Source organism: Triticum aestivum, chromosome 1B, assembly GCF_018294505.1.
Source record: "Triticum aestivum cultivar Chinese Spring chromosome 1B, IWGSC CS RefSeq v2.1, whole genome shotgun sequence".
Taxonomy (NCBI): Eukaryota; Viridiplantae; Streptophyta; class Magnoliopsida; order Poales; family Poaceae; genus Triticum; species Triticum aestivum.
Window position 1 is genome coordinate 685,198,782 of NC_057795.1, and position 71,822 is coordinate 685,270,603.

General features: G+C 46.7%; 4 protein-coding genes, 1 non-coding gene and 1 pseudogene across 6 annotated transcripts in view; 1 reads left to right on the plus strand and 5 right to left on the minus strand.

Annotated features, from left to right (window-relative positions):
• The first annotated feature begins 39,380 nt into the window (after positions 1-39,380).
• On the plus strand, positions 39,381-44,361 carry LOC123149220 (uncharacterized). Of its 2 annotated transcripts, XM_044568830.1 has the most exons (3): positions 39,389-39,773; positions 43,617-43,784; positions 43,948-44,361. In XM_044568830.1, the coding sequence occupies exons 1-3, from the start codon at positions 39,642-39,644 to the stop codon at positions 43,963-43,965; spliced, it is 318 nt and encodes a 105-aa protein (XP_044424765.1). In that variant the 5' UTR covers positions 39,389-39,641; the 3' UTR covers positions 43,966-44,361. The 2 variants fall into 2 exon arrangements, 1 of the variants encoding a protein (XP_044424765.1); XR_006474520.1 differs by lacking the exon at positions 43,617-43,784 and having other exon boundaries at positions 39,381-39,773.
• LOC123149209 (receptor-like protein EIX2) lies at positions 40,091-43,096 on the minus strand. The gene has a single exon (XM_044568813.1). The coding sequence runs from the start codon at positions 43,073-43,075 to the stop codon at positions 40,091-40,093; it is 2,985 nt and encodes a 994-aa protein (XP_044424748.1). The 5' UTR covers positions 43,076-43,096.
• Positions 44,362-47,107: 2,746 nt separating the features above from the next.
• LOC123082550 (receptor-like protein EIX1) lies at positions 47,108-50,241 on the minus strand. Its single transcript, XM_044504867.1, has 3 exons — positions 49,184-50,241; positions 47,294-49,066; positions 47,108-47,171 (listed from the first exon to the last, which is right to left on the minus strand). Exons 1-3 carry the CDS (start codon positions 50,239-50,241, stop codon positions 47,108-47,110), a joined length of 2,895 nt encoding a protein of 964 aa, XP_044360802.1.
• Positions 50,242-61,392: 11,151 nt separating this feature from the next.
• LOC123082559 (receptor-like protein EIX2) lies at positions 61,393-64,200 on the minus strand (annotated as a pseudogene).
• Positions 64,201-71,393: 7,193 nt separating this feature from the next.
• Positions 71,394-71,466, minus strand: TRNAV-UAC (transfer RNA valine (anticodon UAC)). The gene has a single exon. It is a non-coding gene; the product is annotated as a tRNA-Val (tRNA).
• The window catches only part of LOC123149221 (proteinase inhibitor PSI-1.2), a 653-nt gene continuing 276 nt past the window's right edge, over positions 71,446-71,822 (minus strand). Inside the window, exon 2 of the mRNA XM_044568835.1 lies at positions 71,446-71,822. This exon is cut by the window's right edge and continues 105 nt beyond it. Coding sequence (XP_044424770.1) covers positions 71,737-71,822 — 86 coding nt within the window. The 3' untranslated portion in view covers positions 71,446-71,736.

Here is a 71,822-nt window from a genome sequence, read left to right on the forward strand (position 1 = left end):
TGCGAGTAGTTAAATCGTGGGTTGCTAGTAGTACTTGCATTGGTCTCCTTCGTATTTTGTGCCAATTTTTGACAGTAACATAATATTTACACATTTGAGCAGTGTAGTCTACTTGAAATTTATGTTCCACTAAACTCATCGGGAGCCATTTCGGGCCTCGAAACCAAAACCATCAATTAATCTTTACCTTGTTCCCATCACATTCGAAATCCTGCTCACACCTACTAGTACTACGTACCAAACCTGAACGTGTTCCCACTATGCAGGTATTAGTACTACTAGTGCTAGTACTTGGTTATAAAAAGGGGAACTACCTAACCGAAAATTACTCTACCTTTCCTCCTCATAAGTGCTTCTTCTTCGTCCGTCGTTGCCATGGCCGGTGAGCAGAGCTCTAGGTCGAGAACTACTCGTAACAAGGGAGCAGCAACCAAGGCTGCGAAAAAAGAGAGTGCTCACCGGCACGCAGAGACCTCGAAAGATCTCTCACGGGCAGGCGATGGCTCCCAGGAGCGCCCTAGCCGCGGAGGCGAACATGCCGAGCCGGCGGAGCTGGAGTCATTATCCCTCGACAGCATGCCCGATCAGCTCAATAAGCACGTCAATAAGCAGAAGGAGTTCATCCAAGGCTTGACGGAGTTGCTGAAGGAGAGCCTCGACGACATGCCCGCTGAGCTCAATCAGCAGGGGGAGTTGACCACCGTCTTGGTGAGATGCTGAAGAAGAGCATTGCCTCGAAGAAGAAGGCGACCGGCGAAATCTTGCGACTTCAGGAGGACAAGGCGAAGCTCTGCCACGAGATCAACCTGTTGAAGGAGAAGAACGCCGGCTGGAAGAAGCTGCATGAGAGTAGTAGTTCCTTGATGAAGATGCTGGAGGCCCTCGTCATGGAACAGAAGGAGGAGTTGGCGAAGCTCCACATCGAGCACCCGGCTGCTGTCAAGGTACGTAATGCGGCTGTGGAACAGATGATGAAGGCTCGTGTCGAGAAATCCCGCATCATGGACAGAATGAGAAGATGGCAGAGGAGACGCGCCTGGAGATGGAGGTCGTGGAGGCGATGAAGAAGAAGTTACGACTCCGCGGCGAATTAGATCATTTGGGGTGATAACCTTCCTTCTTCTTTTGCTGTTGTGTTTCATCTTTTGCTTCGGGTGTTTCGCCGCACGTGTCACGTTCTCTGCGAGGCATGACTAGAACAATGGTTTTTGTTTTTTGAGGGAATGAATAGAACAATGCTAACAATGAGATGACTAGCAAATTAGATCATTTTTATCGCCATATGGCACTAGGCTGCCGTGTTTTGTGCTCCTCCGTTGCAGTACTACTCCAGTGGAAAACTTGAGTATACCACATTGTTCTTTGCTCCTCCTCGATCAGGTCGTCGGCGCATTTATACGAGCAGTCAAATCACAAGGCCCCGCCTTCCAGTAATGAGCTGTCAAATCCCAAAGGCCCTTGCCTCTCGTGAAACCGACCAAGCTAGACTGCCCCGCCCTCTAGCCTTTTAAAAAGTGTATACTTTTGTACAGCAGTAGTATCGATGGATTGCGCCATGGAGCAAAACTTGAAATTAAAAAAAGGTGGTACATATAGAGAGCGCTCATCGCCAAATTATGCATATAGTACTATTAAAAAGGCTAGTCACAATAATGGTGTCCAACACAACCCACCCCTCAAATAAAACTAAGCACCCTAGAATTCTTTGACATAACTAAGCACCCTGAAATTCTTTGACAACTAAACTGCTGGCTATATGATGTTGGCCATATATATTGTATGTATATAATGTGAATAAAAGAGTGGTAGTACTATACCAACTAAAAGATGAAATGTAAGAAACACTAGTATGTACTTACTGAAGAGTTAAAGTAACAAGAAGAAACATAACATAGTTCTGCTGGGGGCTCAGCACAACACACCCCTCAAATTAAATTAAGCACGCCTGAAATTAAACTTTGCAACTATTCCGGTAGACACTGCATTAGAACCACCATGAGCAACGAGACTGCCACCTTACCCGGAGTCCTCGTCCACGTCCTTGACTTCGTCCTTGTCCCTCTTCCTCTTGGCCGATACTTCTTTGCTTGAACCGCCAACTTGGCTGTTGCTCTTCATCCAACCCTTGTAGATATTGAAACAAAGGTAGCTGAGGGAGTCCTGGACTAGGGGGTGTCCGGATAGCCGAACTATCATCATCGGCCGGACTCCAAGACTATGAAGATACAAGATTGAAGACTTCGCCCCGTGTCCGGATGGGACTTTCCTTGGCGTGGAAGGCAAGCTTGGCGATACGGATATGTAGATCTCCTACCATTGTAACCGACTCTGTGTAACCCTAGCCCTCTCCGGTGTCTATATAAACCGGATGGCTTTAGTCCATAGGACGAACAACAATTATACCATAGGCTAGCTTCTAGGGTTTAGCCTCCTTGATCTCGTGGTAGATCTACTCTTGTAACACACATCATCAATATTAATCAAGCAGGACGTAGGGTTTTACCTCCATCAAGAGGGCCCGAACCTGGGTAAAACATCATGTCCCTTGTCTCCTGTTACCATCCGCCTAGATGTACAGTTCGGGACCCCCTACCCGAGATCCGCCGGTTTTGACACCGACATTGGTGCTTTCATTGAGAGTTCCTCTATGTCGTCGCCGATAGGCTCGATGGCTTCTTCGATCATCAACAACGACGCAGTCCAGGGTGAGACCTTCCTCCCCGGACAGATCTTCGTATTCGGCGGCTTTGCACTGCGGGTCAATTCACTTGGACATCTGGAGCAGATTGAAAGCTACGCCCCTGGCCGTCAGGTCAGATTTGGAAGTTTGAACTTCACGGCTGACATCCGCGGGGACTTGATCTTCGATGGATTCGAGCCACAGCCAAGAGCGCCGCACTGTCATGACGGGCATGATTTAGCTCTGCAGCCGGACAGTACCCTAGAGGCCGCACTCGAGCCCACTCTGATCTTCAATTCGGAGCCGGCTGCGCAGATCGAGGACGGATGGCTAGACACCGCCTCGGGGGCTGCAACCTCTACGGCGATAGAGCCGAACACTGACCTTGTCCCTCATGAAGCTCGTGACTCCGAGGTGCCGGACTCCGAACCTCCCGCGCCCCCTCCAATCGAATCCGATTGGGCGCCGGTCATGGAGTTCACCACAGCGGACATCTTTCAACACTCACCTTTTGGCGACATCTTGAGTTCGCTAAAGTATCTCTCGTTATCAGGAGAACCCTGGCCGGACTGCGGTCAGGACGGTTGGGATGCGGATGACGAAGAAATTCAAAGCCCACCCACCACCCACTTAGTAGCCGCTATCGACGATCTAACCGACATGCTAGACTACGACTCCGAAGACATCGACGGTATGGACGATGATGCCGGAGACGACCAAGAACCAGCGCCTACCGGGCACTGGAAAGCCACCTCATCATATGACATATACATGGTGGATATCCCAAAGGATGGGAATGGCGGAGCAACAGCGGAGGATGACCCCTCCAAGAAACAGCCCAAGCGCCGGCGTCAGCGGCGCCGCTCTAAATCCCACCACAGCAAGAATGAAGATTCCGGCACCGGAGATAACAATACCCCGGACAGTGCCGAAGACAACCCACTCCAGCAAGATTCAGCACAGGAGGACGGAGACGCCAGCCCTCATGAGAGAGCGGCAGAAGAAGAGGTAGAGGATTATATGCCTCCCTCCGGAGATGAGGCAAGCCTCGACGATGATGAATTCGTCGTGCCTGAGGATCCCATCGAACAAGAGCGTTTTAAACGCAGGCTTATGGCCATGGCAAACAGCCTCAAGAAAAAGCAGCAACAGCTTAGAGCTGATCAAGATCTGCTAGCCGACAGATGGACTAAAGTCCTCGCCGCCGAAGAGCATGAGCTCGAACGCCCCTCCAAAAGTTGCCCTAAACGCAAGCTGCTCCCCCGATTAGAGGAGGAGGCGTATGAACCTGCGTCACCAGCAGACAATACGGCTGACCGACCACCCCGTGGTCGCGACAAAGAGGCCCCTAGGCCCTTCACTAGAACCGTACCCCGGCATCGCTCGAAAAGCACAAAGCCACAGGGGAATGCTCCGGACTTGCGAGATATATTGGAGGATAAGGCAAGACAATCAAGATCGATCTATGGATCGCGTGGGTGCCCCATGATACGAGACGACAACCGTCGCGCCGGACACAGTAAGTCCGGCCGGGCCGAACAAAACAGACAAAGCTCTTTCGAGCTCCATCGTGATATCGCCCAGTACAGAGGTGCCGCACACCCACTATGCTTCACAGACAAAGTAATGGATCATCAAATCCCCGAAGGGTTTAAACCCGTGAACATTGAATCCTACGATGGCACAGCAGACCCCGCGGTTTGGATCGAAGACTATCTCCATCACATCCACATGGCCCGCGGTGATGATCTTCACACCATCAAATATCTCCCACTCAAGCTTAAAGGACCAGCCCGACATTGCCTTAACAGCTTGCCAGCAGAGTCAATCGGGAGTTGGGAAGACCTGGAAGCTGCATTCCTCGACAACTTACAAGGCACGTATGTGCGACCACCAGACGATGATGACCTAAGCCACATAATTCAGGAGCCAGACGAATCGGCCAGACAATTCTGGACACGGTTCTTAACCAAGAAAAACCAAATCGTCGACTGTCCGGATGCGGAGGCCCTCGCAGCCTTCAAGCACAACATCCGCGACGAGTGGCTTGCCCGGCACCTAGGACAGGAAAAGCCAAAATCCATGGCAGCCCTCACATCACTCATGACCCGCTTCTGCGCGGGTGAGGACAGCTGGCTAGCACGCAGCAGTAACCTCAGCGAAAATTCTGGCAGTCCAGATTTCAAGGACCGTAATGGCAGGTCGCGTCGCAACAAAAACAAACGCCGCATTAACGGCGATAACAGTGAAGATACGGCAGTCAATGCCGGATTCAGAGGCTCTAAACCCGGTCAGCGGAAAAAGCCATTCAAAAGAACTACTCCGGGTCCGTCCAATTTGGACCGAATACTCGACCGCTCGTGCCAGATCCACGGCACCCCTAAAAAGCCAGCCAACCACACCAACAGGGATTGTTGGGTATTCAAGCAGGAAGGCAAGTTAATTGCCGAAAACAATGACAAGGGGCTGCATAGCGATGACGAGGAAGAGACCCGACCGCCGAACAATAGAGGACAGAAGGGTTTCCCCCCACAGGTGCGGACGGTGAACATGATATACGCAACACACATACCCAAAAGGGAGCGGAAGCATGCACTCAGGGATGCATACGCGATGGAGCCAGTTGCCCCGAAGTTCAATCCATGGTCCTCCTGCCCGATCACTTTTGACCGAAGAGACCACCCCACCAGCATCCGCCATGGCGGATTCGCCGCATTGGTTCTAGACCCAATCGTCGATGGATTCCACCTCACCAGAGTCCTGATGGACGGCGGCAGTAGCCTGAACCTGCTTTATCAGGACACAGTGCACAAAATGGGCATAGACCCCTCAAGGATTAAACCTACCAAGACGACCTTTAAAGGCGTCATACCAGGTGTAGAAGCCAATTGTACAGGCTCAGTTACAGTGGAAGTGGTCTTCGGATCCCCGGATAACTTCCGAAGCGAGGAGTTAATCTTCGACATAGTTCCGTTCCGCAGTGGCTATCATGCTCTGCTCGGACGTACCGCGTTCGCAAAGTTCAATGTGGTGCCGCACTATGCATACCTCAAGCTCAAGATGCCAGGCCCTCGAGGAGTCATCACGGTCAACGGAAACACAGAATGCTCTCTCCGAACGGAGGAACATACATCGGCTGTCGCGGCAGAAGTACAGTGCAGCCTCTTAAGGCAATTCTCGAGTCCGGCCGTTAAGCGACCGAACACGGCTAAATGCGCCCGGAGTAACATACAACAGACCACCTGGCATGTTCCGAGCACGCGTAGCAGTGCGGCCCCAACCCCAGCCCCTGCAAAACGTCAAGACAGGACTCCGTTCGTCAGAGGCCCTATCCGGCAGAAGACCTGCCGGACTCACGATGCAATAGCCAGGGAAGGAGAAAGGCTACAACGAATATACAGGTGGTCTCCATTACGAGCATTAAATCTGTTTTATGCACCATTCTGCAGCCTACCCCTGGAGGGGGACATGTTTAACAGTCCCATTCCTTGCTTATCGCACCGCTTGTATCGTTCTGCACTTACATCAGTTTTTTCTTGAATAAGTAATGCATCACCTTTTGGCTTCCAATTGCATTTCTCTCTTATACATATGTTCATTTGTGACATGTCGCATCCGTACGTTTTGGTACGGCTAAATACACCAGGGGCTTATGTTTCCCGCATTATGGTGTGATAAGTCCGAACACTTTCACAAGTGCGGCACCCCGAACTTATAGCATTATATGCATCGGCTCTGAATCATGTCTTGGGTCAATAGTTGGGTTTGCCCGGCTCCCATGTTTTGGTACCTTACGTTCCGTTGTATCGGCTAAGGTAGCAATGGGAGAACCACTGCGATTGCCCCCGGTTGAGCTGGGCGAGCGCCTCAGTGGAGAAAGCTAAAACTGACCGTCATGATGAGGCGAGAGCTGGTCACTGTTCGAGAGGTTTCTTGCGAGTCCTTAAAGACTTATGCCGCTTAGAGCGAGGAGCCGACTCTGTCCGGCCCAGGCGTGGATAGCGCCCCAAATTCAGCCTTCCGAAGACTAGGGGCTTCGCCGAAATTTAAAATTATAGAATTCTATGGCTAAGTGAGAGTGTTCAAGCATTATAAGTCCGGTTGCCTTGTTCGTTGTGTTGAGCGCCTCCCTAGATGGACCCAAATATGGGAACAAGAGTGCTCAAATTTATCCCGAACACCCCAGCACTCGTGGCATGGGGGCTGAAGCCGACGACTTGCCATCTCTCAGATTTGATAAACAGCCGCACATAAGGTAATATTTTAAATTAACAAGCGTTGCTTAGCGCATATGAACTAAGTTTTCAGCGCACAGGATAACAAAATGCGAGTCTACTCAAATATTACATCTTTGGAGCACTCACCCGCAATAGTGCGAGCGCCCTTCAGCACACTCTTATAATACATCTCGGGCGTGCAATGCTCCTTGCCCTGCGGTGGCGGGTCCGTCACAAGCTTCTGGGCATCCATCTTGCCCCAGTGCACCTTTGCGCGGGCAAGGGCCCAACGGGCACCTTCAATACAGGAGGAGTGCTTGATGACTTCAACCCATGGGCACGCATCCACCAACCGCCGCACCAGGCCGAAGTAGCTCCCAGGCATGGCCTCCTTAGGCCACAACCGAAATATGAGGCCCTTCATGGCCTGTTCGGCCGCCTTGTGGAGCTCGACCAACTGCTTCAGCTGGTCGCTAAGGGGCACCGGATGTCCAGCCTCAGCATACTGAGACCAGAAGACCTTCTCCATCGAGCTCCCCTCCTCGGCCCGGTAGAATGCAGCAGCATCGGACACGCTACGAGGAAGATCTGCGAACGCTCCTGGAGAGCTCCGAATTCAGGTAAGCAACAGGTAATTAACACTCACATGCTTACTTTGCATGAAAAATGCCTTACCCGCTGCTATTTTCTTCAACGCCTTGATTTCTTGGAGGGCCTTGTAGGCTTCGGCCTTAGCGGCTTTGGCACTCTCAAGAGCAGTTGCAAGCTCAGACTCTCAAGTCTTCGAGTCACGCTCCAGGCTCTCATGTTTTTTCACGAGATCCTGGAGCCCTTGATGTACCTCCGCCACCTGCGCCTCATGCTTCTCTCGCTCGGTGCGCTCCGCGGCCGCATTGCGTTCGGCCGCGGCCACCGCCTCTTTCAGGGTCGCCACCTTGTTAGTGGCCCCTGCAATACCCACGTTATCCTTGTCATTCTTTTTGCAACCAAAATCCTTTTCTGTAAGGTACTATTTTAATAAGGTGTTACTCACCTTCCTTGTCCTCAAGCTTCTTCTTGGCACGGCCGAGCTCGTTCTGGGACCGCTCGAGGCTTTCCTTCAAAGTATTGACCTCCGCAGTCAGTGCAGCAGAGGTCAGCAGCGCAGCCTGCAATCCCATATTGACATATTTTTTATGACTCCTGCGTATATCTTCTTAGATCCTCAGTCCGGCTTTTCTTTCCGAACACCGAACCGAGCATCAGGGGCTACTGTCTATGCGGTACTATTTCACATATATCAAAATTCTTACCTCAAAGCCTGTTAGAAGGCTGCTGCAGGCTTCGGTCAGCCCGCTCTTGGCGAGCTGCACCTTCTGAATCACCGCACTCATAACAGTGCGGTGTTCCTCTCCGATGGAGGCGCCATTGAGCGCCTCCAGCAAGTTATCCGGTGTCTCCGGTTGGACGGAGGCCGCCGGCGTCACGGTCTTGCCCTTCTTACGAAGGGGCCGCCCGCCGGACTCCAGAGCCACTATGGGATCCGAAGCCGAGTCCGGTGCAAAGTCCGGGAGGTTGTCCTGTGACACCTCTGGAGCCTCCTCCTCCTGGCGGGTCCCTTCCCGGGATCCCACCTCGGCATCGTCCGTGTCACAAGGGGTGGATGCGGTTGGAAGAGAATCCATATCCGACACACCTAAGGACCCGCTCGACGAAGCGGGAAGATCATCCTTGGGCGGACTGCAGGGTTATATGCGGCATTAGAAAGACATTGTGTGGCAAAAAAGAAAAACCATGAAGTTATTCGGGAGTCCGGATACTCACGATCTCGCCAGGGGCTTGGTCCTTGGAGGCCAGTCCTCGTCGTCGTCACTGGCGTTGGCAGAGCAGTCCGGGGGAGAGTTTTTCCCTTCTTGGACCCTTCGGCCTCCCTCGTTGGGGAGGCCTTCCTTTTCTTCTCTCCCCCCACTGGGGGAGAGGCTTTCTTCTTCTCCTCCTCACCTTGGTGAGAGGAGTCGGCCTCGGAGTCGTCATCCGATAGCACCTAAAAACGGGAACTCTTCCGAGTCCCCGTGGCCTTCTTCTCCGGCACCACGTGGGGTGCCGGAGCCAGCAGCCCCATTAGGCGGGCGTCCGCTGGGTCCTCTGGCAATGGGGCCGGACAGATAGTCTGCTCGGCCTTTGCCAGCCAGCCCTGTCAAAGGAAAGGGAGTTTTGATCCCGCATAGAGTCAAATTATGGAAAACAAGCGTCCCGTAAAGGACAAAATTGATTACCTTGTCAGCCGGACGCTGCGAGCTGAATCCGCGATCTTCGGTAGCGGATGCGGGAGCCTCGGTGCCCTTGAACAGCACCTTCCAGACATCTTCGTACGTAGTGTCAAAGAGCCCGCTCAAAGTCTGGTGCTGTGCCGGATCGAACTCCCACATGTTGAAGCCCCGTCGTTGGCACGGGAGAATCCGGCGGATGAGCATGACCTGGACCACGTTGACAAGCTTGAGCTTCTTGTCTACCAGCTTTTGGACATAGGCTTGGAGTCCGGTCAGCTCCTCCGAATCACCCCAAGTCCGGCCGCTCTCTTTCCAGGAGGTGAGCCGTGTGGGGATGCCAGATCTGAATTCGGGGGCAGCTGCCCATTCAGGGTCACACATCTCGGTGATGTAGAACCACCCTGATTGCCACCCCTTGATGGTTTCCACGAAAGTGCCCTCAAGCCAAGTAACGTTGGACATCCTGCCCACCATGGCGCCTCCGCACTCCGCTTGGCTGCCCTTCACAACTTTAGGCTTGACACTGAAGGTCTTGAGCCACAAGCCGAAGTGGGGCTGGATGCAGAGGAAGGCCTCACACACGATGATAAACGCCAAGATGTTGAGGATGAAATTCGGGGCCAGATCGTGGAAATCCAGGCCGTAGTAGAACATGAGCCCCCAGACAAAGGGATGAAGTGGGAAGCCCAGTCCGCGGAGGAAATGGGTAAGAAATACTACCCTCTCATGGGGCCTGGGTGTGGGGATGAGCTCTCCCTCGTCGGGGAGCCGATGCGCGATGTTGCTGGACAAATATCCGGCGCTGCGCAGCTTCTGGATGTGCCCCTCCGTAACGAAGGAGGCCATCCACTTGCCTCCCGCTCCGGACATAGTTGGAGAAGGTTGAGGTGAGATGTGCGGACCTGGGCGCTGGAGCGCGAGTTCGCAGGGATGGATAAGCCAAGGAGGAAGAAGGCGTAGGTAAAAGGGTTGGATCTTTATCCCCTTATATGGGCGGACAAAAACATGTGTCCCCACCAGCCTGATAAAACTTGCTTATCCCCCAAGCGCCTCAATCAATGGCGCGGTTGGGTTACCCACGTCCGTATTGATGGGAATCCCGGAATAAGGGGAACACGATCTCTACTTCGACAAGACGTGCCAAGGAAACCGCTTCGCTAAACGCGCTAAGGTGGTACAATAAAAACAATTCGAGTAAAGGCTTGGTAGCGGCGTGACGACACGCCACGAAATACGTTAGCAGATTGAACTTGTGTAAATATTATTCTCTCTACGGAGGTATGTGGAAATTATTTTGCAGAGCCGGACACTATCCTGGTGTTCACAATCTTCTATAAATTATTCAGAGGAAGAACCCGCCTTGCAATGCCGAAGACAATATGCGCGCCGGACTCGTCGTCATTGAAGCCTGGTTCAGGGGCTACTGAGGGAGTCCTGGACTAGGGGGTGTCCGAATAGACGAACTATCATCATCGGCCGGACTCCAAGACTATGAAGATACAAGATTGAAGACTTCGCCCCGTGTCCGGATGGGACTTTCCTTGGCGTGGAAGGCAAGCTTGGCGATACGGATATGTAGATCTCCTACCATTGTAACCGACTCTGTGTAACCCTAGCCCTCTCCGGTGTCTATATAAACCGGATGGCTTTAGTCCTTAGGACGAACAACAATCATACCATAGGCTAGCTTCTAGGGTTTAGCCTCCTTGATCTCGTGGTAGATCTACTCTTGTAACACACATCATCAATATTAATCAAGCAGGACGTAGGGTTTTACCTCCATCAAGAGGGCCCGAACCTGGGTAAAACATCGTGTCCCTTGTCTCCTGTAACCATCCGCCAAGACGCACAGTTCGGGACCCCCTACCCGAGATCCGCCGGTTTTGACACCGACAGTAGCCATCCATTGCAGCGTACTGGATGTGTTCTATATCTAGTACATTCCGCTGCCATGCATGACGATGAAACGTGTATGGAGGTTTCTCCAGTTTACCGTACGAAGGATGAACCATGGCTCCTGCCAGGGTCAGCATTGAAGGCTGACGAGAGGACACCAGCCGATTCTTTTGGAGGTCGAAGGTGTTGCCTACAACGAGGCCTATCCGACGCAGGACTTCTTTGTTGTTACCAAAGTCTACAGTAACGAATTTGACTAGGTTGCTCTCGAAGAAGTCCTCAAAATCCTGGCACTCAACATCGGCATGGCATATGTGGTAGACCAAGCATAAGTCATGCATGCAAACCTGGATCACGGCGGGCTTCTTCCTCTCTTCGTCCTTTAGATCCTTCTCTTGTCCCACGGCTATGGTGTACTCAACATCTAGCCCGGCGACCCACTCATCATGTGAGTCTTCGAACATGCGTCTGAAGCGAGAAAGGCATCCTTTCACCATCGTGGAAGAACGGGTGTAGATGACGTCGAACTCATCGCCGGTGATGGTTCTAACATTGTACTCACCGCCGATCGGGGAGATTTGGGACGCCATGGAGTTGGGAGGAGGGTTAGGATTAGTGGAACTGCCGTAATGTGAATGGACGTGACGACTAGGTGCGAACCGCCATAGTATTAAAGGACATGCGGGGACGAGTAGGAGCGAACTGCCAGCGTGCGAACGGCAGGGTAGTGGCTTTCCATTCTCCCATGATACGGGCTTCCAAGAGCCCTTGGATCAGAGATCGAACGGTTGCATGGCGTGATTCTAGACCAATGGGCGAATATCCTATCCTGGAGGGTTATTCTGCAAATTTGAAGCAACTTAGCATGCGACCATTTGATCTCAAATCCAAGGGCTGCTAGCAGCCCGTATCCTGGTCGCGCCTACCACGACCGTCGCGTCGCTCGCGCTGTCGCGCCCTTGGATATTTAACACGGTGCGTTAGGCTATCTGATGTTGGTATGTCATACATAGTCATCACTTAGTCACTCATACTACAACAAGGTTGGCTATAAGGTTGGCTATAAGTGTATTTTTTTACTCCTCTCTATCTCTTTCTTCGTACTCCCTCCGTCCCATAACATAAGAACGTTTTTGACACTAGTGTAGTGCCAAAAACGTTCTTATATTATGGGACACAGGGAGTACTAGTATTTATTGCATTTGCCAAGGAGTGACCTCTTCCAATGAAATGGTGTTGCTAAGTTTGCTTCATTTAATTAGCTATAGACTCAAAATTGTCTTTTCACCTTGGTACACGCGCTTAGCACCATTTCTTCCTTGGGTCACCAAACTAGTCTCTCTCTTCTTGATTAACTTGCCACATCAGACTTTATGCCTATGTGGCAAGCTTAAGCACCTGTAGGAGCAAGTAAGGTGCCCGTCCGTTGCACGGAAGAGTGAAATGCATTGATCGGGGTGTTGTTTATTTTGACAAAGGATGTGGGGGTCATCTCATGTGCAACCGGGTCGACGTGTCAAGCACCAAATAATAGTGCAGAACAGCAGGGGGGACGCACCCCACTCGTACCGGCCCAGTGTTAGTAATGAGCAATGAGACGTCAAATCACAATGCCGCACCTTCCCAGACGGACGAAGCAACCATTATTTCACACTTCGGTTCGACATCATCTCAAACCATGTACTAGTATTGCTTCTGCCTCAAGAGGGACACGCGCATCGCCTTGGTACATCATGATATGTGGGACCGCATGACAGGCCATGCTCCCCCGCCGATCGCTGGGTAAAATCACCTCATTTTTACTATACTTCCTCCGAATCAGTTTACTACATGGCATGCACGTCGTTCTAGGTTGAGAATTTAACTGGCTATATATATATATGTGATGAACAGTATGATAGCCTTTTAAAAAATGTATACTTTTGTACAGTAGTACTCCACTATCAATGGATTGCGCCATGGAGCAAAAATTGAAATTTTAAAACAAGGTGCTACATATAGAGAGTGCTCGTCGCCAAATTATGCATATAGTACTATTAAAAAAGCTAGTACGTGCTTAATTGGGGTGCTAAATTCTATTAAAGAAATACCAGTACTAGTATGTACATACTGAAGAGTTAAAGTAACGAGAAGAAACATAACATAGTTCTGCTGGGGGCTCAGCACAACACACCCCTCAAATTAAACTAAGCACACCTAAAATTAAACTATGCAACTAATCCGGTAGACACTGCATTAGAAGTTTATAACCGCCATGAGCAACGACACTGCCACCTTACTCAGAGTCCTCATCCACGTCCTCGACTTCGTCCTTGTCCCTCTTCCTCTTGGCCGATACTTCTTTGCTTGAACCGCCAACTTGGCTGTTGCTCTTCATCCAACCCTTATATATATTGAAACAAAGGTAGACATCCATTGCAGCGTAGTGGATGTTGTCTATATCTAGTACATTCCGCTGCCATGCATGACGATGAAACGTGTAATGATTCTCCAGTTTGCGGTACGAAGGATGAACCATGGCTCCTGCCAGGGTCAGCATTGAGGGCTGACGAGAGGGCACCAACCAATTCTTATAGAGGTCGAAGGGGTTGCCTACAACGAGGCCTATCCGACGCAGCACTTCTATGTCGTTCTTAAAGTCTACAGTAACGAATTTGACTGTTTTGTTCCCGACGAAGTTCTTAAAATCCTGGCACTCAACATCGGCATGGCATATGTGGTAGACCAAGCAAACCTTATGTACGCAAACCTGGATCACGACGGGCTTCTTCCTCTCTTCGTCCTTTAGATCCTTATCTCATCCCACGACTGTGGTGTACTCAACATCTAGCCTAGCGACCCACTCATCATGTGAGTTTTTGAACATGCGTCTGAAGCGAGAAAGGCATCCTTTCACCATCGTGGAAGTATGGGTGTAGATGACGTCGAACTCATCACCGGTGATGGTTCTAACCTTGTACTCACCGCCGATCGGGGAGATTTGGGATGCCATGGATTTGGGGGGAGGGTTAGGATTAGTGGAACTGCCATAATGTGAATGGACGGGACGACTAGGAGCGAACTGCCGTAGTATTAAAGGACGTGCGGGAAAGAGTAGGAGTGAACTGCCAGCGTGCGAACGGCAGGGAAGTGGCTTTCCATTCTCCCATGATACGGGCTTCCGAGAGCCCTTGGATCTGAGATCGAACGGTTGCATGGTGTGATTCTAGACCTATGGGTGAATATCCTATCCTGGAGGGTTATTCTTAAAATTTTCAGCAACTTAGCATGCGGCCGTTTGATCTCAGATCCAAGGGCTGCCAGCAGCCCGTATCATGGTCGCGCCTACCACGACCGTCGCGTCGCTCACGTGTCGCGCCCTTGGAGATTTAACACGGTGTGTTAGGCTATCTGATGTTGGCATGTCATACATAGTCATCACTTAGACACTCATACTACAACAAGGTTGGCTATAAGTGTATTTTTTTACTCCTCTCTATATCTTTCTTCGTACTCCCTCCGTCCCATAATATAAGAACGTTTTTGACACTAGCTAGTGTAGTGTCAAAAACGTTCTTATATAATGGGACACAGGGAGTACTAGTATTTATTCCATTTGCCAAGGAGTGACCTCTTCCAATGAAATGTTGTTGCTAATTTTGCTTCATTTAATTAGCTATAGACTCAAAATTTTCTTTTCACCTAGGTACACGCGCTTAGCACCGTTTCTTCCTTGGGTCACCAAACTAGTCTCTCTCTTCTTGATTAACTTGCCACATCATACTTTATGCCTATGTGGCAAGCTTAAGCACCTGTAGGAGCAAGTAAGTACAATAGTGCGCTTTACATGGCATTTTTGCATATGTGGAGGAAAGAGAGGCAAGGAAAAAGTGGAGAAGTGGGCTCTCATGCAAGAGCCAGCCTCTACTACTACATGGTGGAGCATTGGGAGAGGCACCTGTATGGAGGTGGTCAGGAATCGGGAGACTCACGCCGGTCATAGCGCTGTAGTTAAAATGATAATGGCAAGTCAAATCATGGGGCCCCACCTGTCCAGCAGTAAATCGTTGTCAAATCACCCAGCCCTACGTTTGCAGCAGCCTACTCCCTCGTCTTCTCGCGTCTCTGTTGAACCGACTAGGCGGAACTGTCCCGCTGCCTACCGGGCAGGAAAAGCCCCGCCCTCGACTTTTAAATAGTATAGTTAAATAGTATACAGTATACTGATTTTGTATCCATGGATTGTGCCCGCGCCATGGAGCAAAGCGTCTAGAAAACGGCGGTACACATGTACGGAGTATACAGCACGCACGTCACGTTCGCATCGCACCCCAGACGGTCGGTCGGCCTGGCACGCTGCTCTCCGAATGGAACGCGTGTCATGTTGCGTTCGCACACACATGTGGGACGATAATTGAGAACCGACCATAGGCACACTCCCCGGCCCCGCAAGTCGGGTGACTTAATAGAAGAGGGAGATGAGCGATAGTACTAGAGAAGTGTTTTACTACGTTGGTGCCTGGACGATCCCTGCAAGATACAGAAGATCAGTTCGTCCATGCATGTGACCAGACTCCAGTAGACACGCCTGGATTGGCTATCGTCTACATATCGTGCAGGTTGTGTTGTACATGGCTGTAGTTGTGGTGAGAAAACTAAAAAAAGTTTCTTGTCATCTCACAAAATTATGTGTCATGTGCTTTGGAACACTGCGAGGGTTAAACAGCGACAACTGAGTTGGGCTAGTCATTGGGGGCACATGCACGAACAGTGACTACTCGTCTGCCATCTAGGTCAAGCCGGCTATGTTAATTAGACATCTATCGACGGACCCCTTTTCTACGAGTTTATCTTTAATTTGAGCTTTGTTCCTCGTCTAGTTTGTCCGTCGGGATTCATGTTGTCTCCTTTGGGCAGTGAGGTTATGATTTCTTGTCATGTGGCATTTTTTCGTGTTATATGTTATAATCCGGCGCTCCAGATCAAAATGACGACAACTGCGCCTCCGGGCCACGTGCATGAAGACTTCTCGACAGTCATTGACGAGGTCAAGCCGGCTCAGGTAGACAAAAGAAAACTAAGTACTACTCCACTATATAGGCAGGAGCCTCCGCGCTTGCTTGCTAGTGTTGCTCCCTTCACACCGTCTCGGCCTCTCCAGATCTAAACACGACAGCGGTGGCCACACTCTCTCTCTCTCTGCTCACAGCTGGTCACAAATCCAGCCGGATCCTCTCCGCCGGGGAAGGTGAGAAGGTGCAACGTTCACGCGGTCGTCCTCGGCAACGGCTCTTACCCATTGCTGGGCGCGTCCCGATCAGCCTACCTTGCCGTTCTCTCCCAAGCACCGCTGGCGAGGGAGGGCCTCCGACCTCTTCTTCCTCGCTGCCGTAGTGTGGGCAGATCCGGCCTCCCACCGCCCACCTAGCGACATCCCGGCGACCATCAAGTATAACTTCCTTCGAAACCGGCCTTGCTCTACTTCCCGAGCTCCTGACGTCGCTGCATTTGTAACTTTTCCTATTTCTCATGGCCCCCTCGTAGATAGGATTGATCGGTTGTTCAAAACCACCTAATTTTTTTACGTTTAAGAGGTTAAACTAGTTCATGCACTCGAATCTAGTACTACTTGGTTCAAACAAGGAAGAAAGGGGGTGGGGTGGGGGAGGATTTGTTACCTGAATCTAGGACTTGGTCGAAAGAGGAAATAATGGGGGCGAAAAGTAGCAGAGACTGGCTATCCAACTGGTCTCTAGGTCTAATAGGGAAATAAAGGGAAACGCAGTACAAACTCAATATAAACCCGATCTATTGGTTGAAAAAGTAAAGAAAGTGGGGACTGGGGGACAAGTCAACAGAGTAAGTCCAGCACTAGATTTGCTAGCCTCACACAGTATAAGGTGGCTATACCGAACAAAAATGGGACCAACCCAGATATCATGTTCTGATGTTTGTTGCCCCTAGCCACTCTTATGTAATGCCACTGGTAAAATGTAGTAGTCGCACTGTTAAAAGTAAGGACACATTAAACCAATGTTGTTTTCAATGTAATGCCTCCATTAATATGAATTAATGGCACTTCTTTACATGTCCTGCTAAAATTTCCCATTAAGATAAGTTGGTTCTTTTCGTTAGAAATGCAACTGTCCTGGTCCGCCTACTCTCCCGTGCCCAAAGTAATGTCGTATTTAACGGTTGTCATAGTTAATCCTGATGCCCACACTAATATCTAGCAATGCCACTGCTTTAGAAATTGCTACTGTCCTTGTAGGATTTCCATTCAGATAAGGAACATGCTTCTTTTCATTTGATGCATGTTTAATCACTTGTTACTTGTTAGTCACCCTCCTTTCCACCTTTTTTGTGCAAACAGAGATACACATTTCATGCTCGATCTTAGTTGAACTGCACAAATGATATCCAAATTATAGTTGAGCATTCCAGGAGCTTCACAACCAACCTTGATGTTGCTCAATTTTATTGCAACTAATGAAGAAGAAGCTCCGTGGGTTTCGTTTTCTGATGGAAATGGAACCGGGGCTGGAGCCCTTTTCTTAAAAAAATTGAAGAAGAAGCTGCTAGCTCACGGGACATTGCTTCATTTTAGGTGAACTGCACCAAAAGGTCCCATGAATTGAATCATCCATGTTGGTGACTGAAAGAGCCAGCTTTAGCATCCCAGTCTAAGCACCCCCGGCCTCCATCCTTGTGACGCACGGTACACCTCGTTTGCCACCTGCTCGACCCTAGTGTCACTGATAAAATGAAGTAATAATACAGTTAAAATAGAGCGAGTGTCATCTCTATCATTTCATTTCCAATGTAGATAAAGAAAGTGCTTCTCTTTGTTAAAGTATGTTTCATCAACTAGTCCCATTGTTAATGTTTAAGCGTTTCTGCAAACTGGGGTGCTTAATTTTAGTTGATATGTACAAAAATAGAGATTTGAATGTCTCAAGGCGCCTCCTTGTACTACTGCTCTACACTGATGTTCATCACTGGCAGAAGGTGTATCCGGGAGACTTGGGACGATGTCCAGTATGAGGAGTACCGTATGAGGCGTCGCAGGGCCCATCTTGCCCTCGCAGCATGGCATACTATGATACTATCGCAATATTTTCTTCTATTTATTTTGTGTGTTTCATCAACTAGTGCCACTATAATGTAATCACGCTTTTTCATTATCTGTGCAAACAGGGTTATTCAGCTGCATTTTGGTGGAACTGCACAAATGTACGTATGGAACCGGCATATATGCAGAGTGCGAGGTGTGCCAAGTAAAAATTACCGACACCAACCATGCTGCATGCACGCATTGGCATCCACCACAACCAGTGGGATGTGTGGCGCTCTATGTGGACGGATCTTTCTGGGCAGCAAATCCTCTAACCAAATACTAGAAGCTTATATTGGCAGTTTTCTAGGGAGTACTCTTTTCTGAAAGAAGCACCAATCTATTTTTGTTTATTTGTACACTATGTCACAACTTTGACCCAAAGGTCTAGAGCTATTTTAGGGTGATTGGCGTAGTACTCGGAGACTGATTGTAAGCATGATTTTCATTAGCTGTCACACTGATTGTAAGCATGAGCAGGTGGAAGATTAGGTTAGTGTGAAGCTTACCTTAAACCCTACTGCCACCGTTGAAACGAGGCGAGCGTCGAGGGAACCGTGGAGAACGTCGGGGAAGCGACGTCACGCCATCCGGCCTCCTATTGCGATGGGAGAACGAATACTCCTGTGGCTCCGGCCGGCTCTACACCCTCATGAACGGCACACCATACTCGATCGATTCATTATCCTCTGGGTGCTCAACCTTCGACCTGTACGCCCACCACCTCCGCCTGACTATCGCCTCGAGAGAATCTGTCTGCTCCATCGCCCATAGGAGATACTCGATGAACTCAGAGAACTGCGGCGTGACTGTCGCTGAGGAGTACATGTACATCGCCGCCCTCATCGCCGCCATCTTGCTCTTTCGCATACATTGCCACATGGCCCTCACCGTCCTCGAAATCTCCCACTCATTGTCAAACCAACTAAGGATCTCCTTCAACCTGGCTAACTTTGCCTAGTCGCCGCCGGCGATCTGCCTGATTCGCTGCTGCATCCTCTCCATAGATGTCGTTCTGAGTGGTCCGGTGCTAGCTTTGGAAGATGGGAGGAGAGACGGTGGTCTTGCAATAGAGAAGAGGGAGAGGAGAGGAGGTGGTTTTGGAATGGAGATGATGGAGAGGAGAGGAGGTGGTTTTGCAATGGAGAGAAGATCAGAAGAGGGAGAGGCGAGACGGTGGTTTTGGAATGGAGATGATGGAGAGGAGAGGAGGTGGTTTTGGAATGGAGATGATGGAGAGGAGAGGAGGTGGTTTTGCAATGGAGATGATGGAGAGGAGAGGAGGTGGTTTTGCAATGGAGAAGATCAAAAGAGGGAGAGGCGAGACGGTGGTTTTGGAATGGAGATGATGGGGAGGAGAGGAGGTGGTTTTGCAATGGAGAAGATCAGAAGAGGGAGAGGCGAGATGGTGGTTTTGGAATGGAGATGATGGAGAGGAGAGGAGGTGGTTTTGCAATGGAGAAGAGGGAGAGGAGCATGCGGCAGCGATTTAGGATTGGGCGAGAGGGCCGGCGCGCTGTGACTGGAACAAAATCAAAATCAATTTACCCTTCAATTAAGAAAGCGACCCCACATTAACTAGTCTCCCTTTTATTCTAGGTCATAATTGACCATGATTTTCACACATAAAATATATGTTATACGTTGCAAAAATAATATAATTTGAAAGTACATTCAGATACGAACCAAACGATACAATTTTTGGTGACATGCATTCACATTTTGCTTGTCACATACAGTACGTGGTCAAACTTTGACCCAAAATACACAAAACAACAAAAAAAATACTTCCAAGACCAGCGCCGCTCTTCCGCTCTTCTCCTGTTCCAATCTAAATCCACCGCCGCTCCTCTCCTGTTCCAATCTAAATCCAGCGCCACTCCTCTCCTCTTCCATTTCAAAAACACCGCCCCTCCTCTCTTGTTCCAGTCCAAAACCAGCGTCGCTCCTCTCCCGTTCTAATCCAAAACCAGTGCCGCTCCTCTCCTCTTCCATTCAAAAACCACCACCGGCGAGTGAAGGTGCTGTGGAGAAGTAGATCGATGGAGGAGTACAACCGATACGTGAGGATCGCAGACGGCGACCCTCTGAAGCTAGTTAGGATGTTGGAGATGAAGGAAATATGCCCTAGAGGCAATAATAAAGTTATTATTTATTTCCTCATATCATGATAAATGTTTATTATTCATGCTAGAATTGTATTAACCGGAAACATGATACACGTGTGAATACATAGACAAACATAAAGTCACTAGTATGCCTCTACTTGACTAGCTCATTAATCAAAGATGGTTATGTTTCCTAACTATAGACATGTGTTGTCATTTGATTAATGGGATCACATCATTAGGAGAATGATGTGATTGACATGACCCATTCCGTTAGCCTAGCACTTGATCGTTTAGTATGTTGCTATTGCTTTCTTCATGACTTATACAAAGTTCCTGCAACTATGAGATTGTGCAACTCCCGTTTACCGGAAGAACACTTTGTGTGCTACCAAACGTCACAACGTAACTGGGTGATTATAAAGGTGCTCTACAGGTGTTTCCGAAGGTACATGTTGGGTTGGCATAATTCGAGATTAGGTTTTGTCACTCCGATTGTCGGAGAGGTATCTCTGGGCCCTCTCGGTAATACTCATCACCTAAGCCTTGCAAGCATTGTAACTAATGAGTTAGTTATAAGATGATGTGTTACAGAACGAGTAAAGAGACTTGCCGGTAACGAGATTGAACTAGGTATTGGATACCGACGATCAAATATCGGGCAAGTAACATACCGATGACAAAGGGAACAACGTATGTTGTTATGCGGTTTGACCGATAAAGATCTTCGTAGAATATGTAGGAACCAATATGGGCATCCAGGTTCCGCTATTGGTTATTGACCGAGAATAGTTCTAGGTCATGTCTACATAGTTCTCGAACCCGTAGGGTCCGCATGCTTAACGTTACGATGACAGTTTTATTATGAGTTTACAAGTTTTGATGTACCGAAGTTTGTTCCGATGTGATCACGGACATGACGAGGAGTCTCGAAATGGTCGAAACATAAAGATTGATATATTGGACGACTATATTCGGACACCGGAAGTGTTCCGGGTGATTTTGGAGAAAACCGGAGTGTCGGAGGGTTACCGGAACCCCTCCCGGAGAGTTAATGGGCCACATGGGCCTTGGTGGGAAGAGAGAGGGGCGGCCAGGAAGGGCCGCGCGCCCCCTCTCCATCTGGTCCGAATTGGACTAGGAGGGGGGCGGCGCCCCCCTCTTTCCTTCCCCTCCTCTCCCCCTTCCTTCCCCTCCTAGTAGGAGTAGGAAAGGAGGAGTCCTACTCCTACTAGGAGGAGGACTCCTCCTCCTAGCGCGCCCAACAAGGGCCGGCCGGCCTCCCCCCTCCCTCCTTTATATACGGGGGCAGGGGGCACCCCATAAACACACAAGTTGATCTACGGATCGTTCCTTAGCCGTGTGCGGTGCCCCCCTCCACCATATTCCACCTCGGTCATATCGTCGCGGAGTTTAGGCGAAGCCCTGTGCCGGTAGAACATCATCATCGTCACCACGCTGTCGTGATGACGGAACTCATCCCCGAAGCTTTGCTGGATCGGAGCCCGGGGATCATCATCGAGCTGAACGTGTGCTGAACTCGGAGGTGACGTATGTTCGGTGCTTGGATCGGTCGGATCGTGAAGACGTACGACTACATCAACCGCGTTGTGCTAACGCTTCCGCTTACGGTCTACGAGGGTACGTGGACAACACTCTCCCCTCTCGTTGCTATGCCATCACCATGATCTTGCGTGTGCATAGGAAATTTTTTGAAATTACTACGTTCCCCAATAGTGGCATCCGAGCCTGGTTTTATGCGTTGATGTTATATGCACGAGTATAACACAAGTGAGTTGTGGGTGATACAAGTCATACTGCTTACCAGCATGTCATACTTTGGTTCGGCGGTATTGTGAGATGAAGCGGCCCGGACCGACATTACGCGTACGCTTACGCGAGACTGGTTTCACCGTTACGAGCACTCGTGCTTAAAGGTGGCTGGCGGGTGTCTATCTCTCTCACTTTAGCTGCATCGATTGTGGCTATGCCCGGTCCTTGCGAAGGTTAAAACAGCACCAACTTGACAAACTATCGTTGTGGTTTTTATGTGTAGGTTAGAATGGTTCTTGCTAAAAGCCCGTAGCAGCCACGTAAAATTTGCAACAACAAAGTAGAGGACGTCTAACTTGTTTTTGCAGGGCATGTTGTGATGTGATATGGTCAAGACGTGATGCTATATTTTATTGTATGAGATGATCATGTTTTGTAACCGAAGTTATCGGCAACTTGCAGGAGCCATATGGTTGTCGCTTTATTATATGAAATGCAAACGCCCTGTAATTGCTTTACTTTATCACTAAGCGGTAGCGATAGTCGTAGAAGCAATAGTTGGCGAGACGACAACGATGCTACGATGGAGATCAAGGTGTCGCGCTGGTGACTATGGTGATCATGACAGCGCTTCGAAGATGGAGATCACAAGCACAAGATGATGATGGCCATATCATATCACTTATATTGATTGCATGTGATGTTTATCCTTTATGCATCTTATCTTGCTTTGATTGACGGTAGCATTTTAAGATGATCTCTCACTAAAATTATCAAGAAGTGTTCTCCCTGAGTATGCACCGTTGCCAAAGTTCGTCGTGCCCAGACACCACGTGATGATCGGGTGTGATAAGCTCTACGTCCATCTACAACGGGTGCAAGCCAGTTTTGCACACGCAGAATACTCAGGTTAAACTTGACGAGCTTAGCATATGCAGATATGGCCTCGGAACACGGAGACCGAAAGGTCGAGCGTGAATCATATAGTAGATATGATCAACATAGTGATGTTCACCATTGAAAACTACTCCAACTCACGTGATGATCGGTTATGGTTTAGTTGATTTGGATCACGTGATCACTTAGATGACTAGAGAGATGTCTGTCTAAGTGGGAGTTCTTAAGTAATATGATTAATTGAACTTAAATTTATCATGAACTTAGTACCTGATAGTATTTTGCTTGTCTATGTTTGTTTGTAGATAGATGGCTCGTGCTGTTGTTCCGTTGAATTTTAATGCGTTCCTTGAGAAAGCAAAGTTAAAAGATGATGGTAGCAATTACACGGACTGGGTCCGTAACCTGAGGATTATCCTCATTGCTGCACAGAAAAGTTATGTCCTGGAAGCAGCGCTGGGTGCCAAGCCTGCTGCTGATGCAACTGACGACGTTAAGAACGTCTGGCAGAGCAAAGCTGATGACTACTCTATAGTTCAGTGTGCCATGCTTTACGGCTTAGAACCGGGTCTTCAACGATGCTTTGAACGTCATGGAGCATATGAGATGTTCCAGGAGTTGAAGTTAATATTTCAAGCAAATGCTCGGATTGAGAGATATGAAGTCTCCAATAAGTTCTACAGCTGCAAGATGGAGGAGAATAGTTCTGTCAGTGAACATATACTCAAAATGTCTGGGTATAATAATCACTTGATTCAATTGGGAGTTAATCTTCCAGATGATAGCGTCATTGACAGAATTCTCCAATCACTGCCACCAAGCTACAAGAGCTTTGTGATGAACTATAATATGCAAGGGATGAACAAGACTATTCCCGAGCTCTTCGCAATGCTAAAAGCTGCGGAGGTAGAAATCAAGAAGGAGCATCAAATGTTGATGGTCAACAAGACCACTAGTTTCAAGAAAAAGGGCAAAGGTAAGAAGAAGGGGAACTTCAAGAAGAACAGCAAGCAAGTTGCTGCTTAAGAGAAGAAACCCAAGTCTGGACCTAAGCCTGAAACTGAGTGTTTCTACTGCAAGCAGACTGGTCACTGGAAGCGGAACTGCCCCAAGTATTTGGCGGATAAGATGGATGGCAAAGTGAACAAAGGTATATGTGATATACATGTTATTGATGTGTACCTAACTAGAGCTCGTAGTAGCACTTGGGTATTTGATACTGGTTCTGTTGCTAATATTTGCAACTCGAAACAGGGACTACGGAATAAGCGAGCACTGGCCAAGGACGAGGTGACGATGCGCGTGGGAAACGGTTCCAAAGTCGATGTGATCGCGGTCGGCACGCTACCTCTACATCTACCTTCGGGATTAGTTTTAGACCTGAATAATTGTTATTTGGTGCCAACGTTGAGCATGAACATTATATCTGGATCTTGTTTGATGCGAGACGGTTATTCATTTAAATCAGAGAATAATTGTTGTTCTATTTATATGAGTAATATCTTTTATGGTCATGCACCCTTGAAGAGTGGTCTATTTTTATTAAATCTCGATAGTAGTGATACACATATTCATAGTGTTGAAACCAAAAGATGCAGAGTTAATAATGATAGTGCAACTTATTTGTGGCACTGCCGTTTGGGTCATATCGGTGTAAAGCGCATGAAGAAACTCCATACTGATGGACTTTTGGAATCACTTGATTATGAATCACTTGGTACTTGCGAACCGTGCCTTATGGGCAAGATGACTAAAACGCCGTTCTCCGGAACTATGGAGCGAGCAACTGATTTGTTGGAAATCATACATACTGATGTTTGTGGCCCAATGAATGTTGAGGCTCGCGGCGGGTATCGTTATTTTCTCACCTTCACAGATGATTTGAGCAGATATGGGTATATCTACTTGATGAAACACAAGTCTGAAACATTTGAAAGGTTCAAAGAATTTCAGAGTGAAGTAGAAAATCATCGTAACAAGAAAATAAAGTTTCTACGATCTGATCGTGGAGGAGAGTATTTGAGTTATGAGTTTGGCCTACACTTGAAACAATGTGGAATAGTTTCGCAACTCACGCCACCTGGAACACCACAACGAAATGGTGTGTCCGAACGTCGTAATCGTACTTTACTTGATATGGTGCGATCTATGATGTCTCTTACTGATTTACCGCTATCGTTTTGGGATTATGCTTTAGAGATGGCCGCATTCACGTTAAATAGGGCACCATCAAAATCCGTTGAAACGACGCCTTATGAACTGTGGTTTGGCAAGAAACCAAAGTTGTCGTTTCTTAAAGTTTGGGGCTACGATGCTTATGTGAAGAAACTTCAACCAGATAAGCTCGAACCTAAATCGGAGAAATGTGTCTTCATAGGATACTCAAAAGAGACTATTGGGTACACCTTCTATCACAGATCCGAAGGCAAGACATTCGTTGCTAAGAATGGATCCTTTCTAGAGAAGGAGTTTCTCTCGAAAGAAGTGAGTGGGAGGAAAGTAGAACTTGATGAGATAGCTATATCTACTCCCTTATTGGAAAGAAGTTCATGACGAGAACCAGTTCCTGTGACAACTACACCAATTAGTGAGGAAGCTAATGATAATGATCATGAAACTTCAGATCAAGTTTCTACTAAACCTCGTAGGTCTACCAGAGTAAGATCCGCACCAGAGTGGTACGGTAATCCTATTCTGGAAGTCATGTTACTTGACCATGATCATAGTTTCAAATAGCAGAAATAGCATCCGCTATTGCGTCCGCAATAGCGCTAGCGCAATAGCATCCGCTATTGCTCAAATTAAGTATTATTATTGTTTGTTAAGGATCTAGAAATATAACCAATAATCTAGTGCTTTTAAAAATCCGCTACGCGGACATAGAGCCCGCAATATCGCCCGCTATCCGCATTCCGCTACGTGGACCACAATCCGCTACCAGCCCACTATCCGCTATTTAAAACCATGACCATGATGAACCTACGAACTATGAGGAAGCGATGATGAGCCCGGATTCCGCAAAATGGCTAGAAGCCATGAAATCTGAGATGGGATCCATGTATGAAAACAAAGTATGGACTTTGGTTGACTTGCTCGATGATCGGCAAGCCATTGAGAATAAATGGATCTTTAAGAAGAAGACTGACGCTGATGGTAATATAACTGTCTATAAAGCTCGACTTGTTGCAAAAGGTTTTCGACAAGTTCAAGGGGTTGACTACGATGAGACTTTCTCACCCGTAGCGATGCTTAAGTCCGTCCGAATCATGTTAGCTATTGCTGCATTTCATGATTATGAAATTTGGCAAATGGATGTCAAGACTGCATTCTTGAATGGATTTCTGGAAGAAGAGTTGTATATGATGCAGCCGGAAGGTTTTGTTGATCCCAAAGGTGCTGACAAAGTGTGCAAGCTCCAGCGTTCCATTTATGGACTGGTGCAAGCATCTCGGAGTTGGAATAAACGCTTTGATAGTGTGATCAAAGCATATGGTTTTATACAGACTTTTGGAGAAGCCTGTATTTACAAGAAAGTGAGTGGGAGCTCTGTAGCATTTCTAATTTTATATGTAGATGACATATTATTAATTGGAAATGATATAGAATTTCTGGATAGCATAAAAGGATACTTGAATAAAAGTTTTTCAATGAAAGACCTCGGTGAAGCTGCTTACATATTGGTCATCAAGATCTATAGAGATAGATCAAGACGCTTAATAGGACTTTCACAAAGCACATACCTTGACAAAATTTTGAAAAAATTCAAAATGGATCAGGCAAAGAAAGGATTCTTGCCTGCGCTACAAGGTGTGAAGTTGAGTCAAACTCAATGCCCGACCACAGTAGAAGATAGAGAGAAAATGAAAAATGTTCCCTATGCTTCAGCCATAGGCTCTATCATGTATGCAATGTTGTGTACCAGACCTGACGTATGCTTAGCAATAAGCTTGGCAGGAAGGTACCAAAGTAATCCAGGAGTGGATCACTGGACAGCGGTCAAGAACATCCTGAAATACTTGAAAAGGACTAAGGATATGTTTCTCATATATGGAGGTGACAAAGAGCTAGTCGTAAACGGTTACGTCGATGCAAGCTTTGACACTGATCCGGACGATTCTAAATCGCAAACCGGATACGTGTTTTTATTAAACGGTGGAGCTGTAAGTTGGTGCAGTTCTAAACAAAGCATCATAGCGGGATCTACATGTGAAGTGGAGTACATAGCTGCTTCGGAAGCAGCAAATGAAGGAGTCTGGATGAAGGAGTTCATTTCCGATCTAGGTGTCATACCTAGTGCATCGGGACCAATGAAGATCTTCTGTGACAATACTGGTGCAATTGCCTTGGCAAAGGAATCCAGATTTCACAAGAGGAACAAGCACATCAAGAGATTCTTCAATTCCATTCGGGACCAAGTTCAACTGGGAGACATAGAGATTTGCAAGATACATACGGATCTGAATGTTGCAGACCCGTTGACTAAGCCTCTCTCACGAGCAAAACATGATCAGCACCAAGACTCCATGGGTGTTAGAATCATTACTATGTAATCTAGATTATTGACTCTAGTGCAAGTGGGAGACTGAAGGAAATATGCCCTAGAGGCAATAATAAAGTTATTATTTATTTCCTCATATCATGATAAATGTTTATTATTCATGCTAGAATTGTATTAACTGGAAACATGATACACGTGTGAATACATAGACAAACATAAAGTCACTAGTATGCCTCTACTTGACTAGCTCATTAATCAAAGATGGTTATGTTTCCTAACTATAGACATGTGTTGTCATTTGATTAATGGGATCACATCATTAGGAGAATGATGTGATTGACATGACCCATTCCGTTAGCCTAGCACTTGATCGTTTAGTATGTTGCTATTGCTTTCTTCATGACTTATATAAAGTTCCTGCAACTATGAGATTGTGCAACTCCCGTTTACCGGAAGAACACTTTGTGTGCTACCAAACGTCACAACGTAACTGGGTGATTATAAAGGTGCTCTACAGGTGTTTCCGAAGGTACATGTTGGGTTGGCATAATTCGAGATTAGGTTTTGTCACTCCGATTGTCGGAGAGGTATCTCTAGGCCCTCTCGGTAATACTCATCACCTAAGCCTTGCAAGCATTGTAACTAATGAGTTATTTATAAGATGATGTGTTATAGAACGAGTAAAGAGACTTGCCGGTAACGAGATTGAACTAGGTATTGGATACCGACGATCAAATCTCGGGCAAGTAACATACCCATGACAAAGGGAACAACGTATGTTGTTATGCGGTTTGACCGATAAAGATCTTCGTAGAATATGTAGGAACCAATATGGGCATCCAGGTTCTGCTATTGGTTATTGACCGAGAATAGTTCTAGGTCATGTCTACATAGTTCTCGAACCCGTAGGGTCCGCACGCTTAACGTTACGATGACAGTTTTATTATGAGTTTACAAGTTTTGATGTACCAAAGTTTGTTCGGAGTCTCGGATGTGATCACGGACATGACGAGGAGTCTCGAAATGGTCGAAACATAAAGATTGATATATTGGACGACTATATTCGGACACCGGAAGTGTTCCGGGTGATTTCGGAGAAAACCGGAGTGCCGGAGGGTTACCGGAACCCCTCCCGGAGAGTTAATGGGCCACATGGGCCTTGGTGGGAAGAGAGAGGGGCGTCCAGGAAGGGCCGCGCGCCCCCTCTCCCTCTGGTACGAATTGGACTAGGAGGGGGGCGGCGCCCCCTCTTTCCTTCCCCTCCTCTCCCCCTTCCTTCCCCTCCTAGTAGGAGTAGGAAAGGAGGAGTCCTACTCCTACTAGGAGGAGGACTCCTCCTCCTGGCGCGCCCAACAAGGGCCGGCCGGCCTCCCCCCTCCCTCCTTTATATACAGGGGCAGGGGGCACCCCATAGACACACAAGTTGATCTACAGATCGTTCCTTAGCCGTGTGCGGTGCCCCCCTCCACCATATTCCACCTCGGTCATATCGTCGCAGAGTTTAGGCGAAGCCCTGTGCCGGTAGAACATCATCATCGTCACCACGCCATTGTGCTGACGGAACTCATCCCCGAAGCTTTGCTGGATCGGAGCCCGGGGATCGTCATCGAGTTGAACGTGTGCTGAACTCGGAGGTGTCGTACGTTCGGTGCTTGGATCGGTCGGATCGTGAAGATGTACGACTACATCAACCGCGTTGTTCTAACGCTTCCGCTTATGGTCTACAAGGGTACGTGGACAACACTCTCCCCTCTCGTTGCTATGCCATCACCATGATCTTGCATGTGCGTAGGATTTTTTTTGAAATTACTACGTTCCCCAACAGGAGATACAGTCTTGGTTTGACAACAAGGACCAACTAGTGGCGACGGCGACATCCATGGCCAATATCTGCAACAGAGCGAAAAGGCGGCGATACTCCTGGAGGGAGTCGCGCCGGAGTACATAGAGCTGCTCCTCTGGGCCATGAAGCAAACAGATTCACCGAATCCGATCGTGAGGGAGCGGTGATGGGAGTATCGATCCCAGATGGAGCATCCACCAGAGATTGAAGGATCGAGCATCTACAGGGTGCCATTTGTGAGGGTGTCCTGCCAGAGCGAGCTGGTGGAGTCTTCGTCGACCGAACCCAACTGCAAGAGGAGAAAAGAAGTTGGCCCAACGACGCTTCCCCACCATCGTCTCCCTCGCCGTTCACATCGTCTCACGGGGCGGCTGTCTGCCGCCGAGGAATAGGAGGGGACTGCCCCCAGCCCAATAGTCGAGCAGGTTGTGAATTGTCAGGAGGAGCTTAGGGTTGTCAGTATTTGCAGGTTGTGAATTGTGTTTTGTGTTGTGTATTTTGAGAGTACTTTCAGATATGAATGTCTTTTGAATTTCAGATTTGCAGTATTGAGCATATGAAGAATTTTATGAATTCTAGAGATCTATTTTTAGCACTTAAAAAAATGTAGTTTCATAGGAGTATAAAAGTGCAGACGAGAAGAAACTGCAAGTTTCAGTTTCAGATAAGAAACTGCAAGTTCACTTTCAGATAAGAAACTGCAACTTTCAGAGGCAAATCATTTATATTAACACGGCCTTTTCAAACAGGGTTAACATCATGTTGGAAGTTTTATTCGTGGTCGAAAATGGAACTATCAGCCAGTTAACATCATGCTGATCAACATTCATGCATAGCACATCTTCATATGATGCACAGTCAAAATGCCCACACAATGTTGAGTGTGCGAAACACAGAGAAAACGAGGGACGGAGTTTTGGCAAGTGTTGGACGTGGTTTTGGGCTGCCCCGTCTAGGCTTTCATTTTTAACATGCGTAGCCCACGACCTCGGATGGGAGGGCCTGTTTGTATTTTCTTAGGCCGTCATGTATCGACCGGCCTATGGACCTCCCATCCGAGGTTTTATTTTTGGCAGCCCAATTTATGTATTTTTTTGAAGAAAACGCAGCGGTCTGTTATATAAGAATAGGAACGCCAGGTACAACTTATGTTTCCCTTTTAGCTATACTATATATATTTAAATTATTTTATATGTTATTATATATTATTTTTATTGTCATTATATATTTAACAGATACTTACATATGTAAGAAAACAATATCCCACATCTTATTAACTTATAAAAATAATTTCTTAACAAATAAAATCATGGATTGTTCGGCACGAAAATCCTAGTGATTGTGTACAAAAGCTTGGTAAGATTTAAGGACGAATGTAATAATATCACTTATTATTTAAATATATTTATAACAAAATGCTCAGTCCATTTTTATTTTTTGATAACATTGCTGGCCCAACCCAACATTATAATTAAAATCAGCCCAGCAAAATCGTGTATCTATATATAGTGCAAATGGTGTAATTTTTTAGGAAATAAAATAAATGGGCCGCATGAAAGCTACATTAATTGTTCACCCAGCCCAGCTAATGGCTGTAATTCAAAAAAAGATCAAATTGACTGTAAATTCTATTGCGCAAAAAAAGACTGTAAATTCTGAAAAAATGGGTTGAATACGTGCCACATTTTTGGAGGCTGAAATGTGGGCCAATAGGTCGAAGCCAACGCAAGTCGTTGTAAATTTAGTCAACAAATGATTCTGACATGTTAGCCGTTGGATTTACATCCAACGGCCGGCATCCATCTTCAATCTCTCGTCTTCTTCCTCTAGCGCCGCCGGGACCACCTCCCGCCTCCTGCTGCTAGCAGCTCTGCTTAGCACGCTTCGCTATGAAGCGCTACTCCACCGTTGGCCAGGCCATCCCTCCAACCCTCCACACCTCCTGTTCTTCTCCACCGACTGCCGAACCACACCGCACTAGAACCAGTTAATCCTCGTACACCTCTCCGTCTGCGACTCTACTCCCGCGTCTTCCCATCTCCGGCTCGTTGCTGTCCGGGGCCTCACCATCGTCCACCACCTTGGATGCGCTCGGCGCAGCGTGGTCAACGAACGACACCATCGGAAGTAGGCTGTGCGTGGAGAGGCTGACAGCTGGGTCCACGGCCGCACACAAGGAAATGCCTCCTTATTACGCGCAAAATAATGATTCCTCCACCTGACATCTGGGACCCACCGGAAGGGCCTCTGTATTTCGTGAAAAACAACGTGCCCCCCGCTGACTTGTCGGACCCACCAGCTATCTTCGCACGCAAGGAAGTGCCTCCTTATTACGCACACAAAAATGAATACTCCCCCTGCCAGCTGGAACCCAGCATACTGGAAGGCTCACTTGTGGGCCTACCAAGTTGACGGGGACGGAGGGCTTTGTCAACTTAGTCAATATGAACGATTATAGCTCCTGTTACCGTACGATGTTCATCCAATGGTTGTAGTGCTTCTTCAACCTCTGGTCTTCTTGCTCCAGCTGCCCAAACCAGCGCCGGTCCTGCCGCGTGCTCCTGCCTCCCGTGGCCGGCTGTGATGCCGCGGAGGCCTCACCGCTCCCTACTACTCCCACCGCTGGCCAGGCCATCCCTCTACTCACCCACACCCCCTGTTAATCTACGGCGACAGCACCCTCACACCGCAGCCGAACCAGTGAACCCTCGTACTCCTCTTCGCGTAGGCATCCACTGCTGAGTCTTCCCCGGCTCCGAGTCATCCCCTTCCTAGGCCTCGCCGTCGTCCACCGCCGTGGTGCTCTCGGCGCGGTGTGGTCAACGTGGTCAAGGAACGACTTCCATCGGACGTGGATTGTACGTGGAGAGGCTGACAGCTGGGTCCACGGCTGCAGCAAGGAAGTGCCTCCTTATTACGCGGAAAATAATGATTCCTCCACCTGACAGCGGGGACCCACCAGACGGGCCACCGTATCTCGTGAAAAAAAGTTTCCCCCTGACTGCTGGGACCCACCAGCTATATCTTCGCACGCAAGAAAGTGCGTCCGGGCAAAAAAAACGATTCGCCCTCCTGACTGCTGGGACCCACCAGCTACATCTTCGCACGCAAAGGAAGTGCGTTCGGGCAAAAAAAACAATTCGCCCCTCCGACTGCTGGGACCCACCAGCTACATTTTCGCACGCAAGGAACTGCCTGACAGTCGGGACCCACCTGGTCGAAGCGTACGTAGCGTTGTCATTCTGGTCGCAAACTTGTACGTATATATATACTGGTCGATGTAGAGGCGCGCACATGTCGTAGTAGAGGGGCGTACGTGTCGTAGTAGAGGCGTGCACATAGCATGTACACGTACGTACCACGGCCAGGGTGCAAGAAAGAAAATGCGGCCACGTATGTGTACATACGGGCGGGGTCTCGAACGCCTAGTCGCGCATACGTACGGTGAGGGCTCGTGTTCATGGGGAGGCAACGGAATGCGTCGTGTTCATGGGGAGGCAACGGAATGCGTCGTGTTCATGGGGAGGCAACGGAATGCGTCGTGTTCATGGGGAGGCAACAGAATGCGTCGTGTTCATCGGGAGGCAACGGAACGCGTGGGAGCCAACCGGCTTGGATGGGACAGGCGATGGAAATGAGGCCTGGCATACCACAGAACGGAGGAAACAGACCTCCTACGGTCGAAACGGGGGTCCTGTTGATCGGGAGGGGTGTGGCATATCACAAAACGAACCTCCTACGGTCGAAACGGGGGTCCTGTTGATCGGGAGGGGTGTGGCGTACCACAAAACGGATGAAACGGACTTGTGTTGGAGCGTTACGGTCGAAACGGGGGTCCTGTTCATCGGGAGGGGTGTGGCGTACCGCAAAACGGATGAAACGTACTTGTATTGGAGCGCAACGGTTGAAACGGGGGGAGGGGTGTGGCGTACCGCAAAACAGGACTCCACGGGATACTGTTCATCTCCACCGTCGACCTCCTCCAGCCTCCACGGGCTCCTGTTCATCCAGCCTCCACCACGCGCTACTCCACCGGCTACTGTTCAACCACCCCTCCACGGGCACCCCTCCACCGTCTACTGTTCATCCAGCCCTCCACACCACGAGGTCATGTTGAACCACCCCTCCATGGTCACCCCTCCACCATCTATTGTTCATCCAGCCCTCCACACCACGGGTTCCTGTTCATCCAGAGGCAACACCACCGCTCACTGTTCATCTAACCCCCCCCCCCCCGCCGCAACACTCACTGTTCATCCCAGAGGTGGCATCGATCGGCTTCAGTTAGTAGCAGTAGCGAAGGAATCGCTCCATCGGGTTCAGTTAACAACCATCGATCGATCGCTCGGGTTCAGTAACGCGTAGCCTATAGTGCAATCGCTCGGGTTCAGTTAGAGCCCAACGCCTCGCTCGGCTTCAGTTAGAGCCAACGCCTCGCAGACACGTGCGTATGTACGAGAGAAACGCGCATCGCTCCGCCCCGACCTCCCACCGTAACCGGCAACTCCCCGAAATTTTCCTCCCCCTCGCTTCTACCACGGTTTTTTCCGTCATGGACGGCCCAAAGAATGTCATGCAGCTGCGTCTCCGGCCCGCCCAGGACAAAAAGCCCATTTTCTGTCATGACTTTTTGTCAAAGAAGTAGGAGCCCACCACATCTATGATGATACCGGGTTTTGTCACAATTATCGTCATAGAAGTGTCATATGTATGACAGAAAAAAATTCCGTTCGACCCAAAATGTCACGGATGTGTCTTTTTTTGTAGTGATAGGCTCTATCATGTATGCAAAGCTGTGTACCAGACCTGATGTGTGCCTTGCTATTAGTTTAGCAGGGAGGTACCAAAGTAATCCAGGAGTGGATCACCGGACAGCAGTCAAGAACATCCTGAAATACCTGAAAAGGACTAAGGATATGTTTCTCGTTTATGGAGGTGACAAAGGGCTAGTCGTAAATGGTTACGTCGATGCAAGCTTTGACACTGATCCAGACGATTCTAAATCGCAAACCGGATACGTGTTTATATTGAATGGTGGAGCTGTCAGTTGATGCAGTTCTAAACAAAGCACCGTGGCGGGATCTACATGTGAAGCGGAGTACATAGCTGCTTCAGAAGCAGCAAATGAAGGAGTCTGGATGAAGGAGTTCATATCCGATCTAGGTGTCATACCTAGTGCATCGGGTCCAATGAAAATCTTCTGTGACAATACTGGTGCAATTGCCTTGGCAAAGGAATCCAGATATCACAAGAGAACCAAGCACATCAAGAGACGCTTCAATTCCATCCGGGACCAAGTCCAGGTGGGCGACATAGAGATTTGCAAGATACATACGAATCTGAATGTTGCAGACCCATTGACTAAGCCTCTTCCACGAGCAAAACATGATCAGCACCAAGGCTCCATGGGTGTTAGAATCATTACTGTGTAATCTAGATTATTGACTCTAGTGCAAGTGGGAGACTTAAGAAAATATGCCCTAGAGGCAATAATAAAGTTATTATTTATTTCCTTATATCATGATAAATGTTTATTATTCATGCTAGAATTGTATTAACCAGAAACATGATACATGTGTGAATACATAGACAAACTAAGTGTCACTAGTATGCCTCTACTTGACTACTCGTTTATCAAAGATGGTTATGTTTCCTAGCCATGGACAAAGAGTTGTCATTTGATTAACGGGATCACATCATTAGGAGAATGATGTGATTGACTTGACCCATTCCATTAGCTTAGCACTTGATCGTTTAGTATGTTGCTACTGCTTTCTTCATGACTTATACATGTTCCTGTGACTATGAGATTATGCAACTCCCGTTTACCGGAGGAACACTTTGTGTGCTACCAAACATCACAACGTAACTGGGTGATTATAAAGGTGCTCTACATGTTTCTCCAAAGGTACTTGTTGGGTTGGCGTATTTTGAGATTAGGATTTGTCACTCCGATTGTGGGAGAGGTATCTCTGGGCCCACTCGGTAATGCACATCAGTATAATCCTTGCAAGCATTACAACTAATTAGTTAGTTGCGGGATGATGTATTATGGAACGAGTAAAGAGACTTGCCGGTAACGAGATTGAACTAGGTATTGAGATACCGATGATCGAATCTCGGGCAAGTAACATACCGATGACAAAGGGAACAACGTATGTTGTTATGCGGTTTGACCGATAAAGATCTTCGTAGAATATGTGGGAGTTAATATGAGCATCCAGGTTCCGCTATTGGTTATTGACCGAAAACATGTCTCGGTCATGTCTACATAGTTCTCGAACCCGTAGGGTCCACACGCTTAAAGTTAGATGACAGTTATATTATGAGTTTATATGTTTTGACGTACCGAAGGTAGTTCGGAATCCCGGATGTGATCACGGACATGACGAGGAGTCTCGAAATGGTCGAGACATAAAGATGGATATATTGGACTACTATATTTGGACACCGGAATGGTTCCGAGTGAGATCGGGATAATACCGGAGCACCGGGAGGTTATCGAAACCCCCTCGGGAGGTATATGGGCCTTAATGGGCTTTAGTGGAAAGGAGGGGAAAGGAGCAAGGGAGGGCCCCCCCCCAAGCCCAATCCGAATTGGGAGCCCCCCCTTTCCTTCCTCCCTTCTTCCTCTTCCTTCCCTCTCCCTCTCCAAGTAGGAAAATGAGGAGTCCTACTCCGGTGGGAGTAGGACTCCCCCCTTGGGCGCGCCTCCTCCTCCTGGCCGGCCCCCTCCTCTCCTCCTTTATATATGGAGGAGGGGGCACCCCATAGACACAACAATTGATCCCTTGGAACTCTTAGCCGTGTGCGGTGCCCCCCTCCACCATAGTCCACCTCGATAATATGGTAGTGGTGCTTAGGCGAAGCCCTGCGTCGGTAGAACATCATCATCGTCACCATGCCGTCATGCTGACAGAACTCTCCCTCGGCACTCGGCTGGATCGGAGTTTGACGGACGTCATCGAGCTGAACGTGTGCAAGAACTCGGAGGTGTCGTGCTTTCGGTGCTTGATCGGTCGGGCCGTGAAGACGTACGACTGCATCAACCGTGTTGTGCTAATGCTTCCGCTTTCGGTCTACGAGGGTACGTGGACAACACTCTCCCCTCTCGTTGATGTGCATCACCATGATCTTGCGTGTGCGTAGGATTTTTTTTGAAATTACTACGTTTCCCAACAACCGAATCGTTAGGGTTTCTGGCAGTGGCCATGTCAAATGAACTCGGTGGCGCCGGATAGATCAAATCGGTGTGGCCGAGTTTGACTTTGAGTTTTGGACATATTTGGAAATGACAAAGTGGTTGAGGGCTTTGGAGCAATATCACTAAGAACTTTCAGAAAGTAGACCATTAAGCAACACCTCATCCCCTTTTAATAGTATTGACTTTCCTATGGACTCAATGTGATCTTGGATCACTAAAATAGAAATGAAGAGTCTTTAGCTTTTGTCAATCTTTGTCCTTAGCATTTTGAGGGGTCCACATCTCTAGTCCATGACATGCCAATCATTGAACTTCCTGAAGTATTTCACTTGAAAGTATATTAGTTCGATGAGCTATATGTTGTTATGAATTACCAAAACCACCCAAGGATTAGTTGCACTTTCAGGAAGCAACTCCAGCTCCGCACATTGACGCACCCGAACGCTTGGCCTCACCGGAGTCCGCTATTTAAAGGCGGCCACACCCGCCTAACTTCACACCACCACACATCCTCCTCCCTTTGCTCCACATCTGCCATGACCGCGAACAGGAACGCTCCGTGGGATAGTCTGTTGCCGGAGATGAAGCATGACGTGGCCGCCCTTGAAGCCGCCTAGCAGTCCTATCGTGTCAGGCAGATCGAGCAGCGCATGCCGGTCGATCAGCTTGCCCGAGGTCTTTGACGATGACCCCATGGGCTCCGACAACGACACGGCGCCGGACCCCGCACTGCTGCATGTTGGCCTTACCATGGAAAAGTCGCAGACGCACTATGACACTATCGTGGCGGAGGAGAAGGAGCCCACGTCGGCTCCTATATCGGTGCTCTGGTGATGTATACTATGCAACCTTTCTTCTTGTAGACTCATGTTGGGCCTCCAAGCGTAGAGTTTTGTAGGACAATAGCAATTTTCCCTCAAGTGGATGACCTAATGTTTATCAATGCGTGGGAGGCGTAGGATGAAATATGGTCTCTCTCAAACAACACTGCAACAAAATAACAAAGAGTCTCTTGTGTCCCCAACACACCCAATACAATGATAAATTGTATAGGTGCACTAGTTCGGCGAAGAGATGGTGACACAAGTGTAATATGGATAATAGATATAGCTTTTTGTAATCTGAAAATATAAAAAAAGCAAGGTAACTAGTAACAAAAGTGAGCAAAAACAGTATTGCAATGCTTGAAAACAAGGCCTAGGGTTCATACTTTCACTAGTGCAAAGTCTCTCAACAATGATAGCATAATTGGACCATATAACAATCCCTCAACGTGCAATAAAGAATCAGTCCAAAATTTCTATCCGAGAACGTAGGACGAAAACACATCAACCCCTATGCATAGATTTCCCCAATGTCACCTCGGGAATCCGCGAGTTGAGTGCCAAAATATACATCAAGTGAATCAATAGAACATTCCATTGTCACCACAGATATCCCGTCGCAAGGCATACATCAAATGTTCTCAAGTCCAATACTCAATCCAACATAACGAAACCTCAAAGAGCAAGACTCAATTCATCACAAGGTAGAAAGGGAAGAACACCATAAGATCCAAATATATTGACAAAGCTCGCGGTACATCAAGATCATGCCAAATCAAGAACACGAGATAGAGATAGAGAGAGAGATCAAACACATAGCTACTGGTACATACCCTCAGCCCCGAGGATGAACTACTCCCTCCTCGTCATGGAGACCGTCGGGATGATGAAGATGGCCTTCGGTGAGGTGTCCCCCTCTGGCAGGGTGCTGGAATGGGCTCCCGATTGTTTTTTCGTGTCTACAAAGGGCGGAACTTCCGATCTCTGGTTCTTTTCGTTTTTTTGGTATTTATAGGAAATTTTGGCGGCGGTCTCATGTCAAGGGGGCACCCGAGGGACCCACAAACCAGGGGGCACGCCCTTGGGGGGTGTGCGCGTCCCCTAGGTTTATGACCTCCTCGGTCACTTCCTGGCCCAACTCCGATGCTTCGGGGGTCTCTTTTGGTCCATAAAAAATCACCGTAAATTTTCAGCACATTCTGAGAACTTTTATTTCTGCACAAAAAATGACACCACGGTAGTTCTGCTGAAAACAACATTAGTCCGGGTTAGTTCTTATAAAATCATACCAAAACCATATAAAATTGTTGCAAACATGGCATGAATACTTCATAAATTATAGATACATTGGAGAAGTATCATCGGCAAGTGCAGAAGGATTGGAGGTACAACTTGTTCCTCCTCGAGTAGCACCGGATGCGGAGGGCCAACGGCGAGCGCGCAAGCGAGGAGGTCGTGGCCGCCATGGCGGCGGCGAGCCCGAACTTCGCGGCGGAGCGGCGTGCGATCTACAAGGCCGCGTCCGCTGCTCGCAACGAAGTACCGGCGCAGCCAGACGCAGACGCGGCCGCCAGCTGCGCATCCTACGCGGTGCCGTCCACTTTTGGGGGCGCAAGTGGTAGGTGGATAGTGACGAACCGTCCACGAGCATCATCGACCTCACGTCCACCGGGGTCGAGGACAGACATGTCGCGGGCTTCTCTGAGGATGAGTAAGGCATTGAAGGTGGCAGGGCATTGTATCCCAAGTAGGCTGGATCGTCTCTCATGCTCTATTGTTCCTCACCGGAGAGCACACCTTCATTTCACGGGTCTTAAACCTCGTTGTCGCTCATGGAGACGGTAGATGAAGGACGTGGTTGCCGATGCGGGATACAAAGAAAGTGGATGACGGCCGCCACCATAGGATAGGTTTAGGGTCAGGTTTCTTTTGTTCTAAATATTTTAAATGTAATGAAAATCTATCATGTTTGCATAAATATCATTCGGTTTATATAAAAATCCGCCATATTTACATAAATTTCATCATGTTATAACAATTGTTTAAAATGTATGCAGCCAGCGGTTTTCGGCATGAGTGTTCACCCACTGATCCCCTGTCCGCGAACAGATGCGGGAGCCCCTGTCCGCGAACAGACGCCGGAGCAGGGTCGTGTTGAAAAGATGCCCTACCTATGTTCCTTGGGCCTGCGTGGGCCCACACACTGACACATTAGCCACAGATGGCTTAGCCACGGCGACTCACAGGACCGAGAAGGCGAGGCGGCCATCCGGCTCCGGCGCGGCGGAGGCGAGCGAGCTCGCGCCCTCCAAGCCACCCCGTCCCTGATGCGGGGCTCTGGAGGCCGGACGGCCACGTCATGCGCGCGAGCGGGGAGCGGCCGGCGACTCGTCTGACTCCCTCAGGTCCGCCTCCCTCGCCGTCGCCGCCACCGGATTCCGTTGAATCACTCGCCCACCCCAGCCTGGGTTCCACCTCGCTTCTGCTCATGGTATTAACAGGCCCCCTTTTATTACTGCACCACTCACGGGTCACACGATGCAAACACAGTTGCATACGAGTCAAATAGATTGCAAATTACAGTTGCAGATGGGCAAATATTTTACAAATTGGCATGTTCCGAAGAATACAAATGCTCAGCACTATGAATTTAACAAGTCTGATAAACCAAATAAGACTACGGATACATGAACAAGTAAATAGTAGCTCCTTCCATCCATCTATAGAGAAATCACAACTTCAGCAATCAGCACTTGTTTATTGTAGTGGACTGAATGCTGATACCACTGTGGTTGCGGCTGAACCTGCTCAATCTGTGGTGGTTTGCTTCCTCGTCATCCTCGCCCAATTCACAACCACAAGCACATAAATTTTATCAAAAACCGCATCAAAGAGCCGGAAATAGGAGGCCCTCCATGTTTTCTTGAAGAGAAGGGAGCAGAACACCACCCAGAGGCCAACCACGAAGCCCACGCTTAGCCCGAAACAGAAGGGCATCGCCTCGGATCCTTCTTTGCTCGCTGTGAAGTGGCTTTCTGCTGTGTGGTCTCCCGGACAGCTCTTCTTAAGAGGAGGCCCGCAGAGGCCAGGGTTGCCAATGTACATGGATGCGGGGTCGGAAGGGTTGAGTGTGTCGAGCTGGTGCCCCGACGGTATCCTTCCTGATAATTTGTTGTAGGACAAGTTCAGATAGCTTAGTGATGTTAGATCGGATAGGCCCGGAGGGATTTCGCCAGAGAGCTGGTTGCTGGAGAGGTCAAGTGATTCCAGTGAGTGCATGGAGCTAATGTTCTCTGGGATTTTTCCGGTCAAGTGGTTCAAAGACAGATTCATATTCACTAAACCTGCTGCAGGACCTATGCTTTCGGGGATATTTCCAGTTAAATGATTGCAGGATAAATCAAGACTCACCATGTCTATGAATCGACCAATATATTCGCGCCCTTGCCCTTTTGTGACTACAAATATGCTAGCAATCATAGCATACTCATACCCACCACCAGGATGTTGGGGGTCATCTACTACAGTAATGCCATCATCTACTGTAGCCATGTCGCTGGAAGTGCTGGATGGGTAATCCCGAGCTGCTAATTCTGTGGTCACGCCATCCATGTTTAGCAGGGATCGAGGTATAGTACCTGATAAGTTGTTGTGTGCTAGGTCCAAATATTGGAGATATCGAAGTCCTCTAAGTTGGGTAGGTATACAGCCAGAAAACATGTTGGACCTGAGGCGCAGATATTTCAGCCGTGGTAATTTCTCACCAATCCAAGGTGGTATACTTCCAAAAAACTTATTTTGCCCAAGATCGATAAAAGTTAGTTCTGGGCAATTCTGTAATAACAGAGGGAATTCACCCGAGAGGCTATTGTTGTTGAGCCTCAGAGTTTTAATTGACATAGACAGTGATATCTCAGAGCTTGAATCACTATCTGGAGAGGCTGTGTTAGGTGGCACCATTCCTGAACTTGACGCCACATTTTCTGAACATCGAGGGAACTGACCTGTTATCATATTGTTTCTAATGTCAAGCAATGTCAGTGACTTCATTTGGCATAACGATGCTGGGATAGTGCCCGTGAAATGGTTGTCAAATAGAAGCAAACTGTCTATGAATAATGGCCATCTGACATTTAATGGCAGAGCCCCTGACAGGGAGTTTCTTGAGAGATCTAGTCCCATTATATTCTGAGGCAGCTGTTCTACCGGACCAATGAACTGATTCGAGCTTAGATCTAAGAAACTGGTGTCCATCTGTCCAAGAGTAGCTCGTAATGTGCCACTGATGTTATTGTTTGAGAGGTCCAAAACGTCAGCCTTTCTAAACACAGTCCAAAACCAATCAGGCATGGTATCAGCTATGCTGGCATTGGACATATAAAGGGAGGAGATATTCTTTGGTGATTTGAGCCACTGAGGAAATCTCGGCCCAAGATAGCATGATCTTAATCCCAGTGTGAGCAATCTCCTTGGAGGGATCCAGTCAGAGTTCAGCTTCATGGTAAAGGAATTTCCAGATAAGTGCAGCTCCTGCAACTCTGTAAGCTTGGAGAAGTGCTCTTGAGTGATGAGACCATCCATCTGATTGTACCCTATGTTCAGATAAATCAGGTTAGAAAGCGTGCCTATCACAGTGGTCAGAGGTCCTGTAAGCCTGTTGAAACTGAGATCAAGAGAGCTCAAGCTAGTCATGTGGCCGATCCAGTCTGACAACGAGCCAGTTATGTTATTGTGGCCCAGATGCAGCTCCTGCAACTGACTCCATGAACATTTTGGTAACCTCTCGATGAACTCCGTCACGTCCCCTTGAACATCATTATATGCCAATTCAAATATTCTCAGGCTGCAAAGGCTGGTCAGTGTGTCTGGTATCATTCCCTTTATATGGTTCTCCCTCAGCTGAAGGACTTCAAGTGAGGTCAAGTTTCCCAGTTGTGCAGGAAACACGCCATATATATGATTGGACTCAAGGTTGAGATATTTCAGGCTGCTTGCATCCCAAACCCAGCTAATAGCGTCAAACTGCATTTCAATGGAGTTCCGAAAGAGGTCGAGGATCTTGAGCCTGGTGAGATTCGAGCGAGGCATATAGTGGTTTGTGGTAATAAGCGAACATGTTGATAGCCTGAGGACCTCAAGAGAGGACAGCATGTTCACTGTGTCAGCCCAGCCTATCACGGCGCTGAGGTTCGCAAAACTCATGTCAAGATGCTTGAGCAAAGAGAGCTGTGACAGCCACGTGAGATCTTCTGAGTGCAGACCATAAGATCTCAGATCAAGGTATCGCAACCTCGAGAGGTTGCCAAGCTGATGGGGCACCATGCCAGAAAAATTCAGGCCCGAAAGGTTGAGGTACCGCAGGTCACTAAGAGACCCTACGAAGTCTGGAAGGCCGCCTTGAGGCCCGGTGAGATGGTAGTTTCCACCAAGGTCGAGGTGTTGCAGATGCTGCAGGGTTTTCAGAGAAGAACTGATCTCACCTTCCAGGGAAGACCGGATGTACCGTGCATGAAGGTCAAGCTCAATGACATGGCCGGTCATGTTGCTGCAGCTGACGCCCTCCCAGTGACAGCAGTCTTTCCCTCGCCACGACGAGAGGAGGCGCTCCGGGTCCGCTGTGATGCCGGCTTTGATGGACAGCAGGGCCTCCCTCTCCCTCGCGATGCATCCTCCTCGATCACGCGTCCTCCATGAATCAGGTTTGGACCATCCTACTGTGGTTTGTGCGAGCAGGAGCAGGAAGACTGCAAGTGCAAGCATGGTGGATTGGGATCTCAGAAAGAACCAGCCCATGTTCTTCTTAGGTAGTGCTAGTCCTGGTTTGTTGTACAATTGGTGTTAGTGGTGTTTATCATTGCTGAATCTAATTGTTATTGATAATTATAGGAGCAGATTTCATGCTCAGTCAACATCTGATATGACAAGGATACTATTCTGGTCAAGCTGCAGTGTGCTGAATATTGCGATTTTTCGGCATTGCATTAGCTGCAGTCAAACTGATTGTGGACAAAACAGAGAAGGAAAAGAGAGCGTTCGGCAGGATTGACCCCATTTTCATCCTAGCTGCGGGAGTCAATGGCTAGCTGTTCATTTGATACAGTCTAGTCACGTACAGTATATGCGGTTTGTTTTCAGTTTTCTATGTAACGCAGAATACTTACTGTAAAGTTAGTTTGTTAACGAAGATAAAAAATATACTTACTGTAAAGTTATTTTGGGACGGAGGGAGTATCTGATTGTCAAATTTAATTCTTGTTGACATTAGAGTAGCAAATTGCATGTTCGGTCTACAACTCATACAGGAACAGTGGCCTGAACAATTGCAACTTTTCAGCATCGTATTAACTGCGTTCAAATCAAAAGTTGGAACATAGAAGAAAAGAAAGAAAGCATTCAGCACTTGCGAGGATTGACCACATCCACATGGAGGGAAGAGGGTACAAAAGAGACAGTTTGTGTTAATTATCTCCCTGTCTTGCTAGATGTTCTAACTGTTCTTAAGGTACACTTTAGTGACTTTAGTCGTACGTATGCAGTTCGTTTCCTTCCAGTTCCACTCTCCGTGTAACACAAATACACAAATTATTTACTGTAAAGTTAGCTTGTTGATGAGGAGAAAAAAATTGTTTCATCATCTGACCCTGCTATGTACCATTGACTTGCAGAATAATGGCCATCTCTGATTCCATCGTCAAAAAAGAAAAAAACACAAGGTAAAGAAACATAATGTTGATGCCCAGGCCTTCAAATTTGAGAAAGCAGGTACCGGCGTAGTAACAGACATAGAAACCGGAAACCAAAATGGCCGAGATTCCCCAGCTAGGACGGCACTCAGAAAACAGAGGATCAGACAGAAACAGAGGATCTAGCCCCTGTTTTGTTGTGTTACTGATGTTGGTGGTGTTCATTCATAGTGTAAGGTTAATGAAAAAATGTACTAGTAGTGTATCTCATTGTCAAGATGCGGTGGCCTGGATAATTGCAATATTGCGAGCATCGTATTTAATTGCGGTCAAATAAAAGTTGGAAGTTGGAACAGATAAAAAAATAAAATAAAAATCATTCAGCAGTTGCCAGGATTGACAATGGTCCAGTGTTTGTCTCTGTCATATGCTAGAGTTGGTGGAGCAAATGGCTAGCATTCATCAAGTATAGTTTAGTATGTATGTGCAGTTTGTTTCCATTCCACTCACCATGTAACACAAATTATTTTACTGTAAAGTGTAGTATGTATCATTGACAATGCCAAACACATTGCTGTCTGACAACAGCGCAAAGGATGCCAACACGAGTTGATCTTTCTAGCTTCCAGACGAACATGGCGGTTTGATGCAGTTATCGTGAGAAGAATGGTGGTTGTGCCGTGGGCTTTATTTCTTTCTATCTGTGATGATGCATCATTACATTAGAGGCTGTAATGAACGATCATGTGGAACTCGTTGTGCCTTTGTTGTAGAAAAACACAAATTATTTATTGTAAAGTTATTTTGTTAATGGAGGAAAAGATTGTAATTGTTTGCCCCTGCCATATATATTTGCAAATGGAGCATGAAGTAAAGGATGATTATATGGTGAAAATTAAGTGATTAACTATGCATTTATAGGTGCAATGCTAGAACCTTTTTTCTAGGGAGCGCAAGGTTCTACTCCATCCGTTCCTAAATATAAGTCTTCGTAGAGATTTCACTATAGAGACTACATTTGGATGTATATTGACGCCTTTTAAAGTATAAGTTCACTCATTTTGTTTCGTATGTAGTCTATAGTGGAATCTCTTAAAAGACTTCTATTTAGGAACAAAGAGGGTAGTTGATTATCTCAAACATTGAAGTAATTCCTGATTGGATGATTTAAAAAGGGAGACCATCTAGGACTAGCCCTTGAAGGTATATATTTATAGAAGGAAAATCTCTAAGCACCGCGTGTCACCTCCGGGACTCGAATGTGGGTGGGCTTGCTCGCTTCGAGTGAGCCAAGCCAGCAGGGTGATGTTTGGATGATTTAGATTGTTTGGATCGCAACTAGCCCTTTCTATATTGTTATAGCTATAGAAAATGATTTCCAATAAACCATTCTTTTTTAAAACTGAAAAAATCAACTAGTGTGATACTTCGAAACAGACTCTCGCCCCGCTTTGTAGATAAAGCCAAATGGCCGAACGGTACATGGTATTGAGGAAATTCCCAGAGGTCGATCAAAAGAGAAACACACAAAACACGCCAAGTGCGCTAAAAAGCACCAAGAGTGCACTACTAAACGCCTCCAGCAAGTCGCCAAGAAGATGCAAAGTAGACACGCTACCGCGACTTAGAGACACCCACACTCATTGGCAATGTCCCCTATAGGGTCATGACACAAAACAGCGCCACCGCCACATCTACCGAGGCAGACAAAGGGTTTTCACCCCCGGGCGTCAGAGGGAAAGGAGAGAGATTGGATCCCCAAGAGGAACGCGACACCCCGGAAGCGCTGCCACTATCGGCATGGAGACAGTAAGCTTTCACTTGCCCCCTTTCATGCACCACAACATGGGAACTCAGGCCACCAAACCCACCACAACGGATCAGGGACTCTAGATACAGAACATAGCTTCATTGCAAAAACCTATGACATCCTCTCCATGACCACCCGCCACAGCACACCTCGCCACCCACATGGTCAAAGCACACCGCCAACACCCAAGACAACACTGCTCGCTGAAGAACCATCAGTGCGGCTCGCCATCCAGGGTCATCGTACCCAGCACCTGGCCCCAATTCCACACCGCACCAAGTATGCGGCCACCAACCTTCGAAAGGAAGGGTGGGAAGGCCCCCTGCCCCCCCCCCCCACAAGTGGGGCATGAAGAGGCATCCAACCAGGATTTTTTGTTGAGAAGGACCCCCTGCCCCCCCCCCCACAAGTGGGGCATGAAGAGGCATCCAACCAGGATTTTTTGTTGAGAAAAGACCCCCTTCGAATAAAAGTGACAAAAAAAGACCCCCTGGGTCGTGGCGGCAGGCGCGCCAGGCGACACGTGGTACCTGCCGCCACGGCGTGAGGCAGCCAGCCCTGCCGCCACTGGGCCAGGCGGCAGGCTGTGTGCAACGGCTTTTGGCGCTGCGAACCGAACGGAGACGTATGTGGCCCATATCGACTTCCCGTTCCGTCGCCCAGCGCCAGAAGCTGTTGCACATGGCCTGCCGCCTGGCCCGGTGGCGGCAGGGCTGGCCGCCTCACGCCGTGGCGGCAGGTGCCATGTGTCGCCCGGCGCGCCTGCCGCCACGGCCCAGGGGGTCTTTTTTGTCAATTTTGTCCAGAGGGAGTCTTTTCTGTCAATTGTGTTTGCGAGGGGGTCCTTTTCAACAAAAAATCTCCAACCAGTCGACATCAACCCGCTCAAGCCCGACTAGGGTTTGGGGCATATGTCGCCCCTAGAGAGGAGGAAGACGAGAAAGGGAGGGGAGAGAGATGAGGGTTCCTGACCGGGCCTTCACTCTGCTTCTGCTGAAGGTCTTTTTCTAGCACTCACAAATCATGGCTGCAATAATACCCACATATATTTATGCTCTCTTTGGCCACTAATACAATTACAGAGTACATACAGGTAAATAGACTACTATTTCCTCTGTAAACTTATATAAGTTCACAGAGGGAGTACTACAAATTAGAAGCATCAGGAATGCAATAAGTGTCTGTAACAACATTGTTTGATTACATGAACAAGTAATTCAGTAGTAGCAGCTTAATTACTGCATTTATCTCCACAAATCACAACCTCGACAGGACACTTGTTGGACACAATGCACTGAACTGCATAGTAGTACTTGTGGCAGTTAAACCTGCTCAATCTGCAGTGGTCGCCTTCCGCCTCATCCTCGCCCAATTCACAACCACAAACACATACTCCCTCCGTCCGGAAATACTTGTCATCAAAATGAATAAAAGGGGATGTATCTAGACGTATATTAGTTTTAGATACATCTCTTTTTATCCATTTTGATGACAAGTATTTGCGGACGGAGGGAGTACATTTTATCACAAGCCTCATCAAAGAACTGGAAATAGGAAACCCTCCAGGTTTTCTTGAATAGAAGGGAGCAGAACACTACCCACAGGCCAACCACAAAGCCGACGCTTAATCCGAAACAGAAGGGCATCGTCTCAGATCCTTCTTTGCTCGCTGCAGGGTGGCTTTCCGCTGTATGGTTTCCTGGACAAGTCTTCCGGAGAGGAGGGCCGCAGACTCCAGCGTTCCCAATGTACATGGACGCGGGATTGTCAGGGTTGAGTGTGTCGAGCTGGTGCCCTGACGGTATCCTTCCTGATAAATCATTGTAGGACAAGTTCAGGTAGCTTAGCAATGTTAGATCCGACAGGCTTGAAGGGATTTCACCCGAGAGCTGGTTGCTGGAGAGATCAAGTGATTCCAGTGAGCGCATGGAGCCAATGCTCTCTGGGATTTTTCCAGTCAAGTGGTTCAGAGACAGATTCATGCTCACTAAACCGGATGCCGGACCAATGCTTTTGGGGATATCTCCAGTTAAATGATTGCAGGACAAATCTAGACTCACCATGTATATTGATTGACCAATATATTCTCGTCCTTGCCCTTTTGTGACTACAAATATGCTATCAATATAATAATACGCAAATCCACCAGGAACATCGCCATCATCTACAGCAACAATGCCGCTGGAAGTGCCGGACGGAATATCCGGATCTGCTAATTCTGTGGTTTCGGTCATGCCATCCATGTTTAGCAGGGACCGAGGTATAGAGCCTGAGAAGTTGTTGTGTGCTAGGTCCAAATATTGGAGATGACGAAGTTCTTTAAGCTGGGCAGGTATATAGCCAGAAAACATGTTGGATCTGAGACACAGATATCTCAGTTGTGGCAATTTCTGTCCAATCCATTCTGGTATGCTCCCAGAAAACTTATTTTGCCCAAGATCAAGAAAAGTTACTTCTGGGCAATTCTGTATTAACAGAGGGAATTCTTCCGAGAGGCTATTGTTGTCGATCCTCAGAGTCTCAATTGACATAGATAGTGGCATGGTAGAGCTTGAATCACTATCCAGAGAGGTTGTGTTATGCGTTACCATTGCTGAACTTGATGTCACATGTTCTGAACATCGAGGGAAGTGACCTGTTATCATATTATTTCCAATGTCAAGATATCTCAGGGACTGCACTTGGCATAACGATGCCGGGATAGTGCCTGTGAAGTAGTTGTTAGAAAGAAACAAACTCTCTCTATATATTGGCCATAAACTCAATGGTAGAGGCCCTGACAAAAAGTTGCTTGAGAGATCCAATTCAGTTATGTACTGAGGTAGCTGTTGTACTGAACCTGTGAATTGATTCGAGCTTAGATCTAAGACAGCAGCTCCCATTTGTCCAAGAGTAGCCGGTAATTTGCCACCTATGTTATTGCTGGAGAGGTCCAAAATTTCAGCCCCTATAAATACGGTCCAAAACCAATCAGGCATGGTATCAACTATGCCAGTACCAGACATATAAAGGAAGGAGATATTCTTCTGTGATTTAAGCCATTGAGGAAATCTCGGCCCAAGACACGATGATGTTAATCCTAGTGACTGTAATCTGAACGGAGGGATCCAGTCAGAGTTCAGCTCCATGGTAAAGGAATTTCCAGATAAGTGTAGGTGCCGCAACTCTGTAAGCTTGGCGAAGTGACCTTGAGTGATGAGCCCATCCATCTGATTGTAGCCTAGGTTTAGATAAATCAGGTTAGAAAGCATACCTATCCCAGTTGTCAGAGGTCCTGTAAGCTTGTTGAATCTAAGATCAAGAGTGGCCAAGCTAGTCACGTTGCTGATCCAGTCTGACAAGGAGCCGGTTATGCTATTGTGGCCCAGACGCAACACCTGCAACTGACAGCATGGACATTTTGGTAACCTATCGATTAAAACTGTCATGTCCCCTTGAACATCATTCCCTGCCAGTTCAAATATTCTCAGCCTGCAGAGGCTCGTGAGTGCATCTGGTATCATTCCCTTCAGATAGTTACCACTCAGCTGAAGGACTTCAAGTGAGGTGAAGTTTCCCAAATGTGCAGGAAACGTGCCATATATACCGCTATACTCAAGGCTGAGATATATGAGGCTGGTTGCATCCAAAACCCAACTGATAGCCTTGAACTGCATTTCAATTGAATTGCCAGAGATGTCAAGGATCTCAAGCATGGTGAGATTCGAGCGGGACACAAAGTGGCCTGTGTTATTAAGCGAACATGACGATAGCTTGAGGACCTCAAGAGCAGCGAGCTTGTTTACTGTGTCAACCCAGCCTATCACAGTGCTGAGGTTCACATAACTCATGTCAAGATGTTTGAGCAAAGAGAGCTGTGGCAGCCATGAGAGATCTTCTTGGTGCAATTCTGTAGATAGACCATAATAAGATCTCAGATCGATGCTCAGATCGAGGTATAACAACCTCGAGAGGTTGCCAAGTTGATGGGGCACTGTGCCAGAAAAATCCAGGCTGGAGAGGTTGAGGTACTGCAGGTCACCAAGAGATCCTAAGAACTCTGGGAGGCGTCCTCCAGGCCCGGTGAGATCCTCATTCCCGCCAAGGTCCAGGTGCTGCAGATGCTGGAGGTCTTTTAGAGAAGAGCTTATCTCACCTTCCAGGGAAGACTGGTCGTCCCGTTTATGGAGGTCGAGCTTGATGACATGGCCGGTCATGTTGCTGCAGCTCACACCCTCCCACCGGCAGCAGTCCTGCCCTCGCCACAACGAGAGTAAGCCATCTGGGTCAGCCGTGATGCCGGCTTTGATGGACAACAGAGCTTCCCTCTCCCTGGCGATGCATCCTCCTCGATCATGGGTCGTCCTCAGTGCTTCTTGCTTGGACCACCCTGTTGTGGTTTCGGTGAGCAGGAGCAGGAATACTGCGAGTGCAAGCATGGTGGATTTGGAGCTGAAAGTGAAATGTGTTTTGTTGTTGAACTTCATTGTTAGAGGAGCAAAGTGATACGACAACAGGTATTATCGCAGTCAAGAAGACGCAATGGCCTGAACAATTGCAAATTTTTACCGTGGTATTAGGGCGGTCAAATCAAATTGATGTTGGAATGGAGAAGAAAAACAAAGCATTCAACACATTCAGCACTTGGCAGGAAAGAGGATCTACCGGGTCAAAAAGAAAAAGGAAAAGGAAAGAGGACATAAACAAACATTTTCCTTTTCGTAGTGCTTCAGACACTTCAGTCCTGTGTTATGCTAGTACAGTTGAGTATGAATGTGCAGTTTGTTTCCACTCCACTCACCGTATAACATAAATTATTTTACTGGAAGTTAGTTTGTTCACTAAGAAAAAGGAAAGCTTTAATCATTTGCCCACACTATGTATCATTGACAATGCCGACACATTGCCGCCTGACAGCAGTGCCAGAGAAAAAAAAATGTTGCTGCCCAGGATGGAACTAGAGACCTTCAACATTGACGAAGCAGGCACCGGCACAATGGAGCACAGACATAGGAAAAGATAAAATACTCGAGAATCCCAGGCTAAGATGGAGCCGAAGGAACGGATGATCACGCCGAAGCTACTGCAAGAAAGATGCCATGATCGTCGCGGATAATCGCCCCCGTCCCTCGTGAACCACCGTCTTCATGAATGAAACTAAGCATCAATGTCACATCCCAAAAAATTTAAATTTTAAATTTTTAATAAAATAAATCTAGAAAAAACTGGGCATGTACATTCATGAAAAGGAGAAATTGCTATGCCCAATCTACTCTATGTCTTCCCTAAATTTAGACCTCCTTTGGTTTGAAGGAATTTTGTAGGAATTCCATAGGATAGGATTTCTATAGGAAAAAAAATTTTAGTGCCCTTTGCTTTGCAGGAATAGAATCCTATTCCATAGGATATAATTCTTCCTATCCTCCACATTTCATAGAAAAATAAGCATTAGGCTAGACTGAATGGAAAAAAAGCCTATGATGTTAATCAAAGGACATCTCCTTTCCTATTCCTACCACATGATTTCAGAACAAAGATCTTTTTTCACGGAAAATGGAAACTAGGATTTCAATGCAGCCTAAATTGTTCAAATTGTTCTTCTTTTAAAAGCAGTAATTTACATTGCATTTGGAAACTTACAGGCCCAGTTTGGCCAACAGAGGACAACATTATTTAAGGTTATGTCGTCTTTTAAGACTGACCTTATTAATGTCTTCTTTATCAGGATGCAAATATACTACCTTGGTTGCTGGCTGGTGATGGAAACAGATTGTTCTGCCTCTGTCCAGGGCAAATGAAGATTTAAAGGAAGTACATTGCGTCTCGTTATTATAGGTGACCAGAGGTGTCACCGATTCTATTTTACAAGACATAATACCCTACTAAAATTATAACCATACTTCTTTGGGTTTTTTGAGTTGATAAATAGTTGATCAAGCTAGGTTGAGGACCGTGGTTTAAAAGCCTAAAGCATGTTCCAATCATAAACAGTTTTCATTCGGAAAAGGATTTCAAACTACAGCTCATGTATGCTCTGATGAAAGAGTTAAAACAATTTGTTTTCTAAAAATTGAAGTTGTAGTTATCACGATTTAATATATTGTCTGAATTTCAATTTGAACTTAAACGCGAGATTGCAGGTTATATATACAAAGACTAGTTACTATAGAGTTGCATTTTTCTTCTCCTCATATCATATTATGCTCGAATGTATGAGTTACAGGAGAATGAGATATTACAAGATTTACCAAAATCAAGACACAATAGTTTCTATGCAAAATCCATCTCCTCCTAAGTCATTCTTCATTCTTCCTCCCATAGCAATTTCCTCACATGTATCCTTTACCATCATATGGGTTCACGTAATTCCATGTTTTTAGCTTACACTACAATAGCTGGATAAGTCACAATTAAACAAACAATGGGCATTTGCAGGGCGCGGCGTGTCGCCGCGCATCCGCCCCCTAGTAACACCTAGGCTGCCTAGTTACAAACCGAATCGGCATAGAATACTAATCCTATAAGGTAACTATTTCATGCACTAGCTGGACCCATATACGTACATGTAATCCGATTGGACGTTAGGTTTACTTTCAACATACACTAGACCAATGGCGGAGCTTGATGAAGATTCTTGAGGGGGCTAATCAGAGGTCAGGGGGCGAAGAAGATAAGCTATGCATGAACTCTTAGAAATAATTGATATTCAAACCTAATATTTAGAGGTATTATTCCTAGAGTAGTACTAGTAGAAAACAGGGCTACCGTTCGGGCTTGGCCAGCCCATTAGTCCCAGTTCTTCAAGAATTGGGACCCATGGGAGGTATTAGACCCGGTTCATGAGCCCAGGGGGCCGGCCGGGGCCTCGTGGACATTGGTCCTGGTTCGTGTGGAACCATTTGTCCCGGTTCAAGCCATGAACTGGGACCAATGGTGCTCGCTTCTGGCCCACAACCATTGGTCCCGATTCGTGGCTTGAACCGGGACAGAAGGTGGTGCTTTAGTCCCGGTTCATGCCATGAACCGGAACAAATAACTTGCCTATATATACCCACCGCCACGGCAGAGCACTCCAGTGCTCTGTTTTTTCAATCCGGCGAGGAGGGGGCATTTGGATGCTCTAGTTCACCTCCTATGCACATGAGGTGTTCGATGAAATGTCCGAGCCACACTAGTTAAGCTTTCTCCTCTCGAAGCTCGACCTCGGAGCTCCATTTTTTCGAGATTTGTCTAGATTTAGCGGTCCGTCATGCCCCGTCCCCGTTTTCACCACCGTTGATCGCCCGCGCCGATCTCGTCGCCGGCACCACCGTGGTGAGCCTCTTGTTCTTATCTTTTTTCTGATACTTGTCTGATTTTCTTACTTTAGGTAAATATTTGTCTGATTTTCTTACTTTTGACACACATAATTATATATAATGCACGCAGATGAACCGGCAATGGATGTATGGTGACAGACACACCTCCGAGTACATTAAGGGCGTGCATAATTTTCTCGAAGTGACTGAGGCAAACAAGCAGAATGGTTTTATGTGTTGTCCATGCACTAAATGTGGGAATACGAAGTCTTACTCTGACCGGAAAATCCTTCACACGCACCTGCTTTACAAGGGTTTCATGCCACACTATAATGTTTGGACGAGGCACGGAGAAATAGGGGTTATGATGGAAGACGACGAAAAAGAAGAGGACGATGACAACTATGTGCCCCCTGCATACGGTGATGCTGCAACAGGAGGAGCTGCTGAAGATCAAGAGGAACCAGATGATGTGCCCAATGATGCTGCAACGGGGGAATCTACTAAAGATCAAGAGGAACCAGATGATGTGTCCGATGATGATCTCCGCCGAGTCATTGTCGATGCAAGGACGCAATGCAAAAGTCAAAAGGAGAAGCTGAAGTTCGATCGCATGTTAGAGGATCACAAAAAAGGGTTGTACCCCAATTGCGAAGATGGCAACACAAAGCTGGGTACCGTACTGGAATTGCTGCAGTGGAAGGCAGAGAATGTTGTGCCTGACAAAGGATTTGCGAAGCTACTGAAAATATTGAAGAAGAAGCTTCCAAAGGATAATGAATTACCCGACAGTACGTACGCAGCAAAGGTCGTATGCCCTCTAGGATTGAAGGTGCAGAAGATACATGCATGCCCTAATGACTGCACTCTCTACCGCGGTGCGTACGAGGATTTGAACGCATGCCCGGTATGTGGTGCATTGCGGTATAAGATCAGACGAGATGATCCTGGTGATGTTGATGGCGAGCCCCGCAGGAAGAGAGTTCCTGCGAAGGTGATGTGGTATGCTCCTATAATACCAAGTTGATGCGATGGCACAGTGAGGACCGTAAGAAAGACGGGAAGTTGAGAGCACCCGCTGACGGGTCGCAGTGGAGAAAAATCGAGAGAGAGTACTGGGCTGAGTTTGCACATGACCCAAGGAACATATGGTTTGGTTTAAGCGCGGATGGCATTAATCCTTTCAGGGAGCAGAGCAGCAATCACAGCACCTGGCCGTGACTCTATGTATGTATAACCTTCCTCCTTGGATGTGCATGAAGCGGAAGTTCATTATGATGCCAGTTCTCATCCAAGGCCCTAAGCAACCCGGCAACGACATTGATGTGTACCTAAGGCCATTAGTTGAAGAACTTTTACAGCTGTGGAATGAAAACGGTGTACGTGTGTGGGATGAGCACAGACAGGAGGAATTTAACCTGCACGCGTTGCTGTTTGTAACCATCAACGATTGGCCCGCTCTCAATAACCTTTCAGGACAGACAAACAAGGGATACCACGCATGCACACACTGTTTAGCTGACACCAAAAGTATATACCTGGGAAGCTGCAGGAAGAATGTGTACCTGGGCCATCGTCGATTTCTTTCGACCAACCATCAATGTCGAAAGAAAGGCAAGCATTTCAAAGGCGAGGCAGATCACCGGAAGAAGCCCGCCATGCGTACCGGTGATTACGTACTTGCTATGGTCAATGATTTACACGTAATCTTTAGAAAGGGTCCCGGCGGACTAGCTGTTCCGAGTGATGCTGAGGGACACGCACCCATGTGGGAGAAGAAATCTATATTTTGGGACCTACCCTACTGGAAAGACCTAGAGGTCCGCTCTTCGATCGACGTGATGCACGTGACGAAGAACCTTTGCGTGAACCTGCTAGGCTTCTTGGGCGTGTATGGGAAGACAAAAGATACAGCTGAGGCACGGGAGGACCTGCAACGTTTGCACCAAAAAGACAGCATGCCTCCAAAGCAGTATGAAGGTCCTGCCAGCTACGCTCTTACCAAAGAAGAGAAGGAAATCTTTTTTGAATGCCTGCTTAGTATGAAGGTCCCGACTGGCTTCTCGTCAAATATAAAGGGAATAATAAATATGGCAGAGAAAAAGTTTCAGAACTTCAATTCTCATGACTGCCACGTGATTATGACGCAACTGCTTCCGGTTGCATTGAGGGGGCTTCTACCGAAAAACGTTCGATTAGCCATTGTGAAGCTATGTGCATTTCTCAATGCAATATCTCAGAAGGTGATCGATCCAGAAATCGTACCAAGGCTAAGGAGTGATTTGGCGCAATGTCTTGTCAATTTCAAGCTGGTGTTCCCACCATCCTTCTTCAATATCATGACACACGTCCTAGTTCATCTAGTCGACGAGATTGTCATTCTGGGGCCCGTATTTCTACATAATATGTTCCCCTTTGAGAGGTTCATGGGAGTCCTAAAGAAATATGTCCGTAACCGCGCTAGGCCAGAAGGAAGCATCTCCATGGGCCATCAAATAGAGGATGTCATTGGGTTTTGTGTTGACTTCATTCCTGGCTTTAAGAAGATAGGTCTCCCTAAATCGCGGTATGAGGGGAGACTGACCGGAAAGGCACGCTTAGAGGGGAGACAATAATATGCAGGGACGGATATTCTTGGTCTCAAGCACACTACACAGTTCTACAGAAGTCTACCTTGGTGACCCTTATGTCGATGAACACAAGAACAGTCTGCGCTCCAAACACCCGGGGCAGTGCCACGACTGGATTACATGTGAACACATCAAGACTTTCAGTAGTTGGTTGGAAACACGTCTCAGAGGTGAAAACACTTTTTGTGAGGAGTTGTAGTCGTTGTCCAGGGGACCATCTTTGACTGTAATGATTTGGAAAGGATACGAGATAAATGGGAATACATTTTACATGATCGCCCAAGATCAAAAGAGCACCAACCAAAGCAGCGGTGTCCGCTTTGATGCAGCCACCGAGAGGGGAAATGACACATATTATGGTTACATAGTGGACATATGGGAACTTGACTACGGAGTAGATTTTAAGGTCCCTTTGTTTAAATGCAACTGGGTCAATCTGTCAGGAGGCGGGGTACAGGTAGACCCACAGTACGGAATGACAACAGTGGGTCTGAACAATCTTGGGTACACTGACGAACCATTCATCCTAGCCAATGATGTGTCACAGGTTATCTATGTGAAGGACATGTCTACCAAATCGAGAAAAAGAAAAAATAAGGAAGCGAATACATCATACGATGAGCCAAAGCGCCACATAGTTCTTGCAGGAAAAAGGGACATCGTGGGAGTGGAGGGCAAGACAGACATGTCCGAAGATTATGAAAAGTTCCATGAAATTCCTCCCTTCAAAGTGAAGGTTGGCCCGAGCATCCTGATAAATGATGAAGATTATCCATGATTACAGCGCAATAAGGAAAGGACACAAGCGAAGAAAAAGTGAAGACTTTCTCCACAACTATTATGATGATACCATGCCAACTTTCAACCTTTTCGTAGTTCATTTGAAATGCCCGTTGTAACAGACAAGTTTCCATATGAAATCATGATACTTCGAAATAGATTGTCCGTTTTGTACATGAAGTGCATCCAGTTTTTGCCGTAACCCTCTCAACTTTCTTGCACATGCTATGTAGATGAAATGATGATACCATGCCGACTTCCAACCTTTTCATAGTTCATTTGAAATGCTTTTCAATTTCAAGGTCTTATAGCTCAAAAAAACTCAGTAAATGCTTTTATAAAACTCTAATATTAAAAGGAATCAACTAAAAAGCTTTTATAAACCTCTAGTATTTTTTAAACTAAAATTATATAAAATTTATGCAACTAAAATTATCAAAGTATTTTCTGTTCAAAACATGAAAAGCAGAAATAATTATCATAAATAACTTTTTGTTAGAAACTTTAGTAGCAAAAAGAATTGTCATAAACATTTTTTTGATAGAAACTAAAATAACAAAATCTGTTTTTCAATATAATGATAAAACGCAGTAATATTAAATTGCAGGAAAAAGAATCACTCCAAATATATTTTTAGTTGCATAAAGATTATAATTATTCAAATTTGGAAACTAATGGAGTAACATAAAGATTATAATTATTCTCAACTAAAATAAAAAAGAATAAAAAAATAAAGCAAAATCGAAAGAAAATAAATAATTCAAAGCAAAAAATAAAACAAAAAAAATAAAAAAGTGCCACCACGGCCTAAATACGACTAAAAAAACCAACAATGGGCCAGGATTCAGGCCCGCAATAGGCCCAATAGGCCCACAGGCACATATAGTGCGTTTAGGCCCGTAAGCCTGCATTTGAGAGGAGCTCGAGAGGGCAGCGGGACTGGGGCTTATAAACCACTCTCGAGCTCCCTCAGCTAGCGAGGTGGGACTAAACTTTCGTGCCGCGACGTGGACAGCACAAGGCCTTTAGTCCCGGTTGGTGCCACCAACCGGGACCAAAGGCCTCCAAAGGGCGGGAAGCAGAGGCCTTTGGTCCCGGTTGGTGGCACCAACCGGGACTAAAGGGAGGCATTGGTCCCGGTTGGTGCCATGAACCGGGACCAATGCTCTGCCTATATAAGGAGCACTCGTGAAAATTTGGTTCAGTTCGTTCTTCCCCGCCCGACGGTGCCAGGCTGCCTGTCTCCGCCTCGCCGTCGCCGTCGTCGCCCTGCGCCGTCCCGCGCCGCCCCCCGCCCGGACGCCATCGCTGCCCCCGTCCCACGCCGTCCCCCCTCCCCCGCCGTCGCCCCCCCTCCCGCCGCCCGCCCCGACACCGTCGCCGCGCCGCCCCTCACGCACTGTCGCCGTCGCCGTCCCCTGCCCGTCGCCCTCGCCGCACCCCTCACGCCGTCGCCATCCAGTGAGCAAAAATTTTGCTAATTTAATTTGATGTAGTAGTTAATTTAGATGTGTAGTATAATTTAGATGTGTAGTTAATTGAGTTAGATTTTGTTAGATTTTTTGTTAGATATTTTTGTAGATATTTTTGTTAGATTGTTTTGTAGTTCATAGATTTTTTTTGTTAGATGTGTAGTTCATAGATTTTTCGGTTAGATTTTTTTTCATATTGTGTAATTTGTTCATATTGTGTTAGTTTTTTTTTCTGTTAATAGATTTTTTTGGTGATATTATTGTTGAATATGCATGTTTTTATGTTCATTATATGCAAAGATCGAATATGTCAATTTTTTATGAATTTTTTTCTGTTCATAGAATTTTTATGATTTTTTTCTGTTGTAATTTTATTCATAGAATTTTAATGATTTTTTTGTTCATAAAATTTTCTTTGTCAATTTATGTATATGTTCATATTGTGTATGTATAGGAAAAATGTGCATGATCAAAGTCATTTATGAATATGTTCATATTTAGAATAGAGGAAAAAGGAAAATAAGAAGAGAAAGTGTTTAATAAAATTAGTTAGAAAAATAATAGAACTATAGTTAAACTAGTTTATTTTTAGTAAGTCCTACTTTATTTTATTTATAGTAAGTGCTTAATATATAGTTGAACTAGCTAGTTGATTTAATAAGCTACTTTATTTTACTATATATAGAAGTAGTTTATTTTTAGTAAGTACTACTTCATTTATTTATAGTAAGTGCTTAGTAGTCGAACTAGTTGATTTAATTAATAAAACTACTTTTTTTACTATATATAGAAGTAGTTCCCGCATCGACGTCGACGATGCCTATCCCGCATCCTCGTCGTCGACTCGGCGGTGGAGGCCTGCTTGATCAGCGCCATGTCCGGGACTAGGCTCCGCCGGGCTGGTATTGGGAGGTGCTACTTTCCGGGGGATGTAGGTTGGTGAGGAGCCAGCCCGTTGTTGACCCGATCCTTGTTTGGTGGCGGTCGCGTGGGCCAGTGATGGTGCCGAGGCTTCCGGACACCGCAGAGGTGGTACGTCACCGTGTCAGCAAGGAGGATGAGCACGTCCATCGCTAAATGGTTGCCTTGGAGGGCAGGTTCGACAATTCCTGGCAGGTTCTTCAGGGATCTCACTGGAGCTATGATCCTGTGATGGTTCCTTATCTTTGGGTGTCCATCGCCCGCGACGATACCCGTCGGGCGCTACGGTTCTAGCTGTATTGGCGATGCTATATGTATGATAGTATTCGAGGAGTATTAGTGATAATATTCGACGACAAGAGATGATGTACTTTTGGTTATAATTGAATGCATGCTAATTTGAATACTACTTTATTTTACGATTTGGTTTTGCTTATTGAATGCTCATATTGGAAAAGTAGTCCTACTTTGAATGTTAAAATTAAAGAGCACTCTATGCAGAAATCTAGAAGCCCCCTCCATCATCCACGCTGTCGTGGGGGTAGCTTCTCCTTCATTCTCGTGTGCTAGACAATTTTGTGTAATAATGCACTCGGGAATGAAATGAGGAGCTACCATCACCGATAGTCAACCCGTGATTAATAATAATGATCTAATTTAGGTTTTTTAGTACATATATTTAATTGTACAAGTTTAATATTTGAATTATGAACATAGGCTGGAAATGTCGTACTCGGACGATGAAAACCGTCCGAGGGAGTGCGACTGGTGCCACGACGACCGAGGTATGTGCGACAAGTTCCTTGAGCTGGACGAAGATCGGCGCTTCAGCATTAAGCTCGAGGAGACCTTCGATGTTCATACGGTATGCAATCCCGACAATAGTTTTTTCGTAATTAAGCACGACTTCAACTATTTTAACGTGTATTTTTCATATTTCCCAATTCGACTAGCTTATCTCATGCTATGCAAGACACTATGTCTTGGAGAGGATGAGTTTTGAAGACCATGAAAGTATGGAAACCAAAAAAATTCACCTAAGGACCCATCATGGTGTGGATTTTGAAGTAAAGCTGTACAATGCTGAGAGTGTAACCCATTTTGGTTGCAAAAATTGGGAAGCACTTTGCAAGATGTATGGTTTTGATGAGGGTATGCTTGTCACCATGGATCTTGATGATCCTATAATCGAGCAAGACAATATGGACATTTGGGTCCTTCTGGATACACTTCCAATTCTTCCCCCATGTGAGCTTCTCAAACATAGTTATTAAGTAATTTATATTATTTATTTCAAAATGGTTGACAGCTTATTTTCATTCTTCAAAGAATGTGTGGAAGATGGTAGACAAAACCCACTACATCGATGGCTCCGAATTAACTTATAAGGAGAAAAACCATCTGATGCATTTTGTACTGATCTTGAGAATTACAATGTCTACAATCGAACTCCTCAACATTATGGTCAATACGTGCCACTAGTGCACGTGTTGAACTACGGTAACTACCATGGAGATACCCTGGTAAGATTTTTTACTATTACGACATTCGTGCATATCTTTTTGCATATTTCTAAAACTAGTACATCATTGCTAACTACGAAGTTATTACTATGTTTTTCAACAGATAATCCCGAATGATTGTGTGCCTCATCTGATGTATACGCACGGTGGCCTTGATGTTTTGAACATACAACCAGGTCGTCCTACGAATCTGAACTGTCCATACCGGATTTCTAAAAGAAGTGGAGACATGACAATCAAAGAACGGAAAAAATGTATGGACAGTCGTAAGGAGCTTCTTGGAAGCAAAAGGAAGCAAAGCGCAAGAATTGGAGATAGGATGATCTCCATTCTTCATAATGGAGAGTCAGGGTCTATATTGTTTTATACTATTTTACCTTAAGGGTGTTTAGGTCCTACCTGATACTGATGATCATGTGCTAAGAACAATTATGTAGGGTTGGGTTCGATGACTATGAGGATGATGATCGTATGACTTGATAACGAGTAGAAGTTGTACGGTGATATGCATGATTAGTAGGACTTGTTATTATACATATATCAGCGGGTGAAATGAACATAGCAGTAGCATTGGTAAACCAAGCACGAAGATATAAGAGAGGACACTTCTCTCTATTATCTAGCTAATAACAACCTAAATTAGCCCCCAAAACCCCTAAACCAGCCACTTTCAAAAAAAAACTCAGCTGTTGCCAGCTTCTCACGCGTGGATGCCTTTTGGTCTCGATTTATCTCACCAACCGGGACCAAAGGCCCCCTGCCTGGGCTGCCACAGCGGCCACGTGGAGGCCCATCTGTCCCGATTCGTGTAAGAACCGGGACTAAAGGTGGGAGGCATTAGTAACGACCTATTAGTCCCGATTCAAGAACCGGGACAAGAGGCCCTTACCAACCGGGACAAATGCCCTATTTTCTACTAGTGTAGGGGGGCAATGGCCCCCTTTGCCCCCCCCCCCATGAAGCTCCGCCTGCACTGGACGGTGTAGTATTACCATTGGTTGCGGTTAAACCCGCTCAATCTGTGGTTGTCGTGGCCTTCCACATCATTCTTGCCCAATTCACAACCACAAGCACATATATTTCATCACAGACCTCGTCGAAGAACTGGAAATAGGAGATTCTCCATGTTTTCTTGAATAGAAGTGAGCAGAACACCACCCAGAGGCCAACCATGAAGCCCAAGCTTAGTCCAAAGTAGAAGGGCATCATCTCGGATCCTTCTCTGCTTGTTGTGGAGGGGCTTTCTGCTATATGGTTTCCCGAGCAGCTCTTCTGAAGAGGAGGCCAGCGTTGCCAATGTACATGGATGCGGGGTCGCCGGGGTTGAGTGTGTCGAGCTGGTGCCCCGACGGTATCCTTCCTAATAGATTATTGTATGACAAGTTCAAATAGCTTAGAAATGTTAGATCGGATAGGCTTGAAGGGATTTCACCAAAGAGTTGGTTGTTGGAGAGGTCAAGTGATTCCAGTGAGTGCATTAAGCCAATGCTCTCTGGGATTTTTCCACCCAAGTGGTTTAGAGACAGATTCATGCTCACTAAACCTGATGTAGGACCTATGCTTTTGGGGGATATCTCGAGTTAAATGATTGCAGGACAAATCAAGACTCACCATGTATACGATTGGACCAATATATTCGTGCCCTTTCCCTTTTGTGACTACAATATGCTCTTAATGAAATAAAACCCATGTCTACCAGCATCTTGGGGGTTATCTACACCATCATAATCATCTACTATAGCCATGCCGCTGGAAATGATGGAAGGGTTATCCAGAATTGCTATTTTTGTAGTTTTGGCTACACCATCCATGTTTAGCAGGTACTGAGGTATACTAACTGAGAAATTGTTGTGTGCTATGTTCAAATATTGGAGATAACAAAGTTCACTAAGCTGGGCAGCTATATATCCAGAAAACATGTTGGACCTAAGGTGCAGATATTTCAGTTGTGGTAATTTTTTCCCAATCCATGTTGGTATACTTCCAAAAAACTTATTTTGCCCAAGATCAATAAAAGTTAGTCCCGGGCAATTCTGTAATAACAAAGAGAATGCATCCGAGAGGTTGTTGTTGGCAAGCCTCAAAGTTCCAATTGACATAGACAATTGCATGTGAGAGCTTGAATCACTTTCTGGAGAGGCTGTGTTAAGTGGGACCATCCTTGATCCTGATGCTACATTTTCTGAACATCGAGGAACTGGCTTGTTATCATATTCTTTCCAATATCAAGAAAATTAAGGAACTTCATTTGGCATAATGATGCTGGGATAGTGCCTGAGAAGTGGTTGTTAGAAAGAAAGAAACTAAATATGGCCATCCAAAATTCAAAAATAATGGTAGAGGCCCTGATAGAGAGTTTCTTGAGACATCTAAAAAATCTATATGCTGAGGTAACTGTTGTACTAAACCTGTGAACTGATTCGAGCTTAGATCTAAGACAACAGCTTTCATTTGTCCAATAGTAGCTGGTAACGTGCCACTGATGTTATTGCTAGATTGGTCCAAAATTCCAGCCTATGCAAATATAGTCCAAAACCAATCAGGCATGGCATCGGCTATGCCACCATCAGACATAAAAAGGAAGGAGATACTCTCCTGTGATTTGAGCCACTTAGGAAACTCTGGCCCAAGACGGCATGATGTCAATCCTAGTGACTGTAATCTGAACGGAGGGACCCAATCATAGTTCAGCCCCATGGTAAAGGAATTTGCATACAAGTGCAGCCCCTGCAACTTTGTTAGCTTGGAAAACTGATCTTTAGTGACGAGCCCATCCAGCTCGGAAAATAAAACATAACGCCAGCAAGTGTGCAGCGGGCCCTTGCCCCCTCCCCCTCCCCAAGTACTTCAACATGCTATATTTATCCAAATATTCTCAGGATACAAAGGCTATTCCCTTCAGATAGTTACTATTTAGCTGAAGGACTTCAAGTGAGCTCAAGTTTCCCAACTGTGCAGGAAACATGCCATATATACTGTTGCGCTCAAGGTTGAGATATTTGAGGCTGGTCGTGCCATAGGCCCAGTTAATAGTGTCGAACTGCATTTGAACTGAATTGGAAGAGATGTCGACTATCTTGTGCCTGATGAGATTGGACCGGGGCACAAAGCGGGCCTTGTTATTAAGCGAACATGATGATAGCCTGAGGATCTCAAGAGAGGCCAGCATGTTCACTGTGTCAACCCACCCTATCACACACTGAGGTTCACATAGCTCATGTCAAGATGCTTGAGCAAAGAGAGTTGTGGCAGCCATGAGAGATCGTCTGAGTGCAGATAATAAGATCTCAGATCGAGGTATCACAACCTCAAGAGGTTGCCAAGCTGATGGGGCACCATGCCATTAAAATTCAGGTAAGAGAGGTTGAGGTACCGCAGGTCACGAAGAGACCCTATAAAGTCTGGGAGGTGGCCTTGAAACCCGTCGAGATTATAGTTCCCGCCAAGGTCCATAAATTGCAGATGTTCCAGGTCTTTTAGAGAAGAGCTTATCTCACCTTTCAGAGAAGATTGGATGTTGTAAGGTGCATGAAGGTCGAGCTCAATGACATGGCCGATCATGTTGCTACACGTGACGCCCTCCCACCGACAGCAGTCCTGCCCTCGCCACGATGAGAGGAGGCGCTCTGGGTTGGCCATGATTCTTGCTTTAATGGACAATAGGGCTTCCCTGTCCCTCATGATGCATCCTCCTTGATCATGCGTCCTCCATGTATCTGGCTTGGGCCACCCTATTGTGGTATCTGTGGGCATGAGCACCAAGAATGCAAGTGCAAGCATGGCAGATTTGGATCTAAAATGTGTTTCATTGTTGAACTTCATTGTTAGGGAGGGATGTGATCTGACAAGAGATGTTTTATCTCAGTCAAGATGAAGTGGCCTGAACAGGTTCAATTTTTCAGCATGGTAACATACTGCGGTCAAACCAAATCGATGTTGGAACGAAGAAGAAAAAGAAAGCATTCAGCACTTGGCAGGGTTGGCCACATATTCGATAAAGGGCGCTTTTATTAACTCAGGATGTAGGATCAAGTGGACACACAACATCATGAGTGTCAACCGGCCTCCGCATAGCTAAGATGCACACAGCCTTAAATGAACAGTCTAGCAAAGTGTATGTAAAAAAATGACAATTTTGGCACTAGTAAAGCCATATGAGTCCGAAACTATGCCAATGTTAACGGATGAGGTGGGCCTATCCGGAGATTATGTTGCCATCCATGTAGGGTAAAAACCTCCCTGGCCACCCGGCCCAACCGCATACACATCGCCTTGAACAAGGATTGATACTCCATTCATTGTAGCGTAGACCACATACGAAGCCAGTGCGTTCAGCAGTAAATAACCTGCATAGTAGAAGAGGTTTTGCCATTAAAAGCACAATCATTTCTACATAGCCAAAGCGACCATAATAAGGCTGACGCTCCCACCTGTATTAGCATACTAAAAGTATTTGCTATACCGTCAAGCCAGTGACCACATATATTGGCAACACTTGTGGGCGGATACAAATTGGACGATATTTGGATGACTGACTATATAGAACGCGCAAACTGGCATTGAAAGAAGAGGTGTTTAATTGTCTTGTCATGAGTACAAAAGCTACACGTCTTACTTCCTTGCCAGTTGTGGCGAGCAAGGTTGTCTTTTGTTAGTACAGCTCCTCTTCGAAGATACCACATGAAAATCTTAATTTTTAGTGGCATCTTTGATTTCCAGATTAGTTTATTATTATTCACAGTTATCTCTGAATGCGAGAGTGCATGGTACATAGAGTCAACTGTGAAGGATCCTGATGTAGTGAGATTCCAATGAAACACATCCCGCCCTTGAGTCAAGTTAATCGTATCCAAACGGGATAGAAGATGTTGCCATGACGCAAGGCGGAGGCCAATCAAGTCCCTCCTAAATGATACATTCGGCGGGAGGAGCTGAGCACGTGCGCAAGAGTATCATTCTTATCGCGTACAATGCAGTACAAGGCTGGATAATGTTCTTGAACAGTGGCATTTCCTAGCCACCTGTCCTCCTAGAAACGTATCTTGGAGCCGTCCTTTATCGTGATTGATCCAAAGCGGGATAGATGTTTCTTTACCACCATCAGACCAGACCAAAAATGTGAGTCAGCAGGTTTCCAATAGGCCTGGGACAATGCTTTTTAGCCTAGATACTTATTGCGCAACAGGGTTTGCCAACAACATCCTTGGTAAGTAGCTTGAACAGCCAATTACTGAGCAATGCATCGTTCTTGACCTGGAGGTCCTGAACACCTAAACATCCTTGGTCTTTTGGTCGACAAACCACACTCCATTTTGTTAGCCTATACTTTTTATTTTCACTGTCTCCTTGCCAAAAGGATCTGGATCTGAAGTAATCCAATCTTTGCAGAACCCCTTTAGAAATTTGGAAAAATGAAAGCATGTAGAGATCCATGTTTGTGAGAACAGAGTTGATCAAAACTAGTCGTCCTCCAATGGAGAGCAACTTGCCTTTCCAACTGCTCAAGCGTTTCTCCAATTGCTCTTCAACATGTTTCCACTCGCATTAGTGAGACGCCGATAATGAATCGAAATTCCCAAATATTTAATCGGGAATTGGTCTTGTGCACAACCGAATAAGTTAGCATATTGTGCAGCCGCCTCCTTGGCTTCTCCAAAACAAAACAATTCACTTTTACGGAAGTTGATTTTCAAACCTGACATTTGCTCAAAAGTTGAGAGCAATAGTTTCAGATTTTTAGCCTTATCTAGGTCATGTTCCATAAAAAGAATTGTATCATCGGCATATTGCAAGATAGATAGTACCTCATCCACAAGATGTGGCACTACTCCTGCAATTTGATTGTCCTGTTTGACGTGTTTGATCAAAGTAGCCAACATGTCAGCGATAATGTTAAACAACATTGGAGACACTGGGTCACCCTGTCATAATCCCTTTTCGCCTGGAAGTAATGGCCTACATCATCATTGACTTTGATAACCACACTACCTCCAGTAATGAAATTTTGGACCCACTCGCGCCATTTATGTTGGGGAACGTAACAGAAATTCAAAATTTTCTACACATCACCAAGATCAATCTATGGAGATTCTAGTAACAAGAGAGGGAGAGAATGAGCATCTTCATACCTTTGAAGATCTCTAAGCGGAAGCGTTACAAGAACGCGGATGATGGAGTCGTACTCGCGGCGATTCAAATCGCGGAAGATCCGATCTAGCGCTGAACGGATGGCGCCTCCGCGTTCAACACACGTACAGCCCGAGGACGTCTCCTCCTTCTTGATCCAGCAAGGGGAGAGGATAAGTTGAGGGAGAACTCCGACAACACAACGGCGTGGTGGTGGTGGAGCTCGTGGTTCTCCAGCAGGGCTTCGCCAAGCACTACGGGGGAGGAGGAGGTGTTGGAGGAGGCAGAGGGCTGCGCCAGGGGAAGGGTGCGGGTGCCCTCTCTCTCCCTCACTATATATAGGGGGAAGTGGGGTGGAGGAGGCGCCCTAGGGTTCCCTAGGGGATGGGTGGCGGCAACAGGGGAAACCCTAGATGGTTTTGGGCGCCCCCACCCCTAGGAAACTTGCCCCCCAAGCTAGGAGGGGCGGCTTCCCTAGGGGAGGCGCCCCCACCTCTCCAGGTTATGTGAGACGGGTTGGGAGGGGAGCACAGCCCCTTAGTGGGCTGGTGTGCCCCCTTCCCTTGGCCCATAAGCCCCCCAACGCTTGTCGGGGCCTCCGAAACACCTTTCTGTCACGCTGGTCGTCACCCGGTACTCCCAGAACAATTCCGGACTCCATTACCCTTCGTCCAATATATCAATCTTCACCTTCGGACCATTCCGGAGTTCCTCGTCACGTCCGAGATCTCATCCGGGACTCCGAACAACCTTCGGTAACCACATACTATTTCCCATAACAACTCTAGCATCACCGAACCTTAAGTGTGTAGACCCTACGGGTTCGGGAACCATGCAGACATGACCGAGACAGTTCTCCGGCCAATAACCAACAGCGGGATCTGGATACCCATGTTGACTCCCACATGTTCCACGATGATCTTATTGGATGAACCACGATGTCGGGGATTCAATCAATCCCGTATACAATTCCCTTTGTCAATCGGTATGTTACTTGCCCGAGATTCGATCGTCGGTATCCCAATACCTCGTTCAATCTCGTTACCAGCAAGTCACTTTACTCATTCCGTAATGCATGATCCCGTGACCAACTACTTAGTCACATTGAGCTCATTATGATGATGCATTACCGAGTGGGCCCAGAGATACCTCTCCGTCATACGGAGTGACAAATCCCAGTCTCAATTCGTGCCAACCCAACAGACACTTTCGGAGATACCTGTAGTGCACCTTTATAGTCACCCAGTTACGTTGTGACGTTTGGTACACCCAAAGCATTCCTACGATATCCGGGAGTTGCACAATCTCATGGTCTAAGGAAATGATACTTGACATTAGAAAAGCTCTTAGCAAACAAACTACACGATCTTGTGCTATGCTTAGGATTGGATCTTGTCCATCACATCATTCTCCTAATGATGTGATCCCGTTATCAATGACATCCAATGTCCATGGTCAGGAAACCATAACCATCTATTGATCAACGAGCTAGTCAACTAGAGGCTCACTAGGGACATGTTGTGGTCTATGTATTCACACATGTATTACGGTTTCCAGTTAATACAATTATAGCATGAACAATAGACAATTATCATGAACAAGGAAATACAATAATAACCATTTTATTATTGCCTCTAAGGCATATTTCCAACAATTTATTGGAGAAACCTTTCATTTTTAGGGTCTGTTGGAGAAATGACCATTTGACTTTGTCGTATGCCTTTTCAATGTCGATTTTAAATACTACTCCACTCATGTTCTTCCGGTGCATCTCGTGAACGGTCTCGTGTAGGATTACTACTCCATCGAGTATATTTCGTCATTGTATGAAAGCCGTTTGGGATGGTTGAACAACATGATCGGCAACCACGTTCAGCCTATTAGTCGCCACTTTGCTGAAAATTTTGAAGCTGACATTAAGGAGGCAGATAGGTCTGAACTGTTGAATCCATTCGGCCTCCTTAGTCTTTGGCAACAAAACAATCTCGCCAAAATAAAGCCTGGATAGGTCTAGTTGGCCGGCGTGAAAAAAATTGAACAACTCCATTATGTTAGTCTTGATGACATCCCAGAAGTTCTGATAGAACTCTGCAGGGAAACCATCAGGGCCTGGAGCTTTGTTGTGTTCCATTTGGAACACCACAGCTCGCACCTCCTCTTCAGAGAAAGGTGTCGTCAGGATATCATTCTCTTCTGCCGTGACTTGTGGAATGTCATCTATTCGGGTCTCATCTAGAGTGAAGTTCCCTTCCTCTGGAGCCCCAAACAGACACTTGTAGTATTTGGTTATATAACGCTTGAGCACTGCCAGACCCTCGATTTGTCCCTCATCCCGTTGGAGGCTAAAAATACACTTCTTCCTATGCCGCCCATTGGCGACCATTTGGAAATATCGTGTATTATTGTCTCCCTCCAAAATGAATTGGGCACCAGATCTTCGATACCACTTGATTTCCTCTTCTTGCAATAGACGTGCAATCTGCTCATTGGATTGATTTTTCGTATCAATCTTCTGTTGAGACAAAAGGTGAGTCTCTGCTATTTTGTCGAGGTCATCTATAATAGTGGAAAGGCGTTGCTTTTCTTTTTTTATATATACCACTTGTGTGTTTCGCCCATCCAGTAGGAACCGCCTCATGGCTCGAATTTTGAAGTTCGATCTTTGAATCGGTGTGCGGCCAATGGCAGGCCTCTCACATAAATTCTTAACTATATTTGCAAAGTCATCCCGATGTAACCATCCCAATTCAAATTTGAATGGGCGGTGAACAGTGGGAGAGCTAGTAGAGTTAGAATCAAGAATGATGGGTGCATGGTTCGAAAGTGACTCAATACGCTCTAGGGCACGCACTGGGGTTGGCCACATTTACTTGGAGGAAAGAGGATCTGCCGGGTCAAGAAAGAAAAGAAAAGAGGATCTAAAGGACAATTTCTTCTCTCCCAAGTGCACTATGAAAACTGTATGGAGGCAGACCCTATATCCTTCTTTAGGAGGAGATTAAGCAATGAGCTTAAAGAACAATGGCAGCAGATGGTCGACGTCGCCAGGAAAAGTTGTATTTCTGATGAGTCCGATGTCATTAAATGGGCCCTGGGTCCCAAAAAGGTCTTTACGACTAAATCGGTGTATTCCTTCCTGGAAAGAAACATCGCAGGGTGCAATTTTGGGTGGGTGTGGAAAGCTGGCATTCCTCTAAAGATCAAAATCTTTATGTGGCAGTTGTTCCAGAATTCTATTCTTACTCGAGATGTGATGAAAAAAAGAGGGTGGAAAGGGAACCCGAAGTGTTCATTCTGTGGGGAGCGTGAAACTTTCCAACATCTCTTTTTTACCTGTCCTGTAGCTAAGGTGACCTGGAGAGTTATTGCTTGCATGGTCGGCACTGATTTGTGTCCGAACAGCTTGTGGCAGGCTTAATCTTGGTGTTATGTATATTTCCCGAATGGGGAGATCTTTTACACAGTTGGCATAGCTGCGCTTTGTTGGGCTATTTGGACCTGTCGCAATAGTGCTACGTTCGAATCTAAGCAGTTGAAAGCGCCTTTTGAATGTTGTTTCTCTATGTGCGCTTTTCTCTGTTATTGGGCAGGTTTGTTGAAGCAGGAGGATGCGGTGGATCTGCGAGCAGGAGTAGACATGCTGAAGAACAATGCATCGAGGATGATGCGCATCTGTGCTGCGACCAAAGACTGAGAAACTCGCTGGAGAAATGAACGAGGAGTAAAGATGCGTTTTCAGGGGTGTCTTTCTTCAGGTGGAATCATTGTCTTTTGAGTTTATGTTCATTCTTGGAGTCTTCCCCTGCGTGGGACTATCTTTTGGTGCTCGTTTGTGAGCAGTCTGGGGAGTAGCCCCGTCCGAATTACATACTTATTTGGTGTCGCCGGGTTTTCGTCCTACGGTGAGTTATCTTGATGGCGAGTGCTCACGGTAGGTTTCCCGGCGGTGCTTGAACTCGCTCTCCCCTCTCCCGCCTCATTCTGTGGGCCTGGTTGTATTTCCGTTATGTCGCAGTAATGGAAAGGGGTTATGCCCGGTTCGAAAAAAAAGGACAATTTCTTCGCAGTGCTTCGGTCAAGTGTTATTATCTGTGTGTCATGCTAGTGCTGGTGGAGTCAAAAAGGAAAAGAAAAAATGATCTAAAGAGGCATTTTCTTTTCCGTAGTGCTTCAGTCCAGTTTTATTACTCTGTCGTGCACTCACATGCTAGAGTTAGTGGAGTGAATGCCTAGGTGTTGTTCATCAAGTAAAATTTACTAATTTAGTATGTATCTGCAATTTGTAATTCCCAGTGTCCGTGTGACATGGTTCACAGTAAAATCAGTCTGTTAACAAAGAGAAAAATGTTTAATCATCTGCCCCTCCTATGTAGCATTGACATGCAGAACAATGGCCATCTTATTGTAGTGCCAAGTAAAAAGGAAAACATGGTAAAAGAAAATAATACTGCTGCCCAGGATTGAACCCCAGACCCTCAGTACTGATCAAGCAGGTACCGGCGCAATGGACGGAGAGGAGAATGCCTGAGATTCCCCGGTCAAAATGGCGCGGAAGAGACGGAGGAACACATTGAACCTACTGGGACCGGGGAAGCCTAAGGCTCGCATGTTCTGATTTATTTATTTTGCGAAAACACATCTTCGGATCTTTGTCATGCTCCCCTGAGGAACATGATGGTTTTTGCCGTAGTGCCGTGGGGCTTTATTTTCTTCATGAAGAACGTGATGGTTTTTGCTGTAGGTTGTAACAGATGAAAAGACACAAATTATTTACTGTAAAGTTAGTTCGTTAATGGAGATAAAAAAACTGTTATCATTTTGTCCTGCTATATTATCATTGACATGCAAAAAATAAATCCAGAGGACCAGGGTCAAAAAAAAAAAGGATTTGCTGCTGCCCAGGATCGAACTGGAGACCTTCAGTGTGTAAGACTGACGTGATAACCACTACACCACAGCAGCTCTTCTGTCCATTAATAATTGACACATAAATTGTTCTTTATTGTCCTTACCGTTGGTACCATCTTTTGCTTATCTCATCAAGATAACCTTAGGTACCAAAACAACTTTTGGGGCTCTTTAAATCTGCGGAAGGAAACATCATATAATGTTACATGACATGCTTTATCCGCAAAACTTAGAGCTTGTTCACATTATTACTGCCTTGACAAGCATATGGTCTTGCACCACACCATACGTGGAGTTACATCACTGTCTGAACTCTGAACTGGGTTAAGAGCAAGTTTGGTTGATCCCATCGGGGAGATGGAGCGTGCAGCCTTTGGGAGCCATGCAGCAGTTGCACCTCGCCGGGAGCT

Coding starts and splice junctions, on each gene's coding strand:
- LOC123149209 (XM_044568813.1), bottom strand. CDS start 43,075: ATGGGCTGGTTCTTTCTGAGATCCCAATCCACCATGCTTGCACTTGCA.
- LOC123082550 (XM_044504867.1), bottom strand. CDS start 50,241: ATGAAGTTCAACAACAAAACACATTTCACTTTCAGCTCCAAATCCACC. Junction 49,067..49,183: donor ATGACAGTTTTAATCGATAG/GTTACCAAAATG, acceptor TCTTGATCTTAG/ATTCAACAAGCTTACAGGAC. Junction 47,172..47,293: donor GATGAGGCTTGTGATAAAAT/GTACTCCCTCCG, acceptor TTCCGGACGGAG/GGAGTATGTGTTTGTGGTTG.
- LOC123149220 (XM_044568830.1), top strand. CDS start 39,642: ATGCGCGCGAGCGGGGAGCGGCCGGCGACTCGTCTGACTCCCTCAGGT. Junction 39,774..43,616: donor CCACCTCGCTTCTGCTCATG/GTATTAACAGGC, acceptor GCAACTTTTCAG/CATCGTATTAACTGCGTTCA.